Below are 60,948 nucleotides of genomic sequence, written 5' to 3' on the forward strand. Positions count from 1 at the left end.
AGGAAAAAGCTGCTTTCCATCTCCAACAAGGTGTTCCCAGAGAGGAGGAGACGGCGCTCCGCTCGGCTGTCTGCGGGAGAAAAGGCTCTGTCGCTGCTGAGGCTGAGGAGACGTAGCGGGATGCGCAGCTTGGAGCGCCGAGCCCATCACAGCGCTCTGTGGGGCACTGCAGAGACATGGGCGGGCACAGGGGGGCGCTGATGTGCGACAAATCCTGGAATCCTGTTCCACAAAGCCGTTTCCATCTATACAGGCTGGGCACTGTCCCACGAGAAGAAATTTGAGGATTAAAACTGAGGCAATATGTGTCACAGGAACTAAGAACAGCAGTCAGCCGAGCTACTAAACACGGGGACACACTGCACAACCTTTACAACGTTTACTGTAAAAAGACGGAGTGTGAATAACGAGCTGGCCCAAGATTGTCAGTCTTCAAGCATAATTTCATTTGAGGGTCCACATCCAATATAGTAATACATTTCAAGCAATTACCTATTTAAATTTTTTATGATTATTTTTTACAGCTAGTAAAATGACAAAAACTTCGTTCTCCAAAAATCCCAATATTACATAAGGCCGATAGAAATGGAATTTTATTTCCAGAAGTGTTACCTTATGTCTTTTGCAGTTTTAGGGAAGCCTGCTGAAATTTTAGGGTATTTTCATAATAATGAGCAGAAGTCTGTTGCAAAGAACTTCATATATTTTGTGTATGTACAAGCATTTCTGACACAAATGTATAATAAAAAATTGTGTTACAGACAATGCAGAGGAATGTTGCTAGGTGTGTTCTATGCTGGAAGAGGATGCTGACAAAAGCATGGTTGAAATGGAAAAGCATATGCTGTCCATATGAAAATAAAGTTTGTTTCCCTGCTATAATCCTGCTGAATTACCTGCTCACCATAACAGGTTTGGCAGAGGATTTGTAATAAAACAGTCATGTGATTCAGATATTCAGGGACACATCTAATGTTCAAAACGTTCAAAATTTGAAGTCAAGACATGAACATGGAACCTAGGACAGTTTGTAGAATGACTTGAACTCAAGAGCTGTTTTGATGGGTACATTGTTCTGACATTTCTGGCATGCTTCAATCTGACACTGACAGAACTGAACCTCTGGCTGTTACAACTGCCATCCTTGAACCTGTCACACAGTGCAGTACTGGTCCATCATTTTTGGAGTCATGAGCAAAGATATTGCCACAGTCATAGGAAACGTGGTTTTATTAGGGTCTTTGTGACAAAATAGTATTGTCATGACACCTGGCAGTCACAGTTTCCTTTATTTCCTTTGATCCCAGTAAATTCTGTTTTCTGCCTTGTTAGCACATAAGACTTACAAAATTGTCTAATTTGATCTTTTACGTGTTTATCTAGATTGAACAGGAAATATTTGGATTGGTAGATATCTGGTGATAGAAAAAGCTAGCCTTTATAGCAGAGATCCACCTTTAAACCTGGTCAGTGGCTTTGGCGTTGCACCTGGAGGTGTGTTAGGCCCAGTGTCTAATGACCAAGATGCATTTCTTCTGAACTTTGATTTTGCCTATCCTTTTTTTATTTTGCCTATATTTCTTGATGGATCTAAAAACTAGATGACTTGAAAATCCATTGTTATACACCACAGAAGACAGAGACAAAGCAAATTGAAGACTATCTGAAGTTCAATGTCTGCACCTCAAACAATGGCCAGCGTCATGGATAATAAAGTGTGACAAAACCTTGTAGATCTCCCTATCCAGTCACCGACTAGGGGCACAAGAGGAAGGGGGGAAAGATGATTTCAAACTTTAACAGCCCAGAAAATAAAATTCTCAAGAAAGGATTATGTCAAGATTCTTAACAAAACTGAAGACACATGCAAAACTATCAAACATTTTATGATAAAAGATTGAATAAAGGATGTTAACAATTATGAAAGAATATTGTGATCTTCCAGCCTCAAATACTTGGAGCTCATCACCAAAGATAAATCATCAAAATACCAGAGGAAACATGTGAAAAGTTGTCAGCTTTTGTAAGAAGGGTTTGATAAAATGCCAAAAAAGAGTTTTAACCCAAAATTGAGTTCGACACTTTGGGAAAATTAATTAAAAACAATAACCATACAGCCATCGATCGTCTATACCTACTTTCTTTTGCAGGGTCACAGGGGGACTGGTGCCTATCTCTAGCGGTCACTGGGCAAGAGATGGGGTACACACTGGACAAGTTTCCAGTTCATCATACGGCTTGGACTAAACCTAACCATGCATCCAGAGTTGCAGAAATAAAGTTCATCCTGATCTAAGAGCATTTGAATAGATTACCCATACAAAATCTTTTGAAAAGCTTGATGTTAACGAAGCCAATATTAAATTAAAAAGGAAAGTAGTGATAGCTTAAGTTAGTTTTGGTCTGAATATGCACTTTTGTTCTGAATGGCAAATTTAAGCATACAGTAATTAGAAGCAATTTCTTTCAAATGGATTGCCTGCATCACTACCATTCAGAATGCATACCCTCAAAAATACTGAGCATTAATTTTAAAAGAAATATCTACAGATTCAATAAAGATTAATAGGGTTCAATATTGCTTTTTGCAATTTTTGGGACTGAACTGCTTCTGTTCAAGTGTGACATCTTTTGGTTTTTTGTAACATTACACCTTTTTAAACCTGTGTCCTGCAATGATTAGATGTGTCTAACACATCCAATGCAAATGGCTGAATGACCTCCTTAGCTTGCAGTCAAAGTCAACAGAGTCCTGCAAATGGGCTAATTAAGTGTTTTAGGTGCGTTGAAGCACAGACACATTTAAAAGTTGCAGGGCACTGACCATCAAGGACCGGAGTTTGATTCCCATCTTTTAAACCAATTACCCCAAGAAAAGATCTCTCTCAATACAGCTTATCTGGTATTTGTTGAATAGATTGTCACTTATATGTAGTTGACCAACATAACACTAAACTTTTTTCATTGCTTACCATGCTTCCTATAAATTAGAAAAATATTTCCTCCTCAATACATGTTTTCAAGGAGAACTTGTAAATAAATGAGAAACAAAAATAAGTCATTTTCATTTTTGTAAATCTCATTTAACTGAATTTAGGATTCATGTATCCAGGACTATTTGTGGGTCATGAGGAAAACAAAATACTAACTAATCTGTCATCCGGAAATGGCAAGGTTTCAAATTGTTTAGAGCAGAGGTCTCAAATTCCTGTCCTAGAGGGCCAGTGCACTGCAGCTTTTAGGTGTGTCTCTGCTTAAACACTCCTGAAAAAAATAATTTGGTCGTTAGCTAAACTAAAAGGTGAAGACGTAAAAGGGCAGGCATAGCACAAGGTAGCTCCAGATTAGCTGTACTTGCTTAGCATGCTTGCTCAGCCGTGGTATAAACAGTTTGCTTGTTTAACAAAACTGCTATTGTGACTGCAGGGATCTGGGGAGTCAACTCTTGGTTCATCCGTTCTGACTAACCATTGTTTTGTGGGTGAAAACCTGAGGAGAGACTGACATGAGCATTGAGGACAGAACAAAACCATTTTAAACTTGGGAGGTGAATTGTGGATCTCGGTCTGAAACAATGTTCTGAGGGCTTCCATGGAGTTCAAAGACGTGTTTAATGAGAAGTTGAGCAGTCTGGAAGGATGTGGGCACCTTTCTGAGGTAAATGAGCTAACAGGTATTGGAAAAACGATTGATAATAGTTAAAATGGTGGTCATACCTTCAGAAGTGAGAAGTCCTGTGACAAAATCCAGAGCTATATGGGACCAGGGTCATTTGGGTTTGGGTAATGGTTGGAGAACATCTAATGGAGATGGTTCCCAGCCTTGTTTCTGTAACAAATGGGACAAGCACAAATGGTAAATGGTAAATGGACTGAACTTATATAGCACCTTTCCAGTCATACAGACCACTCAAAGCGCTTTACACTAGAGCCACATTCACCCAGTCGCACTCACTAATGCTCACACATTCATACACCGATATGCAGATCGGTAGGCAACTTGAGGTTAAGTGCCTTGGCCAGGGGAACATCGACATGGCAGGAGAAAGCTGGAATCAAACCCACAACCTTATGGTTGCAAGACGACTACTCTTCCTATATAACATCTGACATCTGACAACACTGTGAATGAAAGGCCACCAGATCTTATGGTTGATGAGAGCAATACTGGGAAATCCTGACAGTATGGTACCAATAGATGAGTTTGGATCTGAAGAATGAAGGAACATAAGTGTGATTTTTTGGGCTGGTGCCTAGATAGGACTTGGTCTTAAGAGCCTTATTAACCACCGGGTGATGATACAATGTGAGGGAAGGATAGGTTCAGGTAGGCTTTCATTGAAATGAGAAAACCGATTGGACGAAATATCAGACTTAAGGTCCTTAGACATAGTTCCCAGTTAAAGCGGCGAAAAAACACTGACAAATGGGACTGTGAATTGCCAAAGGCAAGATACCATGAGAAAGATCTGCCATTAAGCAAAGGAGAGGGCACAGACGACACAAGACTGCGGTATGACGCATTCTGGTACCTGGGGTTCCTCTTTGGTGGAGGACTGTCAAGAGAAGGCATCTGGTTTCACGTTCTTGGGGCCTGGACAGCAAGTGATGGTAAAGTTATAACGGGAGAAAAACCGAGACCAACATGATTAACAAGGATTAAGATGCTTAGCTGATTGGATATTGTCGAAGTTCTTATGATCGGTCCAAATAAGGATGGGTTGTTTTGTATCCTCCAGACAATGTCTCCATTCTTCTAGATCTCCACCGTCTTTAATTCTTTCTGTGGCAGGGGATTGTTTTGTCTGAGCTGCTGCACCCTGTTGTTTGGACAGACATCTCAGAGCTTCCCTGAGTCCTACCCTGAAGCATCACCTCTACTTACAATCACTTTCTCTTAAAAGGAATGACTCTCAAATTGTACTATACACTCAACACTTTTATTCTAAATAAGGCAGAGGAATGGTTACAGAAATCAGCGCTGATGGCTCCCGTCCTTAACCCGCTTGGTGACTGAAGTGACGAAACAGCCCCGAAAGAAGGTCACACATGGTTTTTATGTCTGGTACTCCCTCCATGTGATGCACACTCCCTCAGTGTTTATCAGTAGACTATATGTCACCATTCTGGTGTCTTTCTGATAGAGTGTGCAATAGTAGGTGTCCAACCTTGAATCTAGATGTGGCTGCAGCAATCTAATCGCTCCTGTTACAGTACGTTCCACAATCAAACTCAGTGCACCAAACTTTGTCAAATTGTAGGTCACTATCCTATCCTAAGAAAAGTGAAAACATTAGCATATTGTACTCGTCGTACTCGTCGTCTTCCGCTTTATCCAGGACCGGGTCGTGGGGGCAGCAGACTCAGCAGAGACGCCCAGATGTCCCTCTCCCCAGACACCTCCTCCAGCTCCTCCGGGAGGAGCCCAAGGCGTTCCCAGGCCAGCTGAGAGACATAGTCCCTCCAGCGTGTCCTGGGCCGTCTCCTGGAAGGCGCAGGACAACCCCAGGCGCCCCAAGGAAGGCGTCCAGGAGGCATATGGTATAGATGCCCGAGCCACCTCAACTGGCTCCTCTCGATGTGGAGCAGCAGCTCTACTCCGAGCCCCTCCCGGATGGCCGGGCTCCTCACCCTATCTCTAAGGGAGTGCCCAGCCACCCTACGGAGGAAGTTAATTTCAGCTGCTTGTATCCGGGATCTCGTTCTTTCGGTCATGACCCAAAGTTCATGGCCATAGGTGAGGGTAGGAAAGTAGACCGACCGGTAAATCGAGAGCTTTGCTTTTCGGCTCAGCTCTCTCTTCACCACTACGGACCGGCACAGCGCCCTCATTACTGCGGCAGCCGCACCAATCCATCTGTCAATCTCCCGCTCCATTCTTCCATCACTCGTAAACAAAACCCCAAGATACTTAAACTCCTCCACTTGAGGCAGGAACTCCCCTCCAACCTTTATCATTATGGTTTGCGTGTGTGTGTAAAAGCTCATGTGTAAAGTAATAATAAGCGAGATGTTAATGGAAAAAAAAACAAAATGCACCTTAATAAACTCACTTAACAAGGAGAACAGTGAGAATCAAAGTGGCACTTTTATTAAATTCTTGCAAGAATTGAGAACGGACAGAAGATGCAACCAAACCAGCGTCTCAGTCTGCGTCCTGACATAGAGTAGATCAAGTCTGAACCAGACAACAAGCTGATCTAGGAAGCACACAGTAAAACATATACTAAACAAGATGACCAATTTGATTTTTTTCCACTGTCAAAGGTTATTCCTAACAGTTTGGAGAAGAAGGCACAGAGGTGGAGCAGATGGAGATTGTTGAGTACAGCCCCAACCCTACTCTCTGGAGGTCATGGTACTCAAGAGGAACATTAGAGAGATCAGGGGGGTTACTGAGGGTCAACATGGGAAGGTGAAGTGAGAGGAACAGTTGAGCAGCAGGATGCAGCAGGATGCATGGCAACTACGGCTCCAAACCTCAATGAGTGAGTCTGCCTAATTAATGTGGGGGTTGTGCGTCATAAAACAAGGGTGGCCTAAGACAACTGGAGATTCTTTCATGGAAAAAACAAATAAAGCAATTAATTTATGATGATTGCTAGACGTAACAAATTGAACAGAATGGTTTTGTTGAGAAACTGTATACAGGGAATGCCCATCCAAAGCAGTTACTTTAACGGGGAATGGAAGGTTTTGAACAGGAATGTTTAATTTCTGGATAAGATCAGGGTTTATGAGGTTCTGTTCTGAACCTGAATCCACCAGTGCCAAGACAAAAACCCGGTACTGATTTATGCAAATGGTTAACTTAAGTTGAAAATGGGGGAATTGGGTCGGAACTGGGTCAGATCTTTTGGGAAGAAGGGACAATTTAAGTTAAAGTGACCAAAAGCGGTCTAGTAAAGACACTGCCTGGTATCTAAACGCTTCTGCCTCTCTTTAAGGGATAAACGGGTCCTGATGGGCTCAGGAGAACGTTGGTGAGCAGAGCTCTGTGAGTTAGGACTTGATGACGTCACAGTAGGTTCAGGAGGAATCTGTCTAAAAATAGAATTTTTCCAGGTCTTTTTTTCTCTGTTTTTTTATCTTAGGCAGTTATCTATGCAGACTGATAAATTATTCAATTCATCAAGCGTTTTCAGTTCATCACAACAGGCCAGCTCATCCTTTAATCTCTCATTAAGAAAATTAAGAAAGTCTCCTTTAAGACTCAGGGAATTCTAGGGAATTGTTTGAATAAGTCCAGAAACTCACTCAGAGACAAAACTAAATCATTGTTTCATCTACAATAGGTTCAGCCCACCTTAACACTGTGTCTTTAAAGACACCAATGACGTAAAAACTTATGCTTACGTTGTCTGGGAAGGAGTGGGGAGACTGTCAACAAACCAGGGCGCCTTGCAGAAGGAGTACTCTGTTTTTTTTTAGCTCGCCAGAGAACGGTTCCGGAGTGGGAGAAGCAACTTCTCGACCAGCTGGTTGAGCCTGTGCAAGGCTAGCTGTGCGCTAAGCTGAGGATGAGACAGACAGAGCAGGGTTAGCTGAGGGGCATGTCAATCTGAAAACAACATCTTGGATCTGACAGGCAATGTAGTTAGGGGCTTTTTTTTCCGGTGGTTGTTGTTGGTTTAAGGACGGCAGCGGAGAATCATGCTGGCCAAGCAGTATGCCTTGATGGGAAATAGCACTCTGTAGTTGTCCCTCAGTCTTGGATTGATCAGATTGTTCTGTCATAATGTTAAACAATCCTTTCTGAAAATGAGAATCAAACACAGAGGCCGAACAGCAGTTTAACGAGTTTACTAAAAGATAGCAAAGTGAAATGGTTGGTCATCTGGATATCCTGGGGAGGTCTCTCTGCGCACTTAAGAAAAGACGTAAGTCGTTATAGTCTGGATGAATGAAGGAAATGAGATGGCACAGACTGATTGAGGGAACTTACTGTTAGAGAAGGACATTGGTTTCTCAGAAGGAGGTAAGTTACCCACAGAGGCTGGGTCTGGCAAGTGGTGGAAATCGAAGGTTGTCAGGACTGAATCTCTCTCTATGTGACCTTCTCAGCTGGCAGTGTTTAAAGGAGCAAATGGTGTTGGAGGGTGGACAGACAGGTGAGCAATGGGTTGGTGTTTGTTTGGTGATGGTCTCTGGATTCAGAAGGCTGGTTCCAGGAGAGGATGGGAGACTCACAGAAGAGTTCGCAAGGAGCAGTTTCAGAGGAATCTACTGAGCTAGACACAGGAGCAGAGAAACCCTGGCACAGGTCACTAGAGAGGTCCAGGCTGGGGAGAAGGAGAATAAACTCATTTAAGTTTATTGGAAGTTCTGGGAGCAGAAGGCACAAACATAGCAGCTCTGTAGCTGAATGCTGAAACTAAACAAGCACACAGGAGCCCTGACCAAGTGAGCCTACTCGTCTCACCCCCTAGACCTATTTTCACCCCTCTACTTCGGCTTCAAGATTAAGAGAAATTTCTGGCCCTGGCCAAGAAAGGAAAATATCAGCTTCAACAGATATGGGTCTGGATATGAGTCTAGAACTGGCCAGATGCCATAAACAGCTCATCCTGGAACTACTAATGATCAAAGCGAGAAATATCACCTGCTATCTCACCTATCCCACATGTCTGAAGGTCCTGCCAAATGATGGAAGAACTCGCTTTTTTCAACACTGCAGAAGAAGCATTTAGATTGGTCAACAACCTGACCCGAGAGGCGCAGCTGACTCCCAGGGCCAAAAATCTGCAATTTATGTATGTATTTTTATTGTTTTATTTAATTCATTTACAATGTAAAATGAACATTGCACAAGTTGACATAGTCAAGAGTCTTGAAATGGAGTAGTTTGAAGAAAAAACATCTCATATAGTCTACCCCTTCACTGAAAATTCTATTCAGTATACCATGAGCAACTAAGCATCAATCAACCATTCATATAAGTACATATTTAAACACAAAGCTAACAATATGCTGTTGAGATTATTTGTACTATTTTTGTGATCAACCTTCGTTTTGCGGATGTTTGCTGCAAGGCTTGGATTGACATCTACAAAAAAAAAATGACTGACTTCATTTACTATTCTCTTTTTGTCTGAAATTTCGGAGCCAGCTTTAACAAAATAATTTGGAAAACATATTCGTCCTGTACGTTGAGTGCGGGACATTGAGTCAGAGTGGGCCATGTTCCGCACCTCCATTGCCGAGGCGGCTTACCGGAGCTGTTGTCGCAAGGTTGCTGGTGCCTGTCGCAGCGGCAATCCAAGAACACGCTGATGGACACCGGTGATGAGGGATGCTGTCAGGCTGAAGAAGAAGTCCTATCGGGTCTTTTTGGGCTGTGGGACTCCGGAAGCAGCTGATGGGTACAAGCAGTCCAAGCGGCATGCAGATCAGGTGGTTGCTGAGGCAAAAACTTGGGCGTGGGAGTACTTCAGAGAGGCCATGGAAAACGACTTCATTAAGGCTTCGAGGTGATTCTGGTCCACCATCCAGCGTCCCAGGGGAAGAAGAGGTACACCACCAAAACTGTTTACAGCAGGGAGGGTGTGCTGTTGACCTCAACTTGAGACGTTGTGGGTTGGTGGGCAGAGTACTTCAATGGCCTCCTCAATCCCACTGGCACATCTTTCACTGAGGAAGTGTAGCCTGGGGACCTTTGGGCGGGCTCTCCAATCTCTGGTGCTGAGGTCACCGAGGTGATTACAAAGCTCCTCGGTCGTAAGGCCTCGGAGGTAGATGAGATTCGCCCGGAGTTCCTCTAAGTTCCAACATCCTCTGGATGTTGTAGGGTTGTGTTGGCCAATGCGCCTCTGAAGCATCGGGGGCAGTTCCACTGAATTGGCAGACCGGGTGATGGTCCCCATATTCAAAAAGGGGGACCGTAGAGTGTGTTCCAACTATAGGGAAGTCACACTCTTAAGCCTCCCCGGTAACGTCTATTCGGGGGTTCTGGAGAGGAGGGTCCGTCGGTTTTCACCCTGGCCGTGGAACACTGGAACAGCTCTACACCCTCAGCAGGGTGCTGGAGGAATCATGGGAGTTCACCCAACCAGTCTACATGTGCTTTGTGGACTTGGAGAAGGCATTTGACTTCCCTTGGGGAATCCTGTGGGGGGTACTCTGGGAGTGAGGGGTACCAGGCCCTTTCATATGGGTTGTTTGGTCCCAGTATGACTGGTGTCAGAGCTTGGTCCATATTGGCGGCGGTAAGTAGGACTCGTTTCCAGTGAGGGTTGGACTCCGCCAAGGTTGCCCTTTGTCACCGATTCTGTTCATAACGTTTATGGACAGAATGTCCTGGTGCAGACAAGGTGTTGAGGAGATCTGTTTTGGTGGCCTTAGGATTGTGTCTCTGCTTTCTACGGATGAGATGGTCCTATTGGCTTAAACAGCTCGCTTTCTACAGCTCCCACTGGAGCATTTTGCAGCCGAGTGTGAAGCGGCCGGGATGAGAATCAGTGCGACCAAGTGCGAGGCCATGGTCTTGAGCCCAAAAAGGTTAGAGTGCCTTCTCTGGGTCGGGGGGGGGGGGTGTCCTGCCTCAAGTGGAGGAGTTCAAGTATCTTGGGGTCTTGTTCACGAATGAGGGAGAAATGGAGCGGGAGATCGATAGACGGATTGGTGCTGCATCAGCAGTGATGCGGGCACTGTACCAGTCTGTCATGGTGAAGAGAGAGCTGAGTCAACAATCGAAGCTCTCAATTTACCAGTCGATCTACGTTGCTACCATCATCTATGGTCATGGGCTTTGGGTTGTGACCGCAAGGACGAGATCACGGATACAGGAGGCCGAAATGAGTTTCCTCCGCAGGGTGTCTGGGCCCTCCCCTAGAGACAAGGGTGAGATGCTCAATCATCTGGGAGGGACTCAGAGTACAGGTCCTTCTCAAAATATTAGCATATTGTGATAAAGTTCATTATTTTCCATAATGTCATGATGAAAATTTAACATTCATATATTTTAGATTCATTGCACACTAACTGAAATATTTCAGGTCTTTTATTGTCTTAATACGGATAATTTTGGCATACGGCTCATGAAAACCCAAAATTCCTATCTCACAAAATTAGCATATCATTAAAAGGGTCTCTAAACGAGCTATGAATCTAATCATCTGAATCAACGAGTTAACTCTAAAGATCTGCAAAAGATTCCTGAGACCTTTAAAACTCCCAGCCTGGTTCATCACTCAAAACCCCAATCATGGGTAAGACTGCCGACCTGACTGCTGTCCAGAAGGCCACTATTGACACCCTCAAGCAAGAGGGTAAGACACAGAAATAAATTTCTGAACGAATAGGCTGTTCCCAGAGTGCTGTATCAAGGCACTTCAGTGGGAAGTCTGTGGGAAGGAAAAAGTGTGGCAGAAAACGCTGCACAACGAGAAGAGGTGACCGGATCCTAAGGAAGATTGTGGAGAAGGGCCGATTCCAGACCTTGGGGGACCTGCGGAAGCAGTGGACTGAGTCTGGAGTAGAAACATCCAGAGCCACCGTGCACAGGCGTGTGCAGGAAATGGGCTACAGGTGCCGCATTCCCCAGGTCAAGCCACTTTTGAACCAGAAACAGCGGAAGAAGCGCCTGACTTGGGCTACAGAGAAGCAGCACTGGACTGTTGCTCAGTGGTCCAAAGTACTTTTTTTGAATGAAAGCAAATTCTGCATGTCATTCGGAAATCAAGGTGCCAGAGTCTGGAGGAAGACTGGGGAGAAGGAAATGCCAAAATGCCAGAAGTCCAGTGTCAAGTACCCACAGTCAGTGATGGTCTGCTGCTGGTGTTGGTCCACTGTGTTTTATCAAGGGCAGGGTCAATGCAGCTAGCTATCAGGAGATTTTGGAGCACTTCATGCTTCCATCTGCTGAAAAGCTTTATGGAGATGAAGATTTTATTTTTCAGCACAACCTGGCACCTGCTCACAGTGCCAAAACCAATGGTAAATGGTTTACTGACCATGGTATCACTGTGCTCAATTGGCCTGCCAACTCTCCTGACCTGAACCCCATAGAGAATCTGTGGGATATTGGGAAGAGAACGTTGAGAGACTCAAGACCCAACACTCTGGATGAGCTAAAGGCCGCTATTGAAGCATCCTGGGCCTCCATAAGACCTCAGCAGTGCCACAGGCTGATTGCCTCCATGCCACGCCGCATTGAAGCAGTCATTTCTACAAAAGGATTCCCGACCAAGTATTGAGTGCATAACTGTACATGGTTATTTGAAGGTTGACGTATTTTTATTAAAAACACTTTTCTTTTATTGGTCGGATGAAATATGCTAATTTTGTGAGATAGGAATTTTGGGTTTTCATGAGCTGTATGCCAAAATCATCCGTATTAAGACAATAAAAGACCTGAAATATTTCAGTTAGTGTGCAATGAATCTAAAATATATGAATGTTAAATTTTCATCATGACATTATGGAAAATAATGAACTTTATCACAATATGCTAATATTTTGAGAAGGACCTGTAGAGCCGCTGCTTCTCCATGTCGGGAGGAGCTAGTTGAAGTGGCTCGGGCATCTGGTTTGGAAGCCTCCGGGATGCCTGCCGGTGGCACATCCCACTGGGAGGAAGCCCAGAGGAAGACCCAGGACACGCTGGAGGGACTATGTTTCAGTGGGGAGGGTCGAGAGGGAAGTCTGGGTCTCTCTGCTTAGGCTGCTGCCCCCACGACCTGACCCCGGATAAGCGGAAGACGATGGATGGATGGGTGGCTATTTGTTCTGTATCATTTTTTATCACATTGTTTATTATACCCCACTTATCCTTGATGTTATTTCTGTTTTTACTTACTAACTGACTGTAATAATCTTTTTTATGTTTTCTTCCATACCAACTTATTTTTCCATTTCTTATATTTCTCTTCAGCCTCTTTTGTCCATCATTTTAAGAAACATTTATATAAATAATTTTTCTTCCTACAGGTGTTCCTTAATCCTTTTGTCATCCATGGTTTGTCAATAACATTCAGCACAAGTTGCAATTTTTGTCATACAGTCTTTGCAGTATTATCATGATAGAGTCATATGCCACGTACATATTTTGCATCCCAGTTTTGTCAAGTCATCTTTCAACATTTCTAAGGCTTTTTTTGATCTATTTCTTATTATTTTCAAAGTAGCAATGTCCCCTTTACTGCAATAATAGTCAGCGTAAACTGTAAAAACAGATAGATGGTAGATGGTTGCTCACATCTGTTATCAAGACCCCACTCATTAATTCTCTATCTATTACATTAGTGAAAATATCAATGAGAGTTGCACTCTGTGACATAATTCTAGTTGGTTTATCAATCAGTGGAAATAGACTTAAACTATTCATTGAATAGATTAAATCACTGTTTACATTTAGGTCTTTCAGATTTCCGATGTCTACATTGAGATCTCCGCAAAGGAACATTTGCTTATTTCTGTTTCAGTCAAATAACTCCAACATTTTATCAGTGAATACTTTCACACTTGAACCTGGTGATCGATACACACAGCTGATCGCTACATTTTTAGATTTTTCGTTTACATTATATTGTTGTAATATATATATATATATATATATATATATATATATATATATATATATATATATATATTAATTATTATAGTTTAATTTGTTATTAATTAATCTGAATCCATAATCGTGTTCAAATGTGGCAAGCTTTTCTTCCCATCCATGTTTGATACTATATTGCTGATTTCCCCCAAACTGCTGAAACTCCTTTTCATCTCTAATCATTTTGGCAGGTGATACCTCTTTTTCCTTTACCCATACAGGGTAAATATTGTTCCATGTTGTTGGAAAAATGTATATAAGTTATCATTGTTTAGTTTAAATCATGTTTAAGTCGTAAGTTTTACTATAGTTAAGATGATTCCTATGATTGCTTTTTTAGTGTGAAAATGTTTGTGGAAGGTTAAGGAAGGTGGAAGGTTAAGGAAGGCGGTCTGGAGTGGATCACTCTCTGGACAAGACAAGGTTATACCATATATGGGAAAGACTACACTTTAAGTTGAAATCTCTGGAAGAATTGGCTGAACCGATTCCCGCTTTTTGCTTGTAGGAATGTGAGTGGTAACTAAAAGGCTGGTGCAAGGATTTGTCCCTTTGTGAGAAGGAAGTCGCTGTTCTAGCAGAGGACTGTCTCAACCTTCCAAGTCAAACTTAATTTTGTCTTATTTTACACTTGTCTGTGTTTATCAGCTTTCTAACATTTCTTGGTCCTTCGAGCCGGATCACTACAAATCTGCCACCCGGGGCCCTGCGGTACATGTGGGGTTTCAGTCTGCGCAGCCTCCAGAACATCTGGAGAACAAAATCCTGCACACTGAATTCTGTGTTGGTAACCGCCGAATCGACCGAGGGGCACCGGGGAGGTGGATCAACGCGTCCGACAGACAGTATTAACGAAGGCACAGGTAAGACAGAACCAACTAAATATATAGAAAGAAATACGCAAGCCGGTAAGCTTGGCGTTAGCGCTAAATAAGTACCTGAGCAGGTATGCTCGGCGTTTAACATAACTGCAGTTTTTGAAGAGGCCTAATAATAAACAGGGGTTGTGTATGGATGCAGAATCACATGATTCACTCAGTGAAACAACTCGAAACCTTGCTGGTGTTAACATAAAGTTGTTGACTGCTGAGGTGTGTCATGGGGAATTCTGAGAATGAGAGGAATTTTCAGAGGAAGAGGAGGCCTTGGGGGGCGTGGATGAAGGCAAGTAAGAGTGGGACATGACAGAAGAGATGATGCATTCTAGGCTTGTTGACAGCATGGTCATTGGGCTAGAAACTGTCCAAATGAGCACCACAGTCAACCATGACTAGATGATAGAGGGGACACTATAGATAATACTCATGATGCAGATGAAGAAATGATAGACATTGCAGCAGCATACATGGATAAGCTGAGATCCTCTGCAAGTGCAACAGTATATGTCAGTCTACATGAGATACTAACAACTTTCTTTTTTCTTTTCCTGCTCTTGGTGGAGGTGGACGCTTTTTCTCTGTCTCCCGCACCCCTCCCATATCTGCCCTGCTTCAGCTCTGTGTTTTGTCTTTTTGTTGCTTCTTTGTGCTGAGGTTTTTTGCAATCTCAAACTGTATCCTGCTAAGGATAAAGTGTGAAATATGATTTTTTTTTCCCTCTACTTACCTAATGTAGCCTCTTTTCTCATCTAGCAAGGGCAGCGCCTGTGAGTGGGCAGCAAAGCCTCGGTGACCCGTCCCCCCGTTGTATAATGTATGTTTGGATGGGTTGTACTGGAATTCTAATTTCCCCTCGGGGATCAATAAAGTATCTTTGAATTGAATTGAATTGAATTCACCTACTGGTATAATATAAAGATCTGAGTGAATATGTGAAACAAACTGACTAATACAATAATGAATGTTTTTCAACAGGTGATGGTCATCCAGAAGGAAGACAAAGGGGTGCACTGTTCCTAGGAATTGCAGCTTATTTATTAACTGTACATTTTTTTCTCTGATTGGTGGAAGCTGGAGAAATAACATTACACTGTGTGGAAGTTTTGTTGACTAATCATAGGCTGGATCTATGAAACATTATGTGAACATACCAAGAGACCAAACGACCAAGAGCAAAAGACCAAGGTTCTGACTGACTTATGAACCTCACTGACCAGACAATGATAATCTGACACTTCTCCAGACTGGACGGACCCAACAGACAACACCTTCAAGGTGGACCCCACTAAGGCCACCTTATTGGTAGATAAAAAAGAATTGAAGCATTCAAAACAGACCTAATGGAAACAAAAAGGGTTATAAGGAAAATAATGTGCATTTTAAGAATACAAAAAGAAAATTATATTGAAATTTTTGCAAATGAAATTGCTCTGACAGAGAAGTAAGAAAGTAAGTAAAATGTATTTGTATAGCACATTTCAGCGGCAGGGCAATTCAAAGTGCTTTACATTATAAAAACACAAAATCAGAAAAACCATTAAGCGGATATTCATGACAGTGCTTGGGGAAAAGTTGTCAGTGTGTTAATGTGTGTGAATGGGAATAACCGATTTCATTATAGAGCGTCTTTGAGGAACTTTAAAAGCACTAATAAAGGTCTGATGTTCTGATTATCTTTGCCAAACTTCTATTTCAATAAAGTTTCCAGAATTTTTCCAAAGTCATATAAAGATAGCAGCGGTTATACCTGTATTGAAATACTGATAAACATAAGTGTTGGAATAATTGTATATAGATTTATCTTATATTTTTCCTTTTTTATTAACTTTACTATTTGATCTTTATGACCTTTCATGTATGTGTGAGTAAGGATGTGATGGAGGATCAAAGGTGGAGCCGGGAAGGAAGCAGTCACAGTTGAGGATGTCATAAAGATGGTGGCTGATTGTGCTGAACAGAGGACACACAGATCTTAAGATGGCGGAGACTGTGGAAGTGTGCTGTTACAAGATAATGGTGTATATGACCTGTTTACGTTGCAGCTGTTTATCCCACCCTTCAGAGCAGCAACGTATATTGTAACTAGGGACCACCCTAAAGATAATAAAAAGAGGATTCGGACAGATGTTTTCAGAGCAGTAGGAGATTTGTAACTGAAGCACATCTCTGTCCAATCTCCTCGCAGCGAGTAAGAAAATAATTATTTGTCTTTCTCTTCTTTTTGTGATGTTATAAGTATTTTAGGTTGTTTGAACCTGACATTTTTGGTCCTTCGAGCCAGATTCCAATTACGCCTGAGGATTACAGCCGGTTGGTGGAATCCAGTAAAGACCATGCGCACGGCAGATTCTATCAGGGAGACTCTCAGACCCTTTCCGGGACTGGACCTCGGCCTGCCCGCTGGGGTCTGACGGCTGACGGAACTCCGAGAGAGAGGGAGGAAGACATGTGGTGAGTTGAGTTTGGATTAAAAAGTGTGACGAATGACTGGGGGTCATTGCGTGAAATAAAACCCTGTGTATAGGTCCTAACAGGTAAAAGTAGGACGGCGGAGTCCTGAAAAAGTATTAAGAAGTAATACTGAAAATTCCATGTTTCAAGGACGGCGGAGTCCGCGTTTAAGTATTTAAACAGAAAATTCCGCGTTTAAAAAAAAAAGTGTGAATGTGAGAAATTAATGGAGGATTTAAACCACTAGGTTTGCCTCATACCAAAGCAGTAGGATTGTAAGTGACTAACGTTTGTGGATGCAAAGGCAAGAATTTTCCACTCGAAAGAGTTGAAGTGACAATTACCACAAAAGGAGATTTTTCCTGTCACCCTACTGAGCAGAATAATCCAGCATTTAGAACACCCTAGGTATTGAAATAATGGACCGAATTTAAAAAAAAAAAATGTGAAAAGGGGCGAGTAAAAATAAACTAAAAAAGGAATTACAATGCAAAGTTGGAAATTCATAGAAGCACAGGATCCAAACAAATTAAAATATTTAGATAAATGGATAACCACATATAATTATAATGGTTGATTAAACTCTCAAAACTTAGTTAATCTACAGGATGCAATAATTAAAAGTACAAAACGTGACCCAAGAAAAATGGAAAAAGAAGGTTAGGAGGATGTAGATTATTGGTTAAAAGTATCTAAAAGGAGAGAGGAAGGAGTAAAGAAGCGTAAGGAGGAAGAGAAAGAAAAGGAAGAAGAAAATCGTGGGAAACAATGTTTCATAGAGCAGAAGATAATGAGACTGGGTGTGTCGGGGCTCGACAGAGACAACTAGGAAATGCAGCTGTACTACCACAAGGAGAACAAGAGCAGGAAGAACAGATAGATGAGCAACCACAGGCACATGCAACAGCTATAACCTCATCTATTTATCCAGGCTTGCCCCTACAAGATCCACCACCTGAATACCCCACTTGACCGCAGACTAGATCTATTAAGATCTCCCTAAGATGGTCTGGACAATATGGGAGAACTTTTTCTCCAACTTTAACTCACTCCCCAAGAGTAGTCCCCACAGCTCCTAAATTATCTCGTGACAAAAACCCTAGTCTAGCAGAAGCATATCCCATGATACAGGTGGCCAATCCAAACGTTGGAAATAATCAACCTCCTGCCATTTTGGTATATAGAACATGGACAATGGTGGATGTTAAAAAGGCTGTGGAGGGAGTAACCTCCCCCAGAGAGGATCCCATTCAGTGTGGTGAAGATTTAGAGAGTCTTAGGAGATCTTATCATTTGAATGGTGAGGAAGTTCAACAAGTATGGATGACAGTCACAGGGACTGACTGGCATCACGTTAGGGGAAATTGGAACCCTACACACAATAACGCAGTAATTGCACACGATGACCAGGAACTAACAAAGAGTGAGGGGATTAATTGATAGGCTTACAGTTAGATACAGACGCAGAGCTGACTACGCAGAAATAGCCAATGTGAAACAAAATGAGTAAGAGCCTTTTGAAGAATATAGAATTAGACTGACAAAAGTGTTTAAAATACACAGTGGTCTACAAGAAGATGAAAACGAACAAGGAGTTTATCGACAGCAATTAAAAAATGCACTACATGCTGGTTCGAGGGATGCAATAAATACCTCGGTCAGGAGACATTTTATAGGGTTCCCCACAGCAACTCTAGAAGATTATGTTAATCATGCCCTCCATGCAGAGAAAGTAATGAAGGATAAGAAACAGAAAGAAATAGCCAGCACCTTTTTTCAGCAAGAAGAAGAACAACAGAGGAAGAGGAGGATATAGAGGCAGAGGACAAAATCGCAGGGGTCAGAGAGGAGGAGTAGGCAGAGGAAACTACAGACAATACACCTCAGGGTGCTGGTGCTGTGGAAAAGAAGGACATCTGGCCAGAGACTGTCCTGAAAGGAGAAATAATAATTCAGCATGACTAGGACAGAAAACAAGAGAAATTGTTCCTAGTACCTCAGACACCGATGAAAACAAAAAACCAAAAACACAGGGGCAGGATGTCCTCCTAAATTTCCAGGACCTTCTCTCCATAGATAGCATTAAACCTGAAGTTACCTTACTGTTGAATGGAAAATCAATTACTTTTCTTTGTGATACCGGAGCATGCAGGGCCACCTGTAGAGAAACAATCCCAAATTCCAGATTTAGTGATCAGCAAATAACAGTAAGGTCAGCTAGTGGGAAATTGACACAAGTCTGTGAGTCTGAACCAGTTTGGACAAGAGATCCCAGCAGGGGATACAAAAAACGTCAACCTTCAAATAACCATGTACAGTTATGCACTCAATACTTGGTCGGGAATCCTTTGACAGAAATGACTGCTTCAGTGCGGCGTGGCATGGAGGCAATCAGCCTGTGGCACTGCTGAGGTCTTATGGAGGCCCAGGATGCTTCGATAGCGGCCTTTAGCTCATCCAGAGTGTTGGGTCTTGAGTCTCTCAACGTTCTCTTCCCAATATCCCACAGATTCTCTATGGGGTTCAGGTCAGGAGAGTTGGCAGGCCAATTGAGCACAGTGATACCATGGTCAGTAAACCATTTACCATTGGTTTTCGCACTGTGAGCAGGTGCCAGGTCGTGCTGAAAAAGGAAATCTTCATCTCCATAAAGCTTTTCAGCAGATGGAAGCATGAAGTGCTCCAAAATCTCCTGATAGCTAGCTGCATTGACCCTGCCCTTGATAAAACACAGTGGACCAACACCAGCAGCAGACCATCACTGACTGTGGGTACTTGACACTGGACTTCTGGCATTTTGGCATTTCCTTCATCAGCAAGATGGCGCATGGTACAAGACCTACAGGCAGTTAATAATGCAGTTGTTCAAAGAGCACCGTGTGTTCCTGATCCTTATACATTATTAAATTCCCTAAGACCAGATGCTAGAATATTTACTGTAGTTGATATTATCAATTAACTATCAATTTCTGTACCTATAGATAAAGATAGTCAGTTCTGGTTTGCATTCACTTTTGAGGGACAAAAATATACTTATACCAGACTACCTCAAGGCTACTGTGAAAGTCCAACTATATACTCTCAGGTAATGAGTGCAAGCATGGCCAAATTTGACCCACCAGGAGGTAGTCAGGTTTTACTATATGTTGATGATGTGCTATTAGCCTCTCCTGATGAGGAGACCTGTAAAAATGACACAATAGCATTATTGAAACATTTAGCAGAAGAGGGACACAAAGTCAGTAAAACGAAACTACAGTTTTGCAAAAATGAGGTTAAATACCTAGGCCACAATCTTAGCGCAGGGGGACGCACAATTGTAGAAGAAAGGAAGACTGCAATATTACAAGTTCCAAAACCAGTAACAAAAAAGCAAATAATGTCTTTCCTCAGAGTAACTGATTATTGTAGAAACTGGGTGCCAAATTATGCAGAAATAGTAGCTCCATTAAACAAACTAATGTATGAAGAAGAGCTGAAAATGATGTCTGAACTGAAATGGAGTGTAGAAGGTGAAGAAGCATTTACCAACATAAAACATGTTCTAGTTTCCAGTGTTGCTATAGCATTACCAGACTATAGTAAACCATTTGTTCAGATGGTAGATTGCAAGGGACATTTTATGACTTCAGTTCTGGTTCAACAACATGGAGATAAAATGAAACCAATAGCCTATTTCTCTTCAAAACTAGACAGTGTTGCGTGTGCGCAACCATATTGTGTGAGAGCTGTAATTGCAGCCTCAATGGCAGTTGAAGTCAGTGCTACAATAGTGTTATTTCACTTTTAACTTTAAGAGTTCCCCATGCAGTTTCAGCATTATTACTGCAAACAAATATGACCTTTTTATCACCTGCTAGACATTTGTCCTGCATGTCAACCTTACTGTCACAACCACACTTAACTATAGAAAGGTGCACCACTTTAAACTCAGCAACATTGTTACCCACACCTGAAGATGGACATGATACAACATGATTGTCAAGAATTAGCAGAAAAAGAAGCAAAAACTAGAAGTGATTTGCAGGATCAACCCCTGGTACACGGCAAAATAGTTTATGTGGATGGTTCCTCCAGAAAAGATGAGAGAGGGAAGACACAAACAGGATATGCAGTAGTGACGAAAGATAGTCTTAAAAGCGGAACAATTATCTTCACATTATTCTGCACAGGCTGCAGAGCTAATTGCGCTAACTGAGGCCTGCAAACTATTTGCAAATGAGGAAATAACTATTTATACTGATTAGTCAATATGCATTTGCAACAGTGCATACATTTGCTCAATATTGGAAGAATAGAGGCATGGTAACGTCTACTGGGAAACCAGTAACGCATGCTGATTTGTTAAAAAACTTACTGAAATCAGTACACCTCCCTAGAAAATTAGCAGTCTGTAAGTGTGCAGCTCACACTTCTGGCACAAATGATGTCATAAAAGGAAATGCATTTGCAGATAAGACAGCAAAAGCAGCTGCAGCAGGACAAATCAAAATATTAGTCATGGAAAAACAGCATAGTATATACAATATTGTGTTAAAAGAAATGCAACAACAAAGCCCACCACAGGAGATAGCAATGTGGAAAAAATATGGAGCTGCATTAAAAGATGAAATCTATATGTGACCAGATAATAAGCCTATCTTACCAAAAAACCTATACAAATGGGCAGCACTATTGAGCCATGGTGTTTCACATGTCTCGACAAGGGGTCTGGTAGGACAGATACATAAATATTATATGACATATGGATTTAACTCTTATTCAAAACATTTTTGTAGAACATGTTTAACATGTGCAAAACATAATCCACAAGGGAATTTAAGACCACGAAGGGGACAATTTCCAAAACCAAAATGCCCTTTCCAAACAATTCATATGGAATTTTTTGAGCTAAACCACAGTGAAGAGAAAAAGTTCTGTTTAGTCATTATAGATGCATTTTCTAAATGGATAGAACTATTTCCAACTAAACATCCAGATGCCTTAAGTAGCAAAAGCACTGTGTAAAGATATCATTCCCAGATATGGGATTCCTGAGAAAATATATAGTGATAATGGAGCCCATTTTGTAAATCAAATAATAAAGAAAATAGGAATTATGGTTCACATAGATCTAAGAAACCATTGCGATACCAACCTCAAAGTGCTGGATTAGTGGAAACAATGAATGGGACTATAAAGAACCGCCTGAACAAGTGTATTGAAGAGACAGGAAGACCATTGTCGCAGTGTCTAGATCTAGTAAAACTATACATAAACATTACAAGCACCTCAGGGCTAACACCCTATGAAGCATTATTTGGAAGACCATATAGATAACCACAGTTCAAAAATCAGTGGGAGTTAGATGAAGAAGCAAGCCTAGCTGATTATATGAGGAGTATGTTAGAAAAGCAACGGAAACAAAATCAAACTAATGAGGAATGTTCTATTTCCCAGCAGGAAAACCAACTAGTGAAACCAGGAGACTGGGTGTTAATAATGAGTGTAAAGAAGAAACATTGGTATTCATCTAAATGGGAGGGCCCATATCAGGTATTACTAACCACTCCTACAGCAGTAAAAATAGCTGAGAGATCAAACTGGATTCACCTTATACATTGTAAAAAGGTCATTTCGGTTGAAAACTCCGCCAGGGGAAGTGCTTTACAGCCTGATAACAGGGTGGACCCAGACATTTAGAGGCTGGAGAGACCCGAAAGTCAGTGAAGAAAATTAAGACACTGGAACCACTTAGAGGAGTCACAATTTCAGCCAAAATGACTCTTAGATGGATAAACAATGCAGTCCATTGCTGGGCATTTATATTTTTCCTCATATTGATTTTCTTATTTTTCTGGTACCTCTGGGAACCAGACAAGATAAATCAAAATCTAACAACACCTGCTATGAGTCATATTAAACGAGTTGCGCCAAACCAAGGAAGGCAAGAAAATCCAACTATGTGTACTGAACAAACTTCTTATACCTATGGCATTTAAGTCTGTGTGAAAACTAATACCACAGCTGTTGTGCTGATCCCACTCGTTAGCTTGACCAAACGAGGAAGGAAAGGACAGGATTATAGAAGTTATAAATGGTACTTAACTAATGACAGAAGAGACACCTCATGGTCCACAATGGTAGCTGATGAAGGAAACTATTGGACACCAAAGTCTCTAGAGGAGACATTTGGTGGTGGTGTGGTGACAACAGGTTGTTTGATCGATTACCTTCAAATGTAACGGGACTCTGTGCTCTAGTTACTTTATTGTTACCAGTTTCAGTATATCCTATGTCAGTAGATGAGGTAACACGTGGACTATCTAATGTAATACCACATGACTGGCATAATAGAAAGCGTAGAGCTGCAGCTTGATCTTACAGTTAAAAATCCAAAAGAAGTGGCTGTTTAAGTGATATGAGAATATGAGCAAATATAAGATAAACAGGGGGGAAATGTTGGAATAATTGTATATAAATTTATCTTATATTTTTCCTTTTTTATTAACTTTACTATTTGATCTTTATAACCTTTCATGTATGTGTGAGTAAGGATGTGATGAGTTGTTTGCAGGCAAGGATCAAAGGTGGAGCCGGGAAGGAAGCAGTCACAGTTGAGGATGTCATAAAGATGGTGGCTGATTGTGCTGAACAAAGGACACACAGATCTTAAGATGGTGGAGATTGTGGAAGTGTGCTGTTACAAGATAATGGTGTATATGACCTGTTTACATTGCAGCTGTTTATCCCACCCTTCAGAGCAGCAACGTATATTGTAACTAGAGACCACCCTAAAGATGATAAAAAGAGAGGATACGGACAGATGTGTTTTCAGAGCGGTAGGAGATTTGTAACTGAAGCACATCTCTGTCCGTTCTCACGAGTAAGAAACTAATTCTTTGTCTTTCTCTTCTTTTTGTGATGTTATAAGTATTTTAGGTTGTTTGAACCTGACAATAAGAAAACTCATAGACCTGTCTTCAATTTTTCACAATTCTTTTACAAACAAGGTAATCAAACCTTTACGTGGCCAATGTCTGTCCATTTTGTCTTTCTGTTTTTGTGAAATAAAAGTTTGTTTCATGTTGTGTAAACATTAGGGTATATGTGCATGATAATCAAAGACTACAAGAGCAAGTCTGATCCTCAACAGTACCATAATATTAGGTCAGTTCTTTATGGTAAAACAAAAGGATTTTAACAGATGTTTGGAATTTTTCCAGTCAGGTTCAGAATGATCAAATTAGACTCAAATTTAACACAAGATGAAATGTACCTTAACAGAATTACTGAACTGGACTGAAATAGAGAAAACTTGAGTTAACTGAAACAAACTTTAGTTACTTGAAATAAATACAAAGTGTGATTAAAAAGGGAAGAACTATAACTGACTGAAACTGTACGGTGTGTTTATAAAACTGGGTAAGACAAACTAAGATTATAAGACATAACATGCTCTTGATTTTTGTGTTCATCAATTGTATTAAGCCTTCTAAACTGATTACGAGTGAGGTTTTTTTTTCAGAACTAATGAAACCTAAACTAAACCAAGAATTATTAAAATAATAGCAACTAATAAAAATAGTGACCTCATTCTTAAATATAATGAGGACTGCATTTAAAAAAAGGCTAGATTAGAATAGATGCATATAAATAAAGCTAGATTAGAATAGATCATTCAGAGCTGTTATAATCTTGCTGATGAATACCACAAAAATTGTTATGGAACCAGATGATTAAAAGAGAGCAACTTTATCATGGCCAAACAGAAACATTTGTTGGAAAGATCCAATGTCCTTCGACCTGAATTTCATTTTATTTAACCCTATCTATCATGACACCCTACAGGTCTTATTAACATTTTGGATGGCATATTTCATGTATGGAAAGAAATAAAATAAATGTATAATTGGCAGCACAATGGAAAAATGCAGTTATTACTGAAATTATTAGATGCTGTGCTGTTACCAGCTAAATTAGCTGAGTATAAATGTGAAGGGATTACTAGATGCCCTGAAGGAAAGCCAATATTACCTAAATCAATGTTCCACTGGGCTGCAAATGTGAGCCATGTCTCAACAGGGAGGATGATTGGCCTAGTGAACAAACAATTCACTACATGGATTTAATACTTTAAAAAATGGTTGGGCATCTTGTTTGACATGTCTGAACCATAACCCCCAAGGAAATCTTTCCCTGCAAAGGACCAGATACTATAACGGTGTCAAAAGCGCTTTGTAAATATATAATACCCACATTTGGAATTCCAAGAAGGATTTATAGTGATAATGGAACACATTTTGTTAGTCATACAAGAACTTGGTAAATGTTTTAAGATTGACCTGAAAACACATTGTAGCTAAAACCCCCAGAGTGCAGGGTTGATGGAGAGAACAAATGGGACAGTTAAAAGTAAGCTTAGAAACAAAGCTTACTTTTAATTCTTCTTATATTTTAAACAGTTTAATGTTAAAACCCCTGTGTACAACCATGTTGAGCTTCTTGCAGGTTCCCATTTTTCTCATTGTATTGTAGGCACTCGTTCCATCCCAGTGGGGACTATTCCAATGCGCATGTGTAACATGACTTACTATTAATCTTCCCACCAAGCTGGACCAGGGGTTAATGTCCATGATCTAAAGGGCACTTATGCAATAGATGGATTTCACTGGATGTGTGGAACTGCCATTTATTTGCAGTTGCCTCCAGGTTGGAGTGGTGTTTGTGCACCTGTTTATGTCACTGATCACACTTTCATTTCAGTTCAACCTTCCCTAAATAGGAGTAAGAGTAAGAGGGAACTAATCCGTGTGAAGCCACATGACAGCGTGTGGGGATCAGATGTTCCTGAGGAATTCAAGCATAGATCAACAGGATATAAGATTTTGCTAAGTTTATTCCTATGGTTGGGAGTAGGAAAGAAAATGCTTAGATTAGAAACAATAGATTATCGACTGGGACTGTTGGTTAATGCAACCGCAAAAGCTCTTACAGGACCATCCACAGAAGTCACAGATCTTCGAACCATGGTGTTGCAGGACAGGATGGTGTTGGACCTGCTGACGGCCTCGGTTGGGGTAGTTTGCGCTCTCCTGAACGAGACCTGCTGCACCTACATCCCAGATGAGACCAACGGCGAAGATGGACACAGAGTGAGCGATGCTATACGCAGTTAAATGAAATTAAAAGGGGTATGCAGCAGGATGTCCATCCTGGCCGAGGAATCCTTTTGTTTTTCTTGGCTTACTTCAGGACTGTGTTGGCAACTGTTTTTGAAAATCACGACCCCTGTCATCGCTGTGTTATTGTTGTTTGCCTTTTTACTCTGTGTGTTGTTCCCTGTATCAGAGCAATGATATTAAGGATGGTTGGAGGAATTGTTGGTACAATGTTGTCCCAGGATTACCAGCTTCTGGACAAGGACCAGGAGTATGATGACAGTATGGAGGAGGAATCACTAAACTTAACAACAGTTTAATGTTTTATTGAAGTGTATGCATAAAGCCTTTTGGAAGTGTATACATAGATGTGATATTAAACTAATCAATAATAAACAGGAGGGAATTGTTGGAAAAATGTATAAGTTATCATTGTTTCTATCATGTTTATGTCTGAAGTTCTACTATAGTTAAGATGATTCCTATGATTGCTTTTTTAGTGTGAAAAAGTGTTTGTAGAAGGTTAAGGAATGTGGTCTGGAGTGGATCACTCTTTGGACATGACAAGCTTATACCATATATGGGAATTACTAGACTTTTAGGTTGAAATCTCTGAAAGAATTGGTTGAACCGATTTCCGCTTTTTGCTTGTAGGAATGTGAGTTGTAAATAAAAGGCTGGTGCAAGGATTTGTCCCTTTGTGAGAAGGAAGTCACTGTTCTGGCAAGTCAAACTTACTTGGTTCACCTTGTGTCTTATTTTACACTTGTCTGTGTTTATCAGCTTTCTGACTCTAACATGTCATCCACGTTTTGCTCCAGCTTGGTTATAGTTTTGTCTTTTTCAATCAGCATTGCTTTTAGTGGCTTTACTTCCTGCAACAGACTAATCAGTTGTTCTTGCTGAGAAGTTAATTTAGCCAATTCAGCTGGTGTGTTACCTTTCAAAGTTCTTGTATGCAGACCAAGTTTCTGGAGAGGCCTAGTGAGTTTATTGCTTCTCTTCCTCGTGGCTGTTGTTGGAGCCTTGTAGCTATGCCTGCTGGCTGCCTGTGGAAACTCGTGGCTTAAGCCTTTTAGCTGATGCTGGAGCCGATGGTTGAGCCCAGTGGCTGACAGTAGGACCTGGTGGCTAAGCCAGTGGCTTGACCTAGTGGCTTATGGTAGAGCTGATAGCAGAGCCTGGTGGCTAGGCCCGATGGCTTGGCAGGATGGCTTGGCCTGACGGCTGGTGGTGGAGCAGGGTTGCAGTCTTCCCTTTGTGTCTTGTTTATTAGTCTGTGAATCCAGCAAAAAGGAAATCTTTCAGTGTTGTTGTATGCAGACCAAGGCCCTGGAGAGCCCTAATGAGTTTATTGCTGCTCCTTCTCGTGGCTGATGTTGGAGCCTAGTCGCTGTGTAGGTTTCATGGCAATTTGTCTTAAGAGAGGCCTGGTGCCTTAGCAGCTGCTGCTCCTGCATCAAGTCCTGATAAATGAAAGCCAGTTCAGAATGCTTGGAGGATCATTACACTGGCCCATTTCCCTTCACTATACACGAACACAAGTTTCCTCACCAAAGGTTCTGTTTAATGGACTGCATCAACTTACAAAAAAGCAAGAGAAAAGCACTATACACAAACACAAGTTTCCTCACCAAAGGTTCTGTTTAATGGACTGCATCAACTTACAAAAAAGCAAGAGAAAAGCAAGAGAAAATGTTTTTTAAGATAAGATAATTTATTATTTATTTGTCTCCCATGGGAGATTTTTTTTCTTAGATGGGGAGACAAGGCTACAATAAAACAAGGATGTCTGTCCTTGTACTGAAACAAAAAACAATAAATACATAAAAACTAGCACAAAAAACATAAAACTTGAGAACTGACATGGGTGCAGATATAATGAAGAACAGGAGGTGGCAGTGTTGCCCTTCCAATCAAGACTCCATGATAAAGATGTATTTGAAGGAATTCACTTCATCCTATTTATTAGATTAATTATACAATATAGGATTGATAAAAACACATTTTAGAATATTAACTAATTAACTCTATAATAAAAAATAAATTTAGGTTCAATAACGTTGGGTTATAACCACCATTAAGTGAATTCCTTTACCTTAGCCCCTCCAAATTACTTTCTAAAACACACAGGACACTGATTAAATAGATGAGTCAATATCCCTTTCTATTATGAAATGTAAGGTGAATTAATCAGCCAACTTTGACCATAATGTCTGGTCTCAGATATGGTTAAGAACTTTTTAAAATGACTAGTAACCCCAGTTTACTATTCATACAGTCATCTGAAGTTAATAGAGTACGCTATACAGGTCAATGGATCTTCAGATTGGGTTTTGCACCTTTGATTGGCTCCATCACCTGGTGCTTTGGTCCTTTGGCTTTGTTTTGCAGGACATTGTGCTAATAAGGGGGACTGTCTGGGTTTGGTGCATCTGGTGTCTCCCTGGGTTGGGGTCGCAGGGGGATTCGGCGCTGGGAGCTGTGGCCCTCACTGGGGTGGGTCTTTGTTGGCTCTTCGGGGTGAAATCTGGTGGCTGCATGCAATGCTTTTGGGGAGTCTGGACTAGAGGGTGACACGGGAGTGGATTTTCTCTCCTGTCCCATCCCGCTCCCACAGAAAAATGTCTTGTCCCATCCCAATCCCAGGCCAGCATAACGAAAGAAATCCTGTCCCATCCCACTCCTGATAAATTGACTCCCACTCCCATCCCGCTCCCATTTAGAATGACTCCCACTCCTGTGACTCTCCCATTTTTGTTTTCTTCATTTAGTCTTTTGGCAATTTCTTTGAAGGACCAGTTAGGTCCATGTTTTTAGTTGTAGTAAAGGCCAGTTAAAGTAAAAAGAATAATAATGAAGAAATAACAAAATGTCAAACAAGGAAACAGACCGTGTCTATCTTAGTTGAATAAACAAAATGTACATAGTTGTATTTTACTCATTTATTAAGTGATCGTTTCCTTTGAACAATGACATCACTTTTATGTTTCAAGTTGCTGAAACGAAAGACAAATGCACCTAGCAAGAAAACTGTACTTGGTGAACAAAAGGGCAAAAAGGCATTACCTTCACAATTTAGAAACTGTACCTCTATGGTTCACAGCCCTGGTCCACAGGGACCCCTTCCCTGCAAGTTTTAGATGTGTGTCTGCTCCAGCACACCTGATACAAATTCTGACATGACCTCATATACAGGCATCAAGAATGGAGGGTCAAACTGGACAAACTTAATACAATAAAATCATCATTAAATAAATAAATGTTGTGAATGTCACATAAGTGAAGTAAATGTAACATGAAAGAAATGTAACATTAAATGTGCCATTAAAGGTACCATTTATTTATTTAATACATCATTGGAAACAATAAATGTACCATTATATCATGAAATGGACTATTATGCAATTAAATGTGCCACTGAATAATTAATTTTAAAGACGACATGACGTAATTAGTGGTACACTTAATATTTAATGATGTATTAAATAAATTGTACATTTAATGGTACATTCTATTTCACAACATATTTATTTAATATCTTCCCTTGATGAAGCCTTTCTACAGAGTCCGCGAGGGGACATGGGGGAATTTTTTCTCTTTTGCGTCCCCACGCAATACTTTTGCGTTCGCTCACAATACTTTTTGCGTTCTCACACAATAGTCTTTGCGTTATCTCGCAATACATTGTGGGATAGTCTCCAAACCAGATAACTGCAAACATTAAACAAACACTACACCCATTTTGAGATTTATTGAGTTTTATTTTGAAATTGGCCTTAAATAAAAATGATCTTCAATCAGACTAAAAGACAGTTATTATCCACAAGCTGTCAAACTACTGAACTCTGGATAATAATACTGCACAAAACCACATCTGTGACACTTTATTTCCTTATTGCTGCTGCAAGATGTGTACTTTTTTTTTGTACGCCATTAGTGTTTTTATCGTAATTTAAACGGTTCTTCTTATCCTAAGCATTTAATCGCATTGTTTACTGCGTGTTAACCTGCATATGACAAATAAACCATATCAATGACATACCAGTGCTGTTTGTTTTATGAGCAGTTTGTCATCTGTGCTGCTATTCCAAAATGCCGAACGCAAAAGTATTGCGTGGGGACGCAAAAAAAAAAGAAAAGAAAATCCCCCATGTCCCCTTGCAGGCTCCGTACTTTTCTCCTCTACTGTGGCAAAGGCTCTTAAATCTTTAGTGCACATGCAGCAATTTTGTTGGTCAGATGAGACTTGACACATGATGGTAATTTTGATTTGACAAATGAAGAGATGCAGGACTGATTTAATCCAGAATTTGCCTTACAAGTGTCCCTTAATCACTGGTGTACTTGATTCCAATTTAACACATTTTACAAGCAGCAGACTGCGTGTTAACACCGCTACATTCAACTCTCCTGAAGTTCGGTAATATTTGTGACTTTTTTGTCAGCTCTATGAGTTTAAGATAAGTCCTTACTTCTGACTTTACGTTGCAAATCCAATTTTACCACGTCCAGTTCTCCACCTGCGTTTGCTCCCTCCATTCTGAACGCAGGTGGAAAACATCGAGCAGAAGCACTGTTGGCTTGTCGGTCGTGTAGTTCGTTTGACTCGCATTATAGTATATGCTTCTTGGAAAAAAACTACACAATGGCGGCGTCGATTCAAGTTTTTTTTCTTAAAGTTTATAACAATGTCTCAGTTTTACATTTCCAAGGACAATTGATCCTAGTTTATTTTCCCTCCTATTGGTTAGCTCCCGCTCCCGTCTGCTCCCGTTCATTTTTTATCCTGTACCGTCCCAATCACGTGATCTTTACTGATGCTGTCTCCCGTCCCGCGGGATTCCCATGGGAATCCCGTGACCCGTGGGACTCCATGCCGGCCTCTAGTCTGGACATAGGTTACTGGCCTGGTGGCTGCTAATGGGTGGGTCTAGGGTGAACTTGGGGTTCCCAGGGCATGTTCCTAGGCCGGGGTCCTGGTTGGGAATAGGGGGCTTGGGTCCTGGCTGGTGCATGTGCTAGCGCCTGGCCCAGGGCTGGGGGCCTTGAATGCGTTGGTGGGACGATCTATGAGACTCGACTGGTTTCACAAGTACTCGTACTCGTCGTCTTCCGCTTTATCCGGGACCGGGTCGCGGGGGCAGCAGACTCAGCAGAGACGCCCAGACGTCCCTCTCCCCGGACACCTCCTCCAGCTCCTCCGGGAGGAGCCCAAGGCGTTCCCAGGCCTGCCGAGAGACATAGTCCCTCCAGCGTGTCCTGGGCCTCCTCCCGGTGGGACTTTCCTGGAACACCTCCCGAGGAAGACGTCCAGGAGCCATCCTGTATAGATGCCCGAGCCACCTCAACTGGCTCCTCTCGATGTGGAGTAGCGGCTCTACTCCGAGCCCCTCCCGGATGGCCGAGCTCCTCACCCTATCTCTAAGGGAGTGCCCGGCCACCCTACGGAGGAAGCTCATTTCCGCCGCTTGTATCCGGGATCTCGTTCTTTCGGTCATGACCCAAAGTTTATGGCCATAGGTGAGGGTAGGAACGTAGACCGACCGGTAAATCGAGAGCTTCGCTTTTCAGCTCAGCTCTCTCTTCACCACAACGGACCGGCACAGTGCCCCCATTACTGTGGCGGCAGCACCGATCCGTATGTCAATCTCCCGCTCCATTCTTCCCTCACTCGTGAACAAGACCCCGAGATACTTAAACTCCTCCACTTGAGGCAGGAACTCCCCTCCAACCTGAAGAGGACAAGTATTTCAGAGAAACTAAATAATTACAAATTTCACATTGTTATTCATTTATTCATCTATCCACTAAACATTAGCATTTTTTCCTTATTCAAGTAAACTTTGCAAAGTCTTCATTTAAAAACATTGCAAAAAACAAATCTGACTCCCCCTTAAGATAAAAAAGGTAGCTTCAGATATTCCAAATTTAGCCATCTTTTTGTACTGCTTTTAATTTTTTCTCCTTTTTGTTTTTTATTTAATCTACCCTTTTGTAAATGCTCTTTTCCACAAGAAAAGTCCATGGTTTCTTGTCAACCGTGATGACAAAAACAGTTTACGTCCAGCTTTAAAGGGAGGAGCTGGATAAAATCGTTCTTGTCTGGTTGTAGGAAGCAGCTCAGCTCTAAAAATCTAGTCTATTAAAAATGTATACTTTTGCATTATATGTGTAAATCATGTTGTTTTTCATTCGCTTCAAGAAACCAGTCTGACAGAACAACCAATATTAACCACAAATAACTATGACCAAACACATTCTGTTGATGAATTAAGAGTTTATTGTTTTCTTCAAATCAGGTTTTGATATTTTACTTGTTAAAGTTTGCACAATAGGATGACACCACCCTCAGTCACAAGCCACAGACGTCCTAGGTCATAGCTTGCGTGCTTGATGGGCAAGCAGACGTCGTCGACCTTGCTCCATTTCTGTGCCCTGTGGAACTGTGTCAGAGATGCCCATTCTGTAAAAGGAAAGGTGATTATTGTGACTTTGACAAATCTCTGAGTAATACCTTTTGTACTGTCCACATTTACCACACAAATGTATTGAGAGTTCACCTTTCGTAGAGATTTCTAGATGAATTTACAACAGACACGTCCATCAGTGCCAACTTCAACTTTTACTGCAGCTCCATCCGTTTTTATCCAGCCACTTATGCCACAGCTGTTTGGTGAGACGTTCTATCAAAGAAAACAAAGATGGTGACAAGCTGATTGGTCAGTGTAAAAGGATAGCAGGATAGCAACATGTTAAAAGCCACAATTTTACCGTGAAGTAGATTTCTTGCAATGAGTTCACACCCCAGCATCCATTTGGACCACAGCTGAAATACAGGTCCTTCTCAAAATATTAGCATATTGTGATAAAGTTAATTATTTTCCATAATGTAATGATGAAAATTTAACATTCATATATTTTAGATTCATTGCACACTAACTGAAATATTTCAGGTCTTTTATTGTCTTAATACGGATGATTTTGGCATACAGCTCAAGAAAACCCAAAATCCCTATCTCACAAAATTAGCATATTTCATCCGACCAATAAAAGAAAAGTGTTTTTTATACAAAAAACATCAACCTTCAAATAATCATGTACAGTTATGCACTCAATACTTGGTCGGGAATCCTTTGGCAGAAATGACTGCTTCAATGTGGCGTGGCATGGAGGCAATCAGCCCGTGGCACTGCTGAGGTCTTATGGAGGCCCAGGATGCTTCGATAGCGGCCTTTAGCTCATTCAGAGTGTTGGGTCTTGAGTCTCTCAACATTCTCTTCACAATATCCCACTGATTCTCTATGGGGTTCAGGTCAGGAGAGTTGGCAGGCCAATTGAGCACAGTGATACCATGGTCAGTAAACCATTTACCAGTGGTTTTGGCACTGTGAACAGGTGCCAGGTCGTGCTGAAAAATGAAATCTTAATTTCCATAAAGCTTTTCAGCAGATGGAAGCATGTAGTGCTCCACAATCTCCTGATATCTAGCTGCATTGACCCTGCCCTTGATAAAACACAGTGGACCAACACCAGCAGCTGACACGGCACCCCAGACCATCACTGACTGTGGGTACTTGACACTGGACTTCTGGCATTTTGGCATTTCCTTCTCCCCAGTCTTCCTCCAGACTCTGGCACCTTGATTTCCGAATGACATGCAGAATTTGCTTTCATCCAAAAAAAGTACTTTGGACCACTGAGCAACAGTCCAGTGCTGCTTCTCTGTAGCCCAGGTCAGGCGCTTCTGCCGCTGTTTCTGGTTCAAAAGTGGCTTGACCTGGGGAATGCGGCACCTGTAGCCCATTTCCTGCACACGCCTGTGCACGGTGGCTCTGGATGTTTCTACTCCAGACTCAGTCCACTGCTTCCGCAGGTCCCCCAAGGTCTGGAATCGGCCCTTCTCCACAATCTTCCTCAGTGTCCGGTCACCTCTTCTCGTTGTGCAGCGTTTTCTGCCACACTTTTTCCTTCCCACAGACTTCCCACTGAGGTGCCTTGATACAGCACTCTGAGAACAGCCTATTCGTTCAGAAATTTCTTTCTGTGTCTTACCCTCTTGCTTGAGGGTGTCAATAGTGGCCTTCTGGACAGCAGTCAGGTCGGCAGTCTTGCCCATGATTGGGGTTTTGAGTGATGAACCAGGATGGGAGTTTTAAAGGCCTCAGGAATCTTTTGCAGGTGTTTAGAGTTAACTCCTATACAGGCATCAAGAATGGAGGGTCAAACTGGACAAATTTAATACAATAAAATCATCATTAAATAAATAAATGTTGTGAATGTCCCATAAGTGAAGTAAATGTAACATGAAAGAAATTTAACATTAAATGTGCCATTAAATTAAAAGGTACCATTTATTTTTTTATTTAATACATCATTAGAAACAATAAATGTACCATCATATCATGAAATGGACTATTATGCAATTAAATGTGCCACTGAATAATTAAGTATAATTTTAAAGACGACATGACGTAATTAGTGGTACTTAATATTTAATGATGTATTAAATAAATTGTGCATTTAATGGTACATTCAATTTTTTTCTATTTCACAACATATTTATTTAATATCTTCCCTTGATGAAGCCTCTCAACGAGGTCCGCGAGGGGACATGGGGAATTTTTTCTCTTTTTGCGTTCCCACGCAATACTTTTTGCGTTCTCACACAATAATCTTTGCGTTATCTCGCAATACTTTGTGGGATAGTTTCCAAACCATATACCTTCAAAAATAAAAATAAAACACTACACCTGTTTTGAGATTTATTGAGTTTTATTTAGAAATCGGCCTTAAATAAAATTATCTTCAAATCAGACTAAAAGACAGTTTTTATCCACAATCTGTCAAACTACTGAACTCTGGACCATAACACTGCACGAAACCACATCTGTGACACTTTATTTGCTTATTGCTGCTGCATGATGTGTACTTTTTTTTTTGCACGCCATTAGTGTTTTTGTTTTTATCGTGATTTGAACGGTTCTTCTTATCCTAAGCATTTAATCACATTGTTTACTGCGTGTTAACCTGCATATGACAAATAATCCATATCAATGCCATATCAGTGCTGTTTGTTTTATGAGCAGTTTGTCATCTGTGCTGCTGTTCCAAAATGCCGAACGCAAAAGTATTGCGTGGGGACGCAAAAAAAAAAAAATCCTCCATGTCCCCTTGCGGGTTCATAGTGTTCTTTCAAAATGTCCACAATCTCGCCAAATGTCTTGTCTTTTGGTTTTCAGGCTGTACTAAGTTTCGTAAAAGTCCTTATGCTTTAGCACCCATTACACTTAGCAACACCGCCACGTGCCTTTCTTCGTCAATGTCGTTAGCTTCCAGGTACTGCTCCAGACGCTCGATATAAACTGTCCACGGCTCAACCTCTGCTCTGAAGTCATCTATTTTGCCAACCTGAGCCATTATACTCACGAGTACTGATACTTGACGTCTTCTCTCCTCCGAAAGTATCCTCGTCACAAGCCAACAGTGCTTCTGCTCGATGTTTTCCACCTGCGAGGGGAAAAGTACGGAGAGGAGAAGCTAATGTTGCAGGTATTGGGCCGGTGCAATCACCGTTACAGTTTATATTTTATTCTTTTAGGGAAGATCAGGGTCTCTGTAACACAGATAATAACGAGACGAAGATAGTCACCACGCTCCGCTTCGGACTGACAAACAGGACACTCAATCCCTCTACTACCACCCGGTGGAGCACTCTGGTACTACACCCTAGGTTCACATGTTTTTCCCCTTTACTCTTATCAAAACACTAACAAAACAAAACTGTGACCACGTATTTGTGTGTGTCACACTAACAGTCTGAAATCACGAATGAAACTATGGTAGAAATGTACAAATCCTTAAAAAATGTCGGAACTGTTTTCAGGTCGTTGGTGTGGGCCATTCCTGAACTGCTGTGATCTTACTGGGGTTTGGCTTCAACTGTCCACAATCAAAAATAAATCAAAGAAATGTTTTTGAGCTTAAAAGGAATTCACACTTTTAAAGTTTTTCCAACAGTCCTACACGTTGTCTGTATTATTTAGAATTCTTGGAGTGACGACAAATGACGATGAAGACAAACACGTTAATGAACTCTCTCAAGACATTATTCATTAGATCCTGAAAGGCTGCTGGAGCATTGGTTAAGCTAAAAGGCGTGACTATGTACTCAAAGTGTCCAATGGATGTTTTAAAGGCTGTCTTCCACTCATGTCTCTGACTCTGATTCGAACCACGTGATATGCACGGCGGAGTTTTGTCGAGTTTTGTGAAGATAGTGGCTCCATGAACAGATTCAAATGCAGATGATAAGAAGTGAAGAAAGTACTTGTTCTTAATTCGGTTGAGGGCTTGATAATCTATACAGAGTCTTAGGGTCCTATTTTTTTTTCTACAAAGAAAAACACCTGCACCAACAGAGGACAAAGACGGGCGGATGATAACTGTTTTTACGGTGTCATTTACGAACTGCTCCGTGGCCTCATACTCGAGGTTGGACAACCTAAAGATGGCCCCCTGAAGGTAAGGTAAGCGTGGTGTATTCACCCCTGTGATTATTCTGAGTTGGTTCAGTCCTTGTATTCTGAGACGTGCAAGGTCTCTCTCTCTGTTCTCGGAAAGATAGCACAACAATAAAGAGGTACGAACATAGCCAGAGCCTCCTCTGTTTATTAAGACATTACAACTGGCGACGAGGATACTTTCGGAGGAGAGAAGACGTCAAGTATCAGTACTCGTGAGTACAATGGCTCAGGTTGGCAAAATAGATGACTTCAGAGCAGAGGTTGAGCCGTGGACAGCTTATATCGAGCGTCTGGAGCAGTACCTGGAAGCTAACGACATTGACGAAGAAAAGCACATGGCGGTGTTGCTAAGTGTAATGGGTGCTAAAGCATAAGGACTTTTACGAAACTTAGTACAACCTGAAAAACCAAAAGACAAGACATTTGGCGAGATTGTGGACATTTTGAAAGAACACTATGAACCCAAGCCCATATTAGTTGCTGAACGTTTCCATTTTAATAAATGCAACCAAAAGACGAGTCAGACTGTTGCCCAGTATGTTGCAGAGCTAAAACAACAAGCAGCTAACTGTGATTTTGGTGCGTCACTGGATTCTGCCCTGAGGGACCGGTTCGTAAGTGGAATTAAAAATGAAGCGTGCCAGAGGAGGATACTTTCGGAGGACCGGCTGACCTTCGCCAAAGCTTTTGAGATTGCTCTCAATATGGAGACTGCAGACAGAGACACTCGACAGCTTAGAGGCACAGAGGGCGAATGGGCTAGTGAGGCAAACATTCACAAGGTGAGGCCAGTAAAAACAAATATGTGCTACAGATGCAAAAGAAAAAATCACAATGCAAATAAATGTCATTTCAAAGAGACTAAATGCCATAATTGTGGGAAGATTGGACACATTAGGAAAGCATGTCAAGCTAAAGTGCAAAAGGATCATGAAAAGAGTGTGCCAAGCAGAGAGACAAAGTATGTGATAGCTGAGGAAGACCCAGAAGAGGAGTTAGCCATTTTGACTGTTTATGCTGAGGATGATGAACGATATAAAGCAACATTTGCTATAGACAATGTTGAATTGGAAATGGAAATTGACACAGGAGCAGCAAAAAGTGTCATTTCACCTCTTACATATTTGAAAAAGTTCTCCCACCTGCCTTTGCAGCCAGCTAAAGTGAAGCTCAAAGCGTACAATGGAGGACGTATTTGTGTTTTGGGACAACTTGTAGCAAACGTGGGGTATGAAGAAGTATGTGGATTTGCCACTGTTGGTTGTTAAGGGACATGGTGCATCACTGTGTGGAAAGAACTGGTTGACAAAACTCCGGCTTAACTGGCTGCAGATTAAATACCTGGGTGAGCCAAAACACCTATCACTCAATGAGCTTTTGGATACTTACAGTGATGTATTCAAGGAGGAGTTGGGCACATTGAAAGACATTAAAGCTACCATCGGGGTCAAACCTGAAATGCTGCCCAAATTTTGTAAACACAGGCCTCTTCCATTCACGATGAAGGAAAGGGTGGAGAAAAAACTTGAAAGATTGGAAAAGTGTAACATTATTACACCTGTGAGACACAGCGAGTGGGCAGCACCGATAGTGCCGGTGCTAAAGGATTCACATTGGCTGGAGCTCTGGGTAACGTCACTTCCTGTGTTCGCTGTTGCACTTGGTGAATTGTTAAAACACATATAGGTTCCTTCTCAAAATATTAGCATATTGTGATAAAGTTCATTATTTTCCATAATGTCATGATAAAAATTTAACATTCATATATTTTAGATTCATTGCACACCAACTGAAATATTTCAGGTCTTTTATTGTCTTAATACAGATGATTTTGGCATACAGCTCATGAAAACCCAAAATTCCTATCTCACAAAATTAGCATATTTCATCCGACCAATAAAAGAAAAGTGTTTTTAATACAAAAAACATCAACCTTCAAATAATCATGTACAGTTATGCACTCAATACTTGGTCGGGAATCCTTTTGCAGAAATGACTGCTTCAATGCGGCGTGGCATGGAGGCAATCAGCCTGTGGCACTGCTGAGGTCTTATGGAGGCCCAGGATGCTTCGATAGCGGCCTTTAGCTCATCCAGAGTGTTAGGTCTTGAGTCTCTCAACGTTCTCTTCACAATATCCCACAGATTCTCTATGGGGTTCAGGTCAGGAGAGTTGGCAGGCCAATTGAGCACAGTGATACAATGGTCAGTAAACCATTTACCAGTGGTTTTGGCACTGTGAGCAGGTGCCAGGTCGTGCTGAAAAATGAAATCTTCATCTCCATAAAGCTTTTCAGCAGATGGAAGCATGAAGTGCTCCAAAATCTCCTGATAGCTAGCTGCATTGACCCTGCCCTTGATAAAACACAGTGGACTAACACCAGCTGCTGACACGGCACCCCAGACCATCACTGACTGTGGGTACTTGACACTGGACTTCTGGCATTTTGGCATTTCCTTCTCCCCAGTCTTCCTCCAGACTCTGGCACCTTGATTTCCGAATGACATGCAGAATTTGCTTTTATCCGAAAAAAGTACTTTGGACCACTGAGCAACAGTCCAGTGCTGCTTCTCTGTAGCCAAGGTCAGGCGCTTCTTCTGCTGTTTCTGGTTCAAAAGTGGCTTGACCTGGGGAATGCGGCACCTGTAGCCCATTTCCTGCACACGCCTGTGCTCTGGATGTTTCTACTCCAGACTCAGTCCACTGCTTCCGCAGGTCCCCCAAGGTCTGGAATTGGCCCTTCTCCACAATCTTCCTCAGGGTCCGGTCACCTCTTCTCGTTGTGCAGCGTTTTCTGCCACAATTTTTCCTTCCCACAGACTTCCCACTGAGGTGCCTTGATACAGCACTCTGGGAACAGCCTATTCGTTCAGAAATTTATTTCTGTGTCTTACCCTCTTGCTTGAGGGTGTCAATAGTGGCCTTCTGGAGAGCAGTCAGGTCGGCAGTCTTACCCATGATTGGGGTTTTAAGTGATGAACCAGGCTGAGAGTTTTAAAGGCCTCAGGAATCTTTTGCAGGTGTTTAGAGTTAACTCGTTGATTCAGATGATTAGGTTCATAGCTCGTTTAGAGACCCTTTTAATGATATGCTAATTTTGTGAGATAGGAATTTTGGGTTTTCATGAGCTGTATGCCAAAATCATCCGTATTAAGACAATAAAAGACCTGAAATATTTCAGTTAGTGTGCAATGAATCTAAAATATATGAATGTTAAATTTTCATCATGACATTATGGAAAATAATGAACTTTATCACAATATGCTAATATTTTGAGAAGGACCTGTACTTTCTGTTGCTGTATTTAACGTTTGGGGACTCTCCGTGTTTTACACGGTTTTTCTAGTAGTGGTAAGGGGTCGCTAGCTTAGCGTTAGCTTTAGCTTCACCATGGCTACCCGTTCTGCTGTTTCTCTCTCTGACTCTCCTCTCTCCTGCTTTCTGTGTCAGATGTTCAGTTACTCCTCTGCCTCCTTTAGTGATAATGGTACGTGTAATAAATGTAGCATTTTTGTAGCTTTGGAGGCGAGGGTGTCGGATTTGGAGGCCCGGCTCTGCACTGTTGAAAAACCAGCAGATAGCTGAGGCCCCTTAGCCAGCGCGGAGCCACCAAGGGTAGCTCCCCGTAGCAGTCCTCCAGCAGAGCCTACGCAGCCGGGGCCTCAGTCCGGCTAGGTGACAGTACGTAGAAAGCATAGTCCTAGATCCCAGCCCACGGGTCACAATCTGCGTTTCTAACAGATTTTCCCCGCTCAGCGACACACCCACTGAGAAGCCAACTCTGGTAATTGGCAGCTCCATACTCAGAAACGTGGCACTAGAGACACCAGCGACCATAGTCAAATGTCTGCCATGGGCCAGAACGGGCGACATCAAATCATACCTGAAACTGCTGGTTAAGGATAAGCGTTAATACAGTAAGATTGTTATTCACGCTGGCGGTAATGACACCCGGTTACGTCAATCGGAGTTCAGCAAAGTTAGTGTTGCTTCGGAGTGTAAGTTTGCCAAAACAATGTCGGACTCTGTAATTTTCTCTGGTCCCCTCCCTGATCTGACCAGTGACGACATGTTTAGCCGCATGCTGTCATTAAACCGCTGGCTGTCTAGGTGGTGTCCAGAAAACAATGTGCGTTACATTGATAACTGGCGAACGTTTTGGGGAAAACCTGGTATGATCCGGAGAGACGGCATCCATCCCACTTTGGATGGAGCTGCTCTTCTTTCTAGGAATCTGGCCAAATTTATTAGTTCTCCAAAATTCTGAGAACCCAGGGTTCAGACCAGGAAGCAGGGTCGTAGTTTAATACTCCTCTCTGCAGGTTCTGTACTGCTACCCACCCATTACCCTATTAAGACAGTGTCTCGCCCACGGCCAAAATTGAATAGATTAAAAAATAATCTAAAAGGAGGAAATCAGGAAAATCTAATAAAAATAAACACAACTCAGACCGAAAAGAAAAATAAAACAATTAAATGTGGCTTACTGAACATAAGATCTCTCTCTTCAAAGACATTGCTAGTTAGTGACCTGATTTGTGACAATCAGATTGATTTACTTTGCCTCACAGAAACCTGGCTGCAGCAAGAGGATTATGTTACTATAAATGAGTCAACTCCTACTAATTATTTAAATTTTTGTACCGTCCACCAGGCCCTTACTCTCAATTTGTTGATCAGTTTTCAGACCTTTTATCTGATTTAGTGTTAAATACAGATAAAGTTATTATAGTGGGGGATTTTAACATTCATGTTGACATTGAAAGTGATAGCCTAAATATACCGTTTAATGCTATCTTAGACTCAATTGGCTTTGCTCAAAACATTAACAAACCTACCCACCATTGTCTTCATTCTCTGGACCTTGTGCTGACATATGGCATAGAGTGTTAAGACATAACAATATTTTCTCATAACCCTGTCCTGTCTGACCATTTCTTAATATTCTTTGAGTTTAATTTAACCGAGTACTCCACACCTGAAAGAAAATTTCATTATAGTAGATTATTATCAGACGATGCTGTAACAACCTATAAAGAATCTGTTCCACTTTTAATTTCCTCATTATCACAGAAAAACACAGTGGAGGGCAATAATTCTGTTTCTGCCACTTCACAAAATGATTATTTTGTTCATAGTGTTTCTTCATCATTGCTTGATGCATTAGACAATGCAGCCCCGTTGAAAAAGAAGGTAATCTTTCATAGGAGACAGGCTCCTTGGTTTAATTTAGATCTGCGTACTTTAAAGCACAATGTTAAAAAATTGGAGAGAAAATGGTGCTCTACACACCTTGAGGATTCCTGCTTAAACTGGAAAAATAGCTTACTGTTGTATAAAAAGACACTTCGCCATGCCAGAACAGCTTATTTCTCATCATTAATAGAAGAGAACAAGAATAATCCTAGGTTTTGTGGAGATATATTATGTGTGTGCATTAATTATTATTATGTTCATAACCAGTGTGTTATTATTATGTTCATAAACAGTGTGGGAAATAAAATGTATAACCTGTGTTAGTATAAGACATTGTGGCCTGCAGAAGTGTTGTTGCACAAACTTGGCCTTGAGTGTGGGGTAGGAAAAGGATGTGAAAAAGATTAACTGGCCAAGCACTCCCTTCTCATATCAGCGGAAAAGCACAGTGCAGGTGCTGGGAGACAGGAACATGTCCTAATATGGTAGGCAGAAAAATGTGTGTACGTAACCATATGTGTGAAAAAAAAAACTGTAAACAGGGGCTGTTCATTTTCATGTGTTTTAATAAAAGCCATGTGCCCAGTGAGAAGCTCTGAAGTCGTCTCGGTGTGTGGTCAGATCACATGAGAGAGCTTCCCCTGGCCAGGTACTTGAATAACATTCAGCTGTCTCCGTGTGATTTATTCTGTCTTGTGAATTCTTTCAGCTTACGGTGAATAAACGAACACGCAGAAGACCCCTTCGGGGGGTGCTTCAACAGTTTCTCTTTAGTACATTTGCTAAACTTACACAGAGTCATAGCTCTGTTGAGCCATCCATTCCCTTAGCTCTTAGCAGTCATGACTTTATGGGATTCTTCTTAAATAAAATTGATTCTATTAAAAATAAAATCTTTGACATACTCCTGAAGATGATTACTTCATCCTCAGCAAATGAGACAGCATTGGAAATAACTGCAGAACCTGATTTGTGTTTGGACTGTTTGGATCCTGTGGAGCTTCCTGAGTTATCAGAAATATTAGCTTCATCTAAACCTTCAACTTGTATGTTAGACCCAATCCCAACCAAATTATTTAAGGAAGTGTTCCCTCTGATTACCAGCCCCATTTTAGATATGATTAATCTATCTTTAGTAAATGGATATGTACCACAGGCTTTTAAGTTAGCTGTAATTAAACCTTTACTTAAGAAACCTTTGCTTGATCGAGATGACTTGAAAAATTACAGACCTATATCCAATTTTCCATTATCTAACATTCTTGAGAAAATAGTTGCTAATCAAATGTGTGAGCATTTACACAGCAATGACTTGTTTGAAGAGTTTCAGTCAGGCTTCAGAGCTCATCATAGCACTGAAACAGCTCTGCTGAAAGTCACTAATGATATTCTTATGGCCTCAGATAATGGACTTGTGTCTGTACTTGTCCTCTTAGATCTCAGTGCTGCATTTGATGATCCACATGGCCCTGTCTTTTAGTGTTTAACCCTTTCTCTCTCCTAGACATGGTGATTGACTGAGCTTTACTGTAACTAATTATATGTGCTCTTTTTCAGACTCTAACCTTGAAAACTGGCTCAGAGTTTATCTGTTCTTTCTTTCTAGGTGAAACGACTAAAGGAGCTACATCCATTAACATTTACTTCTCCCTCCCATAGAAAGGACTCCTGGATCAGTGCTTCTTTGTGTCTCTGCTCTGTTCTTTCTCTCAAACCCTCAGTCGGTCGTGGCAGATGGCCGCTCACACTGAGCCTGTTTCTGCTGGAGGTTTCTTCCTGTTAAAAGGGAGTTTTTCCTCACTGCTGTCGCTACATGCATGCTCAGTATGAGGGATTGCTGCAAAGTCAACGCCAGTGACTGTCCACTGTCTCTACATGCTCATCCGGGAGGAGGGAATGCTGCAAGTCACTCCCTGGATGCAATCTGCTGGGTTTCCTTAGACAGAAAAACGTTTTATCCAATTTGAATAAATAACTAACTCTGACTGCACTGTTCAATGGTTAGGACTAATTAGAATGTATGTACCTGACTGTTGTGAAGTGCCTTGAGACATGTGTTGTGAATTGGCGCTATATAAATCAAACTGAATTGAATTGAATTAAAGAGCTTCTATTCGTTTGTGTGGGGATTACAAAGTGTCAGTGAACCAAGCCCTTGAAGCGGATACGTACCCTCTACCACGTTTGGAGGAACTACTGGCAACACTCAGGGGGGGAAAGTACTTCTCAAAGATAGATCTGGCAGCAGCCCATCAACAAGTATTGTTGAATGAGGATTCCAAGAAGTACACGACTATCAATACTCATAAAGGACTGTTCGTTTACAACAGGCTTCCTTTTGGAATCAGCACGACTCCATCGATTTTTCAGCGCATTATGGAAAACATAATGAAAGGGTTACCAGTGGTGGTCTACCTGGATGACTTGCTCATCACTGGTCGCTCAAAAGCAGAACATCTGAGCAACCTGGAGAAGGTCCTGCAACGTCTTCAGGGAAATGGCCTGCAAGTAAAACGTTCCAAGTGTAAGTTTAACAAGTCACAAATTGAATATCTGGGACACGTCCTGGATGAAAATGGTTTCCACCCTTCAGAAGAAAAGGTGAGGGCAATACAGGATGCTCCTGCTCCTACTAATGTGAAAGAACTTCAAGCATTCCTGGGACTTGTTAACTATTATGGGAGATTTGTGCCAATGCAAAGCATGGCCCTAGCTCCACTTTACAAGTTACTAAAAGACAATGTGACTTGGAGATGGACTGAACCAGAGCAGGCAGCATTTGATAGGTGCAAAGGTTTGCTGACAAGTGATCGGGTGCTAACGCACTATGACTCCAACCTGCCTCTCACCTTAGCGGGTGATGCTTCTGCATATGGCATCGGTGCAGTTATACAGCACACAATGCCAAGTGGGGAGGAGCGACCAATAGCATACGCTTCCCGAACGTTGTCCCCAGCAGAAAAAAAGTACTCTCAAATAGAAAAAGAGGCTCTGGGACTGATTTATGGAGTAAAAACGTTTCACCAGTACCTATGGGGCAGGCATTCACCATAGCAACAGACCATCGCCCTCTGCTGACACTTTTTGGTGAGCACAAGAATCTACCTACTCTAGCTGCAGCATGCATTCAAAGGTGGGCTATCATATTGTCAGCATATGATTACCACATTGTTTTCAAAAAATCTGCAGAACACAGCAATGCAGATGGGCTCTCTCGCTGTCCTCTGCCAGAAACAAGCGACACTTGAACGGCATTGAGTTCAGCAGCAGTATACTCACTGTTAACTGAGCATATGGAAGGAGCGCCACTAAATGCGACCCAGGTTGCTCAGGCCACACGCACAGACATGGACTTATCAAGGGTTTACCAGTGTGTCATGGAAGGTTGGCCTACTGTTACAGATGAGAGTTTGAAGGCTTATCACAACAAGAGGAATGAGCTTTCAACTGAGATGGGTTGTGTTTTGTGGGGAACCAGAGTGATTATACCTTCTAAAATGAGAAAGGCTGTGTCAAATGAGATTCACTCTGGTCACCAAGGAATCGTAAAATCCAAGGCCTTAGCTCGCAAATATGTCTGGTGGCCAAATCTGGATCAGGACCTGGAACAAGTTTGTAAAACATGTGAAACATGTCAGTTGGAACAGAAGATGCCACAGCATGTTCCACTGCATCCCTGGGAGTTTCCAGGTGAATCCTGGAAAAGACTGTATATCGACTTTGCTGGACCTTTCCTCGACAGCATGTTCATGATTGTGGTTGATTCATATTCAAAGTGGTTGGAGGTATTTCGTATGCCACACATCACATCACAAGCCACAATTACAAAGCTGAAGAGACTGTTTGCTTCATCTGGACTCCCTGAACAAATAGTCACAGACAATGCCACCACTTTCACATCTGTTCCAAACGTTTGTGACACAAAATGGTATTTTGCACACAAGCGCACCGGGACACCCTGCCACAAACGGTTTGGCTGAAAGATATGTGCAGACATTTAAAGTGGGCATGAAAAAGCTAGCCAGCCGCTCATGCAGCATTGAGGACAAACTTTCATTGTTTTTGCTGCAGTACCGTGTTACGCCAAAATGCACAACAGGTCAGTCTCCAGCAGAATTGTTCTTGCAAAGACACATCCGCGCCAGACTGGATTTCATCAAACCTAACATCAAGGAGACTGTTCGCAGGAAGCAGCTCAACATGACTTCACTGCTGTGGACCGTTCCTTTTCTGTTGATGATGCGGTGTATCTTCGCAGCACAGGGGGAGGAGTTCACAAGTGGATACCTGGACAGATGGTAAGACAAACTGGTCCAGTCTCTTATGAAATAAAAGAGCGGTACTCGAACACTGTGCACAGACGACATGGGGATCAGCTTCGTACCCAAACTGTAGCTGAACCAGAGATCAAGGACCCTGAAACACCAACACAAGAGCAAAGTGATGTGAACATTACACCTGAACAAATTGCTCTGGACTCTGCGATGCACCCCCCTGTTTCCCCAGATCCTTCGGTGGTTGTGAGGCATTCTACGCGACCACGGAAGACGCCAAAACGATATGTGGAATAGCCTTGTGTTTATCTAGGCATAACAGTTATGCGTGTTGTGTACTGTTATTATTCTTGTTGCTTTTAGGGTTAAATCTGAGTTTAGATGGAGAGGTAAACAGAAACATTTCTTGATTATCAAGCAAATACATAGTTGGGTCATTGTTTGGTTCTATATGAAAATGCACTTAAGCTGAAATAAGTGACCTTGGTTTATTTTAGTTAATGTAGATAAAAATGTTATTTCCATCTAAAAGGGGGATGATGTGGTGTATTCACCCCCGTGATTATTCTGAGTTGGTTCAGTCCTTGAATTCTGAGACTTGCAAGTTCTCTCTCTCTGTTCTCGGAAAGATAGCACAACAATAAAGAGGTACAAGCATAGCCAGAGCCTCCTCTGTTTATTAAGACATTACAGTAAGGTAATGACAACATCTTGGATCTGACAGGCAATGTAGTTAGGGGCTTTTCTTTCGGCGGTTGTTGTTGGTTTAAGAACTGCAGCGGAGAATCATGCTGGCCAAGCAGTATGCCTTGATGGGAAATAGCACTCTGTAGTTGTCCCCCAGTCTCAGATTGATCAGATCAAACACAGAGGCCAAACAGCAGTTTAACGAGTTTATTGATAGCAAAGTGAAATGGTTGGCCATCTGGATAAGGTAAGTCCTTATTGTCTGAATCAATAAAGAAAATGAGATGGCACAGACTGATATGAGGGATCTTACTGTTAGAGAAGGACGTTGGTTCCCTAGAAGGAGGTAAATTACCCACAGAGGCTGGGTCTGGAAAGTGGTGGAGATCGAAGGTTGTCGGCACTGTATCTCTCTCTATGTGATCTTCTCAGGTGGCGGTGTTTAAAGGAGCAATCGGTGTTGGAGGGTGGATAGACAGGTGAGCAATGGGTTGGTGTTTGTTTGGTGATGGTCTCTGGTGTCAGAAGGCTGGTTCCAGGAGAGGATGGGAGACTCACAGGAGAGTTTGCAAGGAGCAGTTTCAGAGGAATCCACTGAGCAAGACACAGGAGCAGGGAAACCCTGGCACAGTCACTAGAGAGGTCCAAGCTGGGGAAAAGGAGCATAAACTCAGTTAAGTTTATTGGAGGTTCTGGGAGCAGAAGGCTCAAACACAGCAGCTTCGTAGATGAATGCTGAAACTAATTCAATTCAATTCAAAAATACTTTATTAATCCCAAAGGGAAATTAAATGTTGTTGTAGGTCATTATGAAGGTTTCTTCAAAGAGCCGTTGTAGATGCTGTTGGCTGTGGGCAGGAAGGATCTCCTGTAGCGCTCCGTCTTACAGCAGATCTGAAGCCTCTGATTGAAGACACTCTGTTGCTGTAGGACAGTCTCATGAAGAAGATGCTCAGGGTTCTCCATAATGTTCTTCATTTTACGAAGAATCCGTCTTTCCACAATGATCTCCAGAGGTTCCAGAGGAGTCCCCAGAACAGAGCCAGCCTTCTTTATCAGCTTGTTGAGCTTTTTTAAGTCCCTGGCTCTGATGCTGCTACCCTAGCAGATGATGGCAGAAGAGATTACACTCTCCACAACAGACTTATAGAAGATATGCAGCATTTTGCTGCAAACACCAAAGGACCTAAGCTTCCTCAAGAAGTACCGTCTGCTCTGTCCCTTCTTGTAAATGGCTTCACAGTTGCATTTCCACTCTAGTCTGTTGTCCAGGTGAACACCGAGGTATTTATACTACTCCACCACCTCCACTTCTTCTCCCATGATAGAAATAGTTTTTGACTTATTCCTGTTTCTCTTAAAATCTACAATCATCTCCTTTGTTTTAGTCACGTTCAAGATGAGATGATTGTTTCCACACCATGCCACAAAGCGGTCCACCACCTTCCTGTACTCAGCTTCTTGTCCATCTCTGATCCACCCCACAACTGCAGAATCATTTGAGTATTTCTGAGTATGACAGGAGTCTGTCTTGTACTGGACGTCTGAGGTGTACAGAGTGAAAAGGAACGGTGAGAGTACAGTCCCCTGTGATGCTCCTGTGCTGCTGACTACCTGGTTAGACTCATAACCCTTCAGTCTCACAAGCTGTGGTCTGTTTGTCAGGTAGTCTTTAATCCAGGAGATCGTTGAGGCCTCCGCCTGAGTCTTCTGGAGTTTCTGACAAAGCAAATCAGGTTGGATTGTATTAAATGCTCTGGAGAAATCAAAGAACATGATCCTCACCGTGCTACTGGCTTTGCCCAGATGACAGTGGGTTTGTTGAAGCAGGTGTATGATGACATCTTCAACTCCAACTCCACAGCGATAAGCAAACTGAAGGGGGTCCTGATGGTTTACTGTTTGCTTACTCAGGTGGGCCAACAGGAGTCTCTCTAGGACCTTCATGATGTGGGATGTCAGCGCAACAGGTCTATAGTCATTGAGGACTGATGGATGAGTTTTCTTTGATACCAGAATAAGACAGGAGGTATTCCACAACACCGGAACCTTCTTCTGGACCAGGCTAAGGTCGAAGAGGTGCTGCAGAATCCCACAGAGCTGCTCTGCACAGGCCTTCAGGACTCTAGGGCTGACATGATCTGGACCTGCAGCCTAATTCCGATTCAGTCTCTTCAGTTGCATCTTCACTTGACTTCTTGAGACACACAGATGGAAGGGGGAAGCAAAGGAAGCATCAGCATCTTCTGATATGGTTGAAGGCAAACATGTAGAAGCAGAAGTGTCTAGGGCTGAGGTGGAAGATAAAAAATTTGAGGTGTTACTGGACAGCTGTGGGTCCTGTGGGTCAAAGGAGGGTGGAATGTCTCTTTGGCTGTGAGCAGGAGAGGAGGATGTGAAGCTTGTTTCTTAACTGAACCTATTGAAGAATGTGTTCAGTTCATTGGCTCTGTCAAGACCTTCATTGGTCTGATCATCCTTCTGCTTGAAGCCTGTGATCTTCTTCGTCCCTGTCCACACATGTCTGATATTGTTTTGCTGGAGCTTGCTCTCCAGCTTCTTCTTGTACACGTTCTTGCTGTCTCTTATCTTGACTTTAAGTTGCTTCTGTAAACTCCTCAATAATTCTCTGTCTCCCTCTCTGAAGGCTCGTTTTTTCTTGTTAAGCAGGTCCTTCAGGTCACTGGTTGTTGGAATTATTGTATATAGTTTTATCTTATATTTTTCCTTTCATCTTATATTTTTCTTTGTCTTTAACTTTACTATTTGATCTTTATAACCTTTCATGATGTATGTGTGAGTAAGGATGTGATGAGTTTGTGTGCAGGCAAGGATCGAAGGTGGAGCTGGGATGATGCAGTCACAGTTGAGGACATCACAAAGACAATGGCTGATTGTGCTGAACAAAGAACGCACATACCTTAAGATTATGGAGACTATGCAAGCTTTGTTTTGTACAGGATAATGGCGTGCATGACCTATGTCACGTTGCTGTTGTTTGTTTTCCCCCATCCTTCAGATCAGCAACATTCATTGTAACTGGGGACCACCCTAAATAAAAAGAGGACTCGGAGAGATGTTTTTCAGAGCGGTAGGAGATTTGTAACTGAAAGCACATCTCTGTCCGTTCTCCTCGCAGCGAGTAAAATAACTAATTCTTTGTCTTTCTCTTCTTTTTGTGATGTTATAAGTATTTTAGGTTGTTTAAACCTGACACTGGTGATCCAAGGTTTGTTATTGGGGAAGCATCTAACGGTTATGGTGGGGATGATGTTATCCACACAGAAGTTTATATAGTCGGTTACACACTCAGTCATGGCATTGATGTCCTCTCCATGTGGCTGGCACAGTGCGTCCCAGTGTGTAGCCTCAAAGCAACCTTGCAGAGCCTCTTCAGCTTCCTGTGACCATTTTCTCACAGTCCTCTTTATTACAGGTTGCCTCTGAACAAGGGGCTTATATTTCGAGCAGAGAAAAACAAGATTGTGATGTGATTTGCCTAGAGGAGGTCTTGATGTAGAGATGTATGAGTCCTTGACATTTGCATAAAACAAATCCAATGTTTTGTTTTCTCTGGTAGAGCAGCTGACAAACTGTTGAAACGTTGGAAGTTTAGCAGAGAGTGAAGCATGGTTAAAATCACCAGAAACTGCCACAAAAGCATTGGGGTTTTGTGTCTGTAGCTTAGCAACAACTGAGCTGATGGTATCACATGCAGTGTCAGCAACAGCAGAAGGTGGAACGTAAACTGTTGCCAAAATAACACTGGTGAACTCTCTGGGTAAATAATATGGATGAAAACTTACTGCCAACAGTTCAATATCTGGACTGCAGAGATGACACTTCACAGTAACATGTCCTGGATGACACCATCTGTTGTTCACAAGTACTGCCAATCCACCTCCTTTACATTTGCCGCTCCTCTTTAAATCTCTGTCTGCTCGTATGGTTAAAAAGCCCGGCAGAGAGACGCTGGAATCGGGGATATGATCCTGCAGCCATGTCTCAGTAAAACACATAATACTGCATGCCCGGTACTCTGGCTGGGTCCTTTGCAGGGCTTGGAGTTCATCCAGCTTGTTTCCCAATGATCTCACATTGCCCATCATAATCGACGGAAGAGATGGTTTAAACTTCCTCCTTTTCTCTTCTCTTAGCTGCTGCTCTGCATCCACGTCTCCTTTTCAACTCATCAGGGATTTGGGGTTGTAGTTGAAGTATTATTTGAGCTTTTGAGATATTAATCAGCTGCTCCTGGTTATATGAAACAACCCTGTTGCCATGGCAACGCATCATAACAAATGTCCAAAAATAGAATGTATTAGGAAAAATCCTCCAAGCTGCACAGCATCTGACACCGGAGAGGACAGTTGTCCAAAAAAAAAAAGAGGAATAGTTCCCAAAAAAGAATAAATCAGAATCAAAAGTAACAGCTACTCCAACCTGCTGCCACCTTGAGTGGCGCAATTCTAGAAACGAGCACACAGGAGCCCTGGCCAGGTGAGCCTACTCGTCTCACCCCTTAGACCTATTTTTACCCCATAACCTGCAGTTATGGTTCCGACGATGGCAGCCTCGGAGCTTCGCTCTCTCTTTCTTTGTGTATTTTGTGGGTTTTTATGTTTTTCGAGCCACAGTACTGTGGTCTCGGGCCACAATTCTGTGGTCTCATTCAGCAGAGAGGAACTTCTCAACATCAGAGTCCTCTCTTGGGATTTTTTCATCATCATTCATCGATCCGAGGAATCAAAGCAGACGCTACAGGCATGTGTCCGAGCTACCGCACCCTGCTGGCGGTCAGACGCCTCGGAGCACCTCCGGTACTTGGTCCCCATGAAGCGATCACACACTCTATCTAAAGACTCTTAAAGGAACGACTCTCAACCAGTTTCTAACTTTTAGCTCTTTTTAATCTAAGTTAAGGCAGAAGAATGATTACAGAGATCAGCGCTGAGGCTCCTGTCTCGGACCGTCGCAGTCTGTTAGAGGATGAGGAAGAGCCTCGATAGAAGGTCACATATAGTTTTTATATCTGGCACTCCAATGTGCGCTCCCTCAGTGATTATCAGTAGACTATGTGTCACCATTGTGGTGTCTATCTGTTAGATTGTGTAATAGCGGGTGACCATACTTAATCTAAGTGTGCTGTAGGTTTCTAATCAACCCAGTTATACCGGCTGCTCCACTATCAACCCCAGTGCCCCAGCTTCAAGTCATTTATGACAAACCTTGGGCCATTTATCCTTGTACTGTATGTCTATGAGCATTCTTATTCTATTGTAACAAAACTTAGAACTTATATTTTATTTCATTATAGTATGAATGGGAAAAACAGCTATGAGCATATTAATAAAGGTCATTCCTAAAACCTGCTTTGAATGCACAGACTGGACTGTTTGAAACTTCAGCCACTGACTTAAACCAACTAACTGATGTGGTGACATCATACATCAGTTTCTGTGAGGACGTGTGTGCAGACCAAGACATTCTGCACCTTTGGGAATAACAAGCCATGGTTTACTCCACATCTCAGGAACCTGCGCAGGGAGAAGGAAGAAGCTCACAGCAATGGAGATTGGGCGCGGTACAGGCAGGCCAGGAACAAACTAACAAAGGAGATCAAAGCAGCCAAGAGAAGCTACAGTGACAAGCTAAAGCTACTGCAGACATGACAGGAACCCGTTCACACCTCAAACCATCTCCTCTACATCCCATTCAGGAACAAATTCTTCCCATGAAGCAACCAACCCCCTACCTTCAGATCCTCTGCCTGTACTAAAGATCCCTGAGGAAGACATAAATAGGCTCTTTCAGCGCATGAAAACAAAGAAAGCTGGAGGACCTGTTAACATCTCCCCATCATGCCTGAAAGCCTTCTTCAACATGTCACTGGAGACGTATGAGGTCCCCTCCTGCTTCAAACGATCCACCATCATCCCAGTGCCCGAGAAAACCATCATCCTAGGATTAAATGACTATAGGCCTGTAGCCATGACGTCTGTGGTCATGAAAACCTTTGAGCGGCTGGTGTTGAAGCACCTGAAAGAGGTCTACACTTCATCTGGCAACACCTCGACTGTCTAGGGACGTACGCCAGGATCCTGTTTGTAGACTTCAGCTCGGTCTTCAACACCATCGTACCAGACATCCTCCACCAGAAGCTCACCCAGCTCAACGTCCCAGCCTCCACCTGTCAGTGGATCAACAGCTTCCTGACGGACCAATAGCAGCAGGTGAGACTGGGGAGCATCTTCTCCCGCAGCAGATCTATAAGTACTGGTGCCCCCCAGGGGTGTGTTCTATCCCCACTCCTCTTCTCCCTGTGCACAAATGATTGTACCTCAGCGGACTCGTCCGTGAAACTCCTGAAGTTTGCAGATGACACCACTGTCATTGGTCTGATCCAGGATGGTGATGAGTCTGCATACAGACAGGAGGTGGCTAGTACACTGGTGTTGTCAGAACTACCTTGATCTCAACCCACTCAAGACTGTGGAAATGGTGGTGGACTTTCGGAGAACACCACCCCCATACACCCCCCTCACCATCCTGAAGAACACCATGTCAGCTGTGGACCACTTCAGGTTCCTAGGAATCACCATCTCTGAGGACCTGAGATGGTCCTCACACATAGACACTGTTCAGAAGAAGGCCCAGCAGAGACTGTACTTCCTGAGGCATCTCAAGAAGTACAACCTTCCACAGGAGCTGCTGGTCATCTTCTACACTGCCATCATTGAGTCTGTCCTGTCTTCATCCATGTCAGTGTGGTTTGGCTCATCCACAAAACAGGACAGGTCCAGACTGCAACGAATAATCAGGTCTGCAGAGAGAATAATCAGGGCTGACTTTCCCTCCATCCAGGACTTAGGCTTGTTAGGATTGTGTTCTGTTTGGTGGATCTGTTTGTGTTTACTTACCTTCCAGAGTCAGAGTTGCATGGGTGGAGTTTTCCAATCTACGCACCTGTCCTGGATTCTGCTGATGAGAGCAGCTGGCATTTAAGCTCCTGGAAGTGATCCATTCCTCGCCGGATTATTCAGTGACACTAGTACTGAGTGAGACAGCCAATAATTTGTCTTTGAGACTTTCTTGAGTAACCACTATGGAACTTAGTCAACCCATATCCATGATGACTCTCACAGGACAAACCTTCTCCTCTGTCACCCATAGGGTTCCCTCTCACCATTTTGTGATCTCTGGCAACCACCATGAGCTGGGTGAGTTTTTTGTTTTTCATTCAGAACACGCTCAAATAGTTCTGGGTTTCCCATGGCTCCACAAACACAACCCCATCATTAACTGGTCTCAAAAAAGAGTAGATTCATGGAGTGAATCTTGTTCCAAGAACTGTTTAAGGCTGTTGTGTCCTCCTTATCTTCCTCTACTGAAACTGAGAGGGTCGATTTATCTACAATCCCCTCTTGTTACCATGACCTGGCTCAATTATTTAGTAAGTCCAAGGCTCTCTCTCTTCCTCCCCACCGCCCTTACGACTGTGCCATAGATCTCCTTCCCGGGGCTCACCTACCATCCAGCAGACTCTACAACCTGACTGGCCCTGAGAGGGAGGCTATGCGTGAGTACATTGAATCTTCCCTGGCATCTGGTATCATCCGCCCATCCACCTCGCCCTTGGGGGCAGGATTTTTTTTTGTGTGCAAGAAAGATAAATCACTGAGACCATGCATCAACTTCAGAGAACTTAACAACATTACCATTAAAAATAAATATCCACTCCCTCTTGTTGATTCTGTTGTCGAACAACTTCAAGGGGCTACCATCTTCACCAAGTTAGATCTCCGCAATGCCTACCATCTGATTCAGAAACATTTAAGTTTGACAAAAAAATTAAAATATTTTTATTTTTAGTTTTGTTGCATACCCCTGCAGACCACCTCCCTGGACCTAAGATCTCTAAGAAAGATATTGTTATGGAAAATTTTAGTGCCTTGCTTTCTTTTTTACTAGATACTCTGCAGGATCTGATAAAAGTATTCAAACCCTTCTGTGTTATTCTCTTCTGCCTCCAGGGTTAGGATAGATGTTTCTGTTTAGTCTTACAGAAATGGTTTTTCAACCTTCTCCTATTCACTTGTATGAGATAACATCTATGCCACACTGTGTAAGGTTCCATCTCCATTGTCAACATGTCTTGGACAACCGGTTTCACCTCGTCTCTCTGGGTCTCATGAGAGTTACCTTGAAAACTGCTGTAGCTTATAAGAAGAACCTTTGCTTTGTCTAGGCAGAACAATTTGGCAGCAGTACTGAGCACATCTCCAATGCTGTAAAAAATCCTTCTCTCTTGCAAGATTATAATAAAGCTGATTCTGAGTGTCAATCATCAGTCTCTGACTTGGTAAAACACATTTTTTTTTCTACAATAACCTGATGCCCCTTTTCTATTGGCTCTCCTATTGCAGGCACCACTGAACTCAGCCCGTTTTGCGACCATTTCCATTATTGTTTTTTCTGATCTGGTAATGTGCAAAATTTAACACAAAGTCCTTGCCCTTGTTCTCGCCATGGCTGCCGTGAACTTCCTCATAAAGTCCAAGATTTTCACTGATCTGGGACTGAACTTCTTCTGTTCCAGTGTGACATCTTGTGTTTTTTATAACATTACACATTTTTAAACCAGTCCTCAAAATGTTGTGTTCTGCAAAGTTTCCATGTGTCCAATGCATTATGTCCAATAACATTTCCACCATCAGCAAAGCTTCTCAAAGATGATGGATAACTAACAGGAACCAATCAGAATAAGCTTGTAAATTATTCTCCTTGTTTTACTTTTGCAAAAGAGTTAACTTATGTTTAATCCATCATCACAAAACCTATCCAGTGCTGTCGGGTATTTATGTACATCCTGGGTGCTGTGTCTCGGGCTTCATGAGGAGACACAGTTCCCTTCACTATACACGAACACAAGTTTCCTCACCAAAGGTTCTGTTTAATGGACTGCATTAACTTACAAAAAAGCAAGAGAAAATGCGTTTTAAGATAAAATAATTTATTATTTATTTGTCTCCCATGGGGGAATTTTTTCTTAGATGGGGAGACAAGGCTGCAATAAAACAAGGACGTCTGTCCTTGTCCTTAAAAAAAGAAACTATAAATACATAAAAACTAACAAAAACATAAAACTTGAGAACTGACATGGGTGCAGATATAATGAAGAACAGGAGGTGGCAGTGCTGCCCTTCCAATCAAGACTCCATGATAAAGAAATATTTGAAGGAATTCACTTCATTCTATTTATTAGATTAATTATACAATATAGGATTGATAAAAACACATTTTAAACTATCAACAAATTAAATACATAATAAAAAATAAATTTAGGTTCAATAACATCGTGTTATAACCACCAAAGTGTATTAGAATTCCTTTACCTTAGCTTCTCCAAATTACTGGGCACCGAACGCAGGACACTGTTTAAATAGATGAACCAATATCCCTTTTTATTATGAAAGGTGGATTTATCAGTCGACTTTGACCAAAACTTCTGGTCTCAGATATGTTTAAGAACTTTTAAAATAACTAGTAGTCCGAGTTTACAATTAATACAGTATAAAATCCTTCATAGAGTACACTATACAGGTCAGCGGATCTTCAGGATGAGTTTTGCACCATCAAATACTTGCTTACAGACAATATACTTGACAATTACAGGGGTTGGACAATGAAATTGAAACACCTGGTTTTAGACCACAATAATTTATTAGTATGGTGTAGGGCCTCCTTTTGCGGCCAATACAGCGTCAATTCGTCTTGGGAATGACATATACAAATCCTGCACAATGGTCAGAGGGATTTTAAGCCATTCTTCTTGCAGGATAGTGGCCAGGTCACTATGTGATACTGGTGGAGGAAAACGTTTCCTGACTCGCTCCTCCAAAACACCCCATAGTGGCTCAATAATATTTAGATCTGGTGACTGTGCAGGCCATGGGAGATGTTCAACTTCACTTTCATGTTCATCAAACCAATCTTTCACCAGTCTTGCTGTGTGTATTGGTGCATTGTCATCCTGATACACGTCACCGCCTTCAGGATACAATGTTTGAACCACTGGATGCACATGGTCCTCAAGAATGGTTCAGTAGTCCTTAGCAGTGACGCGCCCATCTAGCTAAAGTATTGGGCCAAGGGAATGCCATGATATGGCAGCCTAAACCATCACTGATCCACCCCCATGCTTCACTCTGGGCATGCAACAGTCTGGGTGGTACGCTTCTTTGGGGCTTCTCCACACCGCAACTCTTCCGGATGTGGGGAAAACAGTAAAGGTGGACTCATCAGAGAACAATACATGTTTCACATTGTCCACAGCCCAAGATTTGCGCTTCTTGCAACATTGAAATCAACGTTTGGCATTGGCATGAGTGACCAAAAGTTTGGCTATAGCAGCCCGGCCGTCTATATTGACCCTGTGGAGCTCCCGACGGACAGTTCTGGTGGAAACAGGAGAGTTGAGGTGCACATTTAATTCTGCCGTGATTTGGGCTTCCTCTTGCGTCCACAGTTAATCCTGTTGGATGTGGTTCATCCTTCTTGGTGGTATGCTGACATTACCCTGGATACCGTGGCTCTTGATACATCACAAAGACTTGCTGTCTTGGTCACAGATGCGCCAGCAAGACGTGCACCAACAATTTGTCCTCTTTTGAACTCTGGTATGTCACCCATAATGTTGTGTGCATTTCAATATTTTGAGCAAAACTGTGCTCGTACCCTGCTAATTGAACCTTCACACTCTGCTCTTACTGGTGCAATGTGCAATCAATGAAGACTGGCTACCAGGCTGGTCCAATTTAGCCATGAAACCTCCCACACTAAAATGACAGGTGTTTCAGTTTCATTGTCCAACCCCTGTACATCCACGCACTATGGTTATGTAAGCTTGCTCAGAGATTCATCAAAGTTTCTGAGATGTAATGTTTCACCTTCCCCCTCAGTTCGCTTGTTGGGCAACTTAGATGATGTCACCATGGAGACAAATTCAGTTCACATGGTTTTTTACTGCCTTATGTATTGCTAAGCAAAATATCCTCACAAATCGGAAAAATGTAAATGTTCTTAGTAATAACCAGTATAGAGACCAGTTGGATAGTGTTGGTCCCCATCAGATCAATCTCTCTGGGCTTCTTTGATTGGCTCCATCACCTAGTGGGGACCGGGGACTTTTCCTGCGGGACATTGTTGTCGATAAGTGTTAATGTCTGGGTTTGGAGCATCTGGGGTGTCCCTGGGCTGGGGTCGCTGGTGGATTCGGCGCTGGGGGCTGTGGCCCTCACTGGGTTGGGTCTTTGTTGGGTGATATCTGGTGGCTGCATGCCATGCTTTTGGTAAGTCTGTGCCGACAGACATAGGTCACTGGCCTGGTGGTCATGCTGCTCCTGGGTGGGTCTGGGGTGGGCTTGGGGGCTCAGGGTTACCGGTGTGTGTCCCTGGGCTGGGCCTGGGGGACTTGGGTCCTGGTAAGTATGTCGGCGGGGTTTTGGGCCAGTGCAGGGAGATACCATCTCATTGTAGGTGCTCAGGCAGTGAATTCTGTTGGTTGCGCGTAGGATCTGTGGGTGGGGGTGGTGCAAAGTAATCCTGGGTGTCCAATGTCTTATGTGCCCGGGCAGTTGTTCCAATGTAGGGGTGGGCGTAGCTTTTTTTCTGGGGTGTGGGGGCTTGAGTGGGGTTAGGCACAGTAACATTGTTGTTGTCCTCTCACTTCTACCTTTTTGCCCCACCTCTGTCCCTTTTTGGATCTTTTTTTCCCTTTTATTGTCACGTTCTGAGTTTGGATCGGACCAATACGCATACAAGAGCTTGGGAGCCGCATGATTAAATGAGTTAAGAGGTTTATTAAGCGATTTCCAGGTGAAGCAAAAAGTCACTTCAGGTATCACAAGAGTCCAGACAAAAACTCACATGAGAGTTCACTGCTGCAGGCACGTAGAAAAACACAAGACTAAACCAGGGTGTGACGAGGAATAGTGATGGAGGAACCAGCGGGGAACAAAGAACACAGACCAACTAATATACAGGGAGAAAACAAAGTCAGGTAATAACAGGAACTAAGAACAGGCGTGGCAAGGAGACATGGAGGCATAAGGGACAGGTGAAACTAATTAACAATAAAGGGAAACATGAACCTAAGCAACAGTTAACACAAAAACACAAACCAAGTCCAAAGATGTCATACCATCACATTTGTTTCCATCTCTGTGTCAATTACATTTGAAATAATGCCAAAGCAATTTCTAATAAGGTTTTTTATATCTGAAGAGGCGCATTATAGCAATAGCTGTAATGCTCCACCTATGAAAGTTAATCTGTTGGGCTTCTTCTTGGCACCCAGATGTTCATTGACAAACTGTTTTTTTCAGTAACAGTGATGACAAAAACCGTTTAAATACCTCCTTACTGGGAGGAGCTGGATAAAATCCATCCTGTCTGATTGTATGGAGGAAGCAGCTCAGCTCTAAAGAATCTAAAGTCTAGGGTCTATTAAAAAATGTCCACTTTTGCATTATATGTGTAAATCATATTAAAATGTTGTTTTTCATTCACTTCAAGAAATCAGTCTGACAGAGAAACCAATATTAACCACAAATAACTATGACCAAACACATTCTGTTGATTAATGGAAAAGTATAATGTTTCCTTCAAATCAGTTTTTGATATTTTACTTGTTAAAGTTTAAAATCTTAACAACAAAAGGACAAAAAACCCAACCCAACTGTTGTACGTCATTTCACAGTACACATTTGAAGTTTTGCTTTTGTTATCTGACTTGATGGATCATTTTTAGGCATCATTATACAATCATTTATGTCCTCACCTTGATTTTTAACCTCTAATGTGATTAAACTGGAGACCAAGGATGTTCTGAATCCCCAGCTGAAGAATAATGGATTTAGGTAAAGGCTTCCCAATGGTTAGTTGGTGCACTTCAGGATGGCACCACCCTCAGTCACAAGCCACAGACGTCCCAGGTCATAGCTTGCGTGCTTGAAGGGCAAGCAGAAGTCGACATAGCTCCTCCAGCATCTACCTGTTTTAACTCCAGACCTGAAGACACAAAGAAGTACATCACTAAACAACTGAAATGTGATTCATGTGTAACCTCTAAAACCTGGTTCTGAAATATAACACTCTCCAAAAACAGGAAAGAAATTACCGGCTGCAAATTTAAAGACTCTGTCATTGTGGTTGACTCCCCAGATACCTGCAGGTCCCACTGAGACATGCTTGAGAGGAACAGAGCCCAGTTTGGACCAACTCAATCCACTCAAAAAGAAGACAGAAAGTTTGTCAGTCATCACAACCATCCCTTCGCTGCAGGTTGGACCTGCATCCAGCTGCTGAGGGGCAGCAGTGCAGGTCCAACCTGTAAAAAAGAAACAAATGATAAAATATATAACGATTTAAGAAACATAAAGAACACTATTTTATCCTAAGATATTAAGGGACCTCACCATGACAGCTGGTTAAGAAATTCAGCAAAATCAAGAAGGTTCAGACAGCTTTCATGTTGTCTTCAGTATGTTGCTGTGCAGCTCCAGATGTAACTCTGCTTCTTTGTCCTGAAACACCTGTGATAGTGGGACTTTTATACTTAAGGTACGATGTGCCTTAACTGGTTTTGTAAGCAAGCCAGGGAAATAAAAAGAGGAAGATGTATGTTCTGTTTCTAACAATTTAGCAGTGTATTGTTTCTTTATTGGTTGCCTTGGTTTCCTTGTAATCCATAATATCTGTGTTACAACAAAGAGACTAACTTGTTCCCACAGATTTTAGGATCATATTTGATAAACATTTTAAATTAGTGGAAGAAATTATAAATATAAATTTTAACTCAACACAGGCTGTTCATCAGCTGATCAAAGCCATATGCTCATTAGCCTTTTATGTCACCCATCGCTGCCGATGCAGGACACAGCAAGGCAGTCGCTGTACAGTTCCTAAACCAACCTCAGGCTTATGGGACAAGAAAGGCCAGTGGTTGAACCAACAAATCTCACCAGTAGATCCAGTGGGCTGTCCATAAACTCACAGGCAGATTATTGACCCAAATAAAAGCCCCTACTGGTGCTGATTATACAGAACAATAACCATGAGATTACAAGGACTTAAAGAACAAAAAATGACTTGAAATGCCACATCTCCTCCCACGCTGTAAACTTGCCTGTTTGTACTTTGCAAACAGCCAAAGTTGTATCGATTAGTTCATACTTACAAAGTAGAA

At 42.1% G+C, this 60,948-nt stretch overlaps 1 pseudogene; it reads right to left on the bottom strand.

The window, feature by feature from the left end:
• Positions 1 to 32,290: 32,290 nt before the first annotated feature.
• LOC124883406 lies at positions 32,291 to 60,233 on the bottom strand (annotated as a pseudogene).
• Positions 60,234 to 60,948: the final 715 nt, after the last annotated feature.

This window comes from Girardinichthys multiradiatus, chromosome 17, assembly GCF_021462225.1.
Source record: "Girardinichthys multiradiatus isolate DD_20200921_A chromosome 17, DD_fGirMul_XY1, whole genome shotgun sequence".
In the NCBI taxonomy this organism is placed as follows: Eukaryota; Metazoa; Chordata; class Actinopteri; order Cyprinodontiformes; family Goodeidae; genus Girardinichthys; species Girardinichthys multiradiatus.